Genomic DNA, 61105 nt, shown 5'->3' with positions numbered 1-61105 from the left:
AGCAACTTCTGAAGAAGAATCAAAAAGCATAGAATCTTATAATAATATTTTGCTGGTAGTTTCAACAGATGGAGCCAACAAAGTTTGCGAGGGAAATATTTTTAGTGCAATATAATATTTAATGAGAATATTTTGCTATGACTGCTTAAATATTCAGGTGAGCGATACAGGCCCTCTTGGGCCTCTTGTTTCAATTTACAGGGAGAAACATCTATGAAATAATCAACATTGACTGGTCTGTATTTTCCAGTGTTTCCAGGTCTTCACTATTTTTCAAGTTTATGGTGTTATTGCATATTGATGGTGATAGTTCTGTATTCCTAGATGTTTTCTATATAACAATATGTAAATATTTTCCAGGTCTACAAAGGTTTCTACCACCAGATACATAGGGAACCTAGAGAAGACCGAGACATTGTTCTGAGTGACATAGTCGACTGGCTGGATAAGAGGGCTTAGGAAGGCATCTTTGATTTTAAACATGGGACCAAGATGAACGGACTGGAAAAATGTGCACAAGAAAATTCCCTTTATCTAAATAAATTGGTTATATAGCTTAAACAGCATATAAGGACCGCTGTTATTCCAACATGTGTCCAAGACACAAGTTTATATAACCAGAAGGGAATAAAAAGCCAAAAAATTATACGATTTAAAAAAAAATGTTTTATTGAAAATTGTGATGTATTGGAAGATAGACCTGAGTTAGGTCATTTTTGTTTGCATTTAGTTTAACTGTGGTATTATACGGTATTGTTTGTTTAGCTCTTTGCTTTCTCACTCCGAGTTATGTCCCTTTGACCAAACCACACTCAAGACTCTGTGTCGTTTTAGAAGCTACTTGTGTTACAGTTTTGTTATACATTGTATCTTTTTTTCGCTTTATTTGAATCAACCAACGCAGGGACAATTTGAATCTTTTTATTTAAATCTTCAGATCAAAATTTGTAGTTACAGTGTGTTTTATTAATTTGATATCTATTTAACAAAGAAAGACGAATGACAAAGTAACAATGTCCTGTCTGGGCCTTAACCTTGTACTTTGTAGCACCAAAAGATTATTTATTCCAACCACTAAAACACCCCCACCTCTGGTATACAGTACTATAAAGTCACAAAACCATTATATTGTCAATCTAATTATCACTTCAGACAGCACTGTTTTAAGACACATCCTTAATTTGATGATTTAATCTAATTAAATGATTCAATAATTTGTTAAAATTTTCTGAATTAACTCTTCCTTTCAAATTTTGTGTAAAGATCAAATTATATGTTGACACAGTTGGTTAGGTTGTATAAAGACCTTTAAGGGGAAAACCCCCAGTTTTGCTGGCATACTGTATCAGGTAGCATACTAAAAGTGTTACCACACAGAACATAAAATATATAATGTGAAATAGAGGTTTCAAAAACGTATTTGATAATTTTCTTAAAAAAAAAAATCAATCATGTACTCTTGAAATCACATTTGCATATTGTAACTTCAACGTGTGGTAGTGTTAAGACATTACTGCTGTTAATTTTGGGTTTTTTAACTACACTAAGTGATTAATTATCATGTATTTGGAAATCCAAACAGTGGTGTTGCATGCAAGGAGTTAACAGCACTGTTTTCATGTGTTTTAGTCTTAAACAACCAACATTTTATTGGTACATTTTGTACCGAGTACTGGTACACTTTGTAAATATTTTTATTCAGATTGTGATGTTAATTGTATTTTAATACCTCTGTATGGATGTATTTTGATGTATTATAGTCTCTTTCTGGTGGCAAGTTAATTTTACAGCATAAATACCTTTTTAGTTTAAATAGTTGCCTACCAAAAAAAGGGTGGAATGTATCGCATTTTGATGTGTTTAAAATGGCAGTATATGTGTCTTGTGATATTTTTTGTGATATGCTTTAATAGCAGTCATTTGGCATTTCAATACTCAAAACTGCTATATTAATAAAAGATATAGATTTTGGGATCAGCAGCATGAAAGTTTTGGCCTTTTTTGTAAGACAAAATTATGACGATGAAGAATTTAGTATAATTAAGCTCTTTTATGAAAACATTTTTTTATACAAAAAAAGTTCTTTGGTTTTTAAAAACAATGTTTGCTGAGAATATCAGTATATTGGTTTTAAAAAAAAAACTTTGCTCAGAATATCAATATATGTATTTAAATATAATCTGTATATTTGTTTTATAGCTATTTATTGAACTTGATATTGGAATTTTGATGTAGCAGTCTGGACTATTATATTGTCATATTTTTAATGAATATACCAGGCAACTATACAATTACCCGGTTTGTCGACACATATCCATTTAAAAAAAAAAAAGAAGTTTTATTTGAATGTCATCTTCATGGATTAGTTTTAATTTGGTTTTATTAATTTTGACGTTTTTCAACAGATAAGGTCATTTAAAGTCGTCATCTTTATGGACAAAAACAAAACTCCATAATTTAATTCCACATTAAGTCATGTCATGTTGTGTGCAATCGTATTGTTATTTTAGTGAAAATTATTTTCAAGCTCCCCATTATTAGATGAAAAAAGTAGATCTTCTATTAAATACACTACATATGATTTTGAGAACAACCCCCTCTGAACATCGGATATCAAAAGAACCTGAAACATTTTTAACTCATTATTTTTGGCTGTTAACGCCTGAACATTAACTTTCAAGTACAAACAGTAATAAGAATTATCATTGATAAGACTTTTTTTTTACTCTGTAAGACCTTTGCACATTAAATCATTAGTGGACTTTGTGCTTTTGAACCCCATTGACTTTATATTAACAATGCCCCATTTTCATGGTAGAGACAAACTGGACTAGTGTGACCTGATTATAAAAAGAACCTGATGAACAAAATGCACTTAAGAAGAACTCCTAGTTTTTAACAGGTTTTCTCTCTGTTCTGATATTTGATATAGAATTTTTTATCTCTTTTATGTACATTATCCTATGCATGTTGAACATTTCATTTACATATTCATTGTCATTGTGTTCAGTATATCTTTCTTTTGCCATAAATGTACTTTTATACTTTTTTTTAAAAATATGTTAATTTCTTATACCTGAATTATTATTTTTTTGGAAATGTTTTAAATGTATACGTGGATGATAACTTTTAAAAGAACCAAAATAATTCCACCGCTGAAATTATAAAGAACAAATGTCTGTCATATAGTATACAAAAATTGTAATTGATAACAATTTTTTTTATTTTGCCATTTTTTTGGCATTATAGATTTAATCAATGCCAATTTGACATCTGGAAAACTATGGGTGTCAATTTGCTTAGCTGTTCCATGATTAGTCCAATAAAACTTTACTGTACATCTAATCAACACTAAATGTGGGAAATTAGAGAAAACAGATACAATTCAGTTTAAAAGACTTTCAAAAAAAGGAAGATGTCATGTATGTTTTTTAAAATAACAATGAATTCTGGAAGGAAAGTTTTAAAAAAATGTTATTTTTTAACAAAACAAAAGATTTTGAGAAATTGAAATCAAAAAATAGTTTTTTGTTGTTTTTTTCTGGCCAGAGAGATCGAAGATTTTTGTTTAAATAATCTTCATTTGCTCAATCGGTATCGTGATTATTTTATTTTGTGCCATATCATGTTACATCTCAGGAAATGAAATTATGTTATTATTATTGAAGTTTTCATGATAATTATTAATTGGTACATTTTTATTTTTCTGATTCTTGTTCTACTGATTTGCTAAGACATTTACAGTTAGAATTCTACAAGGAAAACAGGAAGGTGATATTTTCCTTCATGTATTTACGGTTTATGTGTGTTTATTTTCATTTTTAATTTGAATTCATTCTGATATATTTACTTATGTGTCGCATTTCACGAAATGAATCCGCCGTATGAAATTAGTGTTTTAAACTTTTCAGTTCTGTAGTTACCTATACTAACCACAGGGTTTAGAAATTACAACATTTTAAATTCGATGTGAAACTTGACCTTTTACTTAACATAATTTCAACTACAGCTTTTAATTAATCCCTTTAATTAATTTACCTAATTACTTTTCAGGCACGATTTTACAATGTATATTGTAAATATGCCAATTACACAATGATTTTGAAGTCATGCCAGGATGATTGCACTTCATGGAATAAGTGTTTAACCCCAGAGAAATTCCTACCAACAGAACAATTTTTGAAACGTTCTTGAATATTGTCATTCAATTGATATATGCATTTTATTATGCTTTATGTAAAATGACCTCTGAAATTCAGGATGGTAAATAGACATTTCCTAGGTTGTGGTTGAAATATAATGCTTGCATACACTTGAAGGTAAATTTTTGTTTACTGAAATCTGTTGTTTCAGAAATCAGAAATTTGAAAATAGTATTTTAATTCCTTTCCAAAATATTGATTCTGCACAAAAAATGGCTTTATTAGACCAAAATCATTATGCTTTTAATTTTCATGTATTTATTACAGCTATGATAACAAAGCAAGATTTTTGTGATAAAAAAATGTTTAATTTAATTTATTTATTTATTTTGAAAAGGTCATAATAAATTTACCGGTTCATTATTTTATTTGCGAATCAGATATGGCATAATTTTATAAATCCCAATGATCAAAATAGTTTATTATGGTGAGGATTTCAGTACATGTTTTTTAAGACATTGACCTGCATGTATATGATTTATCACTAGAGAATAATAATACATTTTGGTTAACATACTTCTCAGAGAAATGTTGAAATCTTGTGTAAGATTTTCTATTTTCTAAATTCAAAAAAAGAAATAACCATAGAAATTCAGTAATATCATCACTAAACCATAAAATCATGGGACGTCATAAAGCATATTATACACTAATACTTGATTATGTTATATATCTGCGTCATTTTAGCATTTCATCTACATATAATTATACATAATATATAATTTGAATTGAGAAATACATAATGTGTTCAGTATTCAGGTACAATTAACTGTTTAACAGAAAAAAAAAAAGTACTTCTGGATTTTTTTACTTCTGGATTTTTTTACTTAATGTTTAACAGCAATATGAATGTACAAATATGATTAATCAGATAGTATTTTGATAATCTATTTATTGTTGTGTTATCTTGCATTAAATGTACTGTATTTTAATCTTTTATCAACTTCCAAAATTTACGCTTGCCATAATGTTATAAAATGTAACCTATGAATACCAGTAAAGTTGTTTGGCAAATTTTATTTTGTTTGGTTTGGATTTGTTTTTGTATTAAACATGGATTTACCTGATTATATGATGATGTTTGTTTAAATAAATGACCTCGACTTATTCATGGTTGCGGAAACTTCTCAGGATCCGTAAGGCCTACAATAATGATTATTCTTAGTTTGCTGGAATGCATCGCTGTCAAAAGTCATTGAGGTGCATGAATGGCATGATTCACCCATATTTTAAGTCCTATAACAACTTATAAACCATATGAAGGCCTACACAAAAATGTGAACTTGAGGACTGGGTGTTTCTAAAAATGACGTGACTCCTAACAAACGCGTCGTCCCGCTTCCGTTGATTTTTGCTGTGATTTTTTTTCAGATTGCTAACATTACTGTTTTGAAAATAATAAAACAATTGTAGCCTTTGACTTCGGTCGATACCCCTGGATTTACCTGGATTTATCGACCCAAGAAAAGATATATTGACCTTGGACTGCGTCCTCTGTTAATATATCTTTTTTCGGGTCGATAAATCCAGGTATCGACCTCAGCCAAAGGCTATAATTGAATAATGTCACAGAGGTGAAATAGGTTAAATTATTGAAACATCTTCCAATAAAAACCGGTAGATGTCAATATAAAGATTAATTTCTGATGTAATTGACTTAATTTTCTTACCATGTCAAGGAAGATTTACAGTATGTATAAATAAATAAAGAGGGCTTAATAACCATCGACTGTAGGATACCTGTTTGTAGAGATACTGGTGGACAAAAGTATTTCTATTCGCTATTTATTTCCCTTTATTTCGGACAATCGCCAATAGGAGGCGCCTTTTCAAAATGGCGACGTGTTAAGTGTTGTTGTCAAATTCAGAATATTGTTTTTGCAAATACGGCCGTTGCAATTGTCAAAATGGCAGAGAAGCCGCCCAAAGAACAGGACATTCTTCAACTTTTCAAATCAAAGGTGATCATGTCATGTATCATAATGTAAAACGTATGATCCCATCATTTAATCGTACCAGAGACGTATAATACATAATGTATTATACCAGTTATACGTCTCTGATCGTACGAGTGATGTAGCTAGGTACTAACACAGGTTCTCGTTTAGATCACAGTTGCTGGACACACTGTTACTATCTAATGGACTATTTTATAGTATATGTACAGACTATCAGGGTGTCAAATACCTGTGGTTTCGATCAATAATAAAAAAAGGTTGTCGCACGAAACGTCTGCTGGATAACCGAAATACTCGGTAGTGAAGCGGACGTAAAACCTATCCATCAATTGTCGTACTATACCATAGCCAGGTCCAGTATACTCTGCCGATTGAGCTACGATATAGCTATAAAGACCTAGCTATATACACCTATACATTATAGCTGTATTGAGGTATATTTTCTCAGATTTCAATTTTCATTAAATTAAAGCAAAGTCGCATAAAACAATAAGGTTTATGGTAATGTTGACTACAAAAAGCATACAGTTAGATGTTTATTTTCATTTTTCATAAATGTTAAATTTCCGATTTTTTTAAAATCATTATTTTTAAAAAATAATACTTACATTTAATGTCTTTTGTTATCAACCTAATGATACAATCTTCTTTTAAAAGCGACTTTGTTTCGTTTTCCTTAAAAAAGAAAATCACTTGAAAATAGCTCAAAATACCTATTTCAGATAGGTCTCAATAGAGCTATTATAGGTCTTTACAGCTATATAGCTCAATCGGCAGAGTGTACTGGACCTGATAGCATATCATTTTAATTACTATCTATTGACCGTTAGGTTAATTTATCTTTGATATAATATATAATGACATAAATAGTAGATAGTATGGAATATCATATTGTTTTATTTGAAAAAAGCCATAATCATCAGTATATTGATGGAGCCTTTGTACTCTAAAGAAGAGAAGTTAAGTTAGGCTGTTTGCACTAGGCCTAATTGTTATGTAACAGGAAAGTGAATATTGTGCCTCCAACCCACAATTCCTAGGTTTCTACCCAGGCACTCTACCACAGAGCTAAAGGAAATTCCCCTTAGCTCAAAGCTAGAAGGTGACCACAGGGAAAGTGAATATTGTACATGTACATTCTTTCCACCAAGGATCAAACTCACGATCTGTTTCGATCCATGCTTCCACCAAGGATCGAACTGGCACGATCTGGTTCGATCCCTAGGTTCCTATTTGGACGCTCTACCACTGAGCTAAAGGGAAATTCATTTTAGCTTGAAGCTAGAAGGCGACCGTAATCCTATGCACATTATGCCCATTAAAATCTGCCACAGTTACATTGCATACTTTAAGTTGAAACAAGAGTGAAAAATGGTATATAAAGGTCAGGTAAATTTCAACCCAATCAGATATTTAAAAACCCCAATTGAGCATCTGTATTGAGATATCTATGTCCAAAATAACAGACTATCTGTAATCTCCGCCCCATGAAAAAAGAAAGATCATAATAATGAATAAGATAGTTATGTTGGAGTTAAAATAGGGATATATTGAATTTGAACTTAAGTTATTAAAATGTTACAGAACGAGTCCAGCTAAGTCTGTTATAACTAAATATAAGGCATTACCGTTAGGCTGATGCCTTTATAAAAATATTATCCAACACTTACATGTCTCTTGAAACCAAATTGAATGCTACAAATGTATATATATACCTAGGTCATGCAGAGCTTGAGTTCTCCCTTTACTAGCGGTTAATATAGGATTACCCAATTTGGTTACAATATATATAGATTGACATGTGGCAATGTTGATAAACTAATTTTTGAAGGCAAAAACCTTAATGCTTTGTTTCATACTAAACTAAATCATAGCTGTCAACCTTCCCTCATTTTGACCAATATTTACCAATCTCCCTCGAAATTCTCATTCAAGTCCAAACTCACACAAACTCAAAATCAACATGTTGTGGTCAAATGATCCTCTAGTTACTGCAGGATGTGTATAATGATCATAACATGTTTGTCTGAATCCAATGAATGCTTTTTCAAGTTATTTTGATAAAAAGCAGTTTCAGTCACGTTTCACGCACTTTCTCCCTCATTGGAAATGAGGAATGAGTGAGATCTCCCTCATTGGAGGTTTCAGAGCGAGGCTGACAACTATGCTGAATGAACATTTTCAGATGTTAATAATTCAAATTGAGGTTTAAAACTAGTTAAAATAAAATAAAATAACCACCCAATGAAAAGTTACACTGGAGTATGTATTGTGATTGACGCTGTTGTATGATATGTATACCCTAGCTGGTAGTATTTGAAGTCATCACCCTGCATACCACACTCAAGTATCCACTCTCTCAGGGACAGCCACACTTATCCATACAAATGTATTTATCTGCAGACTGTCATTGGCTCTTACATTTCATAGTATTGTAGATGAAGTGACGAAAGTCACTGATCATAAAATATGAAAATTATGTCTCTTTAATTATACATGTGCCATATGGTGTAGTTTCTCTTATTAAACATTAAGTATTCTTTAGTAACCAGATCCAATTTGTTTATATTTACAATAGGTTGAAGAAGCTGTTGGAATGGTGGCATTGATTCCTGAAGCCCAAAGAAGACAGCTGCATGACTTCTGGAATGTGATATCAAACACTATTAATCCATCAAATGAAAGTGATGATCTTGGTAAAAGTAAGAATGAAGCAAGTTTTAGGGCTCAAGATGAATGTGACAATAGTGACCATGGTGAAGCAAGCTATAGCATTCAAGATAAATGTCTGCCACCAGAGAACACAGATCAAGAAATTCAAGCAAATGCACAAAGCACAACAACTACTGAGGAAGGACAGCTGGTTTCTTCAGATATTCAGGACTTCCTGGACATGGTTTCGACAACAAACCATGTTAAGTTTCCGGAGCCTTTAGTGACCAGCTCATTATCGAGTCAGACTCTGTCAGAAACACAATATACCTCACCAGGTCCTACACCTTCACCTGGGCAGTTTAGAGATACTACAGATCAAGAGGAAGCTAATGCGGACCATGATATTGATGACCAGGATGTGACAATCAATGTTTTGTCCGATACTGATCACTTTGGGAATAAAGGGGACATTATTGAAATAGATGCCCATCCCGGTGCTCCTACAAAGGAAGGTTTGGTGAGCATTCTTAAAAAAGAACATATGGAAACCCCAACAGAAATTCTGTGTGAAGTAAGGGAAGATAGTCAAACTATAGAAATCCATCTTCCAGCTGATTTTTCAGAAGGAGAAATTTTAACACCGGAAAAGCTGAGTTTGTTATTGCAGGGTCAGTTTGAAAGCTGTTCACTTCTGAAAGAAGAATCTTCAGAAATCCATCTAGAACAATTTGTAGAGACCATTCCTTTAGATTCACCTGCAATAGAAAATGTTTCAAAAAAGCAAAACAAGAACCAAATACAAGGGTACCACGAACAGACAAATAGCAACAAATCTACAGACAGTGATTATAGTGAAGTGTTACATGAAATAACGGACAACCAACACCCAAAACCAGACTCTCATTTAATATCTAATCATGATGAATCATCTGTGTGTAATGGTGAAAACAAGGGGAATCATTCAATATCATCTCCAAAAAGATCAAGTAAACGCATAAAACAAAAAAAAAGTAATGTACTACTAGAGGGAGATATACTGACTCCAGATAAGATTCTAGATTATTTGTATGGAGAAGAAATTGATAAGGAAATTGAAGGTGAAGAGACAAATCATGATGATGGTGATGAACATGTAGTGAGGACCATTAGAAAAAGGAGAAGGACTCGGCAGATCAAACAAGACCTTGGCTCTGATTCTAAATCAAAATCACAACAGCGCCTTCCCAAGCGACCACGTGTTGTTAAGAATAAAACAGAAAATGGGGAGATGGCATGGGAATGCAAAACATGTGGAATCAAGTTATCAAACTCTGGGTCTCTGTTAGGTAAGACTTAACTGCTAAAAAGGCTTTCTAGGTTAACTGTTGATGGCAGTAATCAGGCTAAGATAAAGCATTATAAATAGGATCATATAGCACAACCAGTTAAATGTGTAATGTTTCGATGACTAGTATGATACATACTCTGTCACTTTCATCAGACAAATGACTGGTAAAGCGTGTGTGCACTGAAGTGTAAATAAGTATTAGTTGGCAATAAACATATTGTACATATTTTACACCTTATAAAAAAAAATCTGTGTGCATGCATGCTGTATGTCATTTGTCTGGGGGTGACAGAGTACATATCCTACTAGTCATTGAAAGGTACAGATACACATTTTACTGTCTGTACTGTATGAATCTATACACACTATCTATGAATAAAAAAACTTGGAGGAAATGCTTTGAAATAAGACTGAGCATGTTATATATTTTTATTTCATACATATAAAATTGATGTACTTTTTGTTTTTGGTTTTTTGTTTTTTGTTTTATGACATGTTAATATTAGTCAATAATTTAGTAGAAATATTGATATTTGAATGAATGAATGAATGAATGAATGTGTTTTACTTTAATATCAGAGTTAAAGTTTTGAATTTGAGATTTCATAATTCATTGTGATTAATATAACATAATTATATCTTTCTTGTAACAAGCATTTTCATTGGCTTAAAAATTTATGTTATCAGCCCATGACGTAAAATAATGACTGCGCTTTTGATTGGCTGAGACAGTGGCGTAATAATTTCTAAGAGAAAAGAGTCCATCAATAAAAGTGGATTTCCACAGGGATTGTGTATAGTAGATTAAATTATAAGGATTGACTTGAATATATTTTTTATGTTATGGAGCTATAACACAAAACACTGGAGTGTACTCTCATCATAAACCACTTCAAGGTTTATTTAGAGTACACTCCGTTTTTTTGTGTTATATCTCCATAACATTAAAATATTTTCAAGTTAATCCTTAAATAATGAATGCCACCTAAACATGTTACGAATAAAATGTTAAACTTTTTCTCTTAGTTCACCAGAGAAAGCATACTGGAGTAAGGCCGTTTTCCTGCAACGAATGTGACAAGACGTTCACAACTAAGCAAAATATGAAACGTCACCTGTTGAGCCACACAGGGGAGAAACCTTTTGCATGTGATCTGTGTGAGAAAAGTTTCACAGAGAAGAAAAGCTTGATTATTCACAAGAGGACTCACACGGGAGAGAAACCCTATGTGTAAGTTGTGTTTAGATATATATTCATGTTTTATATCGGTCCTTAAGATAGTTGAATACTTGCTATTTTATAGACACTAAAATGTTTGTATGTCAGATACTTGAAATGCACCACCGAAGAATTATTAAAGATATGTATACCAATATCAACTAAGTTGGTTGCGGGTGAGCAGATGGAAGCCATGTAACAACTTAGAGCTAATTGCTCTTTGTTTTTGTTTTTAATGATGAAGTGCACACACTGTTGATCAATTTAATCTTTATTAATGGAATTGCTTGTCATCTTTTGTGGGTTTTTTAAAATTAAAATTTCAACATTAACCTTTAAGGAGCCATGTCCCACTGCAAATATTTTCTCACTTTACCAATTTACTGCCAAATTACTTTGAGTAATGAAATTGTTTTGATTAAATATTGTTATAATGTCTGACAGTCACATTGTAGAAAGTTGATATGTGGTTTGGACTAATATTTATATAGGGTATCACACTGCAGACACACATGATGTCTTATGAATTCTGTTTAAGTTTTTGTCAAATTCTGTAGCCAAAGTTTTACATGGAGTATCACCCTGCAGACAGGTACACTGACTCATGATGTTTATGAGTTGTGTTTTATTCTCTGCCAGGTGTAAGATTTGTAGCCGAGGCTTCACACAGAGTATTACACTGCAGACACACATGATGATACACACAGGCGATAAGAAACACTTGTGTGAGCTGTGTGGAAAGTCCTTCAGACAACGTGCAAATCTCCTCTCGCACAAAAAACGTCACCTGGAACAGAAAGCTTACAACTGTCCAGACTGTAGCTTCTCGTTCTTCACTAAAGGTAAAAAATAACTCTGCACGACTGTTGTCTTGTGTTATTTTCAAAGTGAAATTCACCTGAATGAGTAAATTTGTATTAGAAATACACTTGTTATCAAAGGCATTAATAGTCATATACTTTATTTGAATATCTCACATAAGGAAAGATACAAAATACAATATGCACTAAAAATGAATTATGCATTTACTAAATTTTTCGATAAATTGAAATTAAATGTACACACAAACTTGTACTGTTTTCAGTTTAAAAATGGTTCTTTCTAGGTGATACTTAAGAACATAGTATTATGCTACATGTTTGCTGATCTTATTTTCATTTAGGTTGTAACTTTTGATTCATAAATAATTATCATTTTTCTGTTCTAAACATCAAAATTCTTCCTTAATAGAAAAATGAGTGAGATAGCAAAAAATACATTTTTGATTATCTTCTCATTTGTAGGTGAACTAGATCGCCACATCCTGCGACATACGGGAGAAAAGCCATTCCAATGCGACATATGTCCGAAACGCTTCACTCGACAACAATACCTCAATGAGCACCTTAACATTCACATCGGCAACAAGCCTTACAGTTGTAACAAGTGTGAGGAGAAATTCCACGACCAGTCCACCTACCATCGCCACCTGAAGAAGCACAAGCCGAAAAAGGAAGAGGTAGTTAAAGACGAGGTCGAAACCTTGACGACTGCTAATAACAACACAACAACAACTTATGTGATGGAGACAAACAGTTTACTTGGTCCGGACACACTAGAACAGTTACAGGCTGTCATTAATAACGAAGTTGAGAAGATACAAAATCAATCCGGCTCCAGCCAACAGTATCAGACAGTCATCCTGAAAGGCAGTAGTGCCCAGCCAGTGGAGTCGCTGGGCGAGGTGATAAAGGGCACAGGTGACATCAAGGATAGTGCTAATGATCAGGTGTATCAGATCACCATGGTGGACCAATCACAGGAGGTGGTTGCCACTGTAGACTTCTCGGCGTTTAATCTTCTAGCTAATGCCACTGCTAAACAGTATGCTATATCATCTGAGTAGTGTAGGGGGAGACATGTTGAACTTCTCGGTAGACTTCTGACCAACACCAACGTTTTAAGTAGGCTATATTATCTAACCAGTGGTTGGGTAGAACTGGCAAAATTCAGAGCACTCAGACATCTGACCAGCTCAAGCTCTTAAAGTAGGCTAAGTCATCGAGTCATGTTGAACTTCTCGGCATTCAATTTTCAAACTAATGTGAACACCAATATATATATTCATTGTTTGGGCTAACACATCACTGCTAAAAAGTGTTTTACTAAAACTTTCAAATAACATTAAAAGTCAAGATTACTGCTGCTGTTCATATTTCTAGTAGGTACATTAAAGTTTGTTTTTTTTTTTTTTTTAAAGTTTGATACCTCAGAAAAACAATATGCTGTGTCTTTTAACTTGTTGACGTCGAGTACAAATGACATACGTATACATATACACAAGAATTTCATCAAGTTGTTATTGGTTACACTAATTCTCATAAGATATAATTGTAAACCTTTTGTTATTTGTGTAAATGTTATGAGAAATTAATGTATCAATTGCAACTTAAATAAAAGAGATTATTATACAATTGTCTTTTTAAGTTCATTTGTATCTTGAAATCAACATTGGAATTCATCTGTAAATAGCAGACTAGCTGTTCTCACTTCATCACTAACATTAATGCTCAGTCATATTTAGTGATAATTTTATTAGACTTGAAAGTGAAAAATAAAAAAACTAACTGCGTAAGTTTAGTAAAACCTTGTTATACTGCCACCATTTCTGTACAGCGAAATTTTGGTGTTTATATAAACAGGCTTGGCATTAACTGAAGGAAACATAGAAAGGAATTCTAACGATAATGAAAAAAAAAAATGAGACCTTAAACTGTGTTGGTGGTAAGTGAGATGGTAAATAGAATGTGGGGCATTACATTGGGGTTTTACTGTACTATAAAAATATTATCTAATTCAATTTATAGTGACTGTCCTGTTTCAATTATACAAAATACCAAAAGGGAACAAAAGAAAATGAAAGCATGGAGTATGTTAACAAAGAACATTATAGACTGCAGAAATTTTAAGCTACGTATTGTTTGTAAAATTTACATCACCTCTGCATTTAAGTCGGTATGCCCATTTACCGTTATGAAATTTTGAGTTGGTAGTGGTGAACATTGCAAGTGTTATTTTGCTTAGATTTAGCCAGTTTTCATGTGATAATAACAACAACTTACTGAGTGCTATGTTTTTTGTGGTGTTATACATGTGGCAATCGGATCTCCGGAAGAACGTAGAACTTTTTTCCGAATTGAAATTTTGAGTCATCCTTTCTGTTCTGTACAGTTTATGTGTGAAATTGTCATACATCAATCAAAATAACGGGAAGTTCAGGATAAAAAAACACCTTATGTTAGAGGTTCTTATAAAACATGGACATTACCTGATATTTGGGAGTTTTCCAGTAAAATAATTAACAATTCCAAATGCTCTGTCCTGGAATTTTAACTTTCATATTGCTAGATGGGGTGCCGAGATTGATTAACAAGAGTATTTTTGGATTGGCTAGCCCTATTGGCATAACCCAGTCCTAAGTGGTTATGCATGTAAGAAAAAGCAAACAGCTACCTATATTTTGTTGTTGAAGAGTTCCTCATCCACCAAAAATTCAAAAAATTGTTTAAGGTGATTTCTCAAAAATTTATGAAGAACAGTGTCCAACATCTGTTCCAAAATAAAAGATGCTTTTTGACGTCAATAACGATCTCCAAATGCCAAAACAGCTGGCTGCGTTTTAATGTTGATGTAAATTGAGGTCATATGAAAGTTTTCTGTTTCCAAAGCTAGGCTGCTCGCTGATGAATACAATATCGTTTTTGTTGCCAGGAAACCATGTACTCACTTTAACCCTTTCAACACTGTAGACCATAACCGACTCATCCAGATCAATGCATGGTAGAGTCTACTAAAGTTCATAGGGGTGAAAGGGTTAAGGTTAAGCAGTATATATCTTCATATTTCCTGCTAAAGTTGGAGAATTATTATCAAATGCAAAGAAAAAAGAAGAAAATTGAGCTGTATCTTATCAATAATGCACTATATTCTTTGTTTCAGACTAAAATAAGTAAAATTAAAACTATGACATTAAATTGAAAAATAATTTTGTGTTCAGTTATATGAACTTGTCTTTATTAGCATTTTGCCTAATCAAAAAAATGATAATTATATTTTTTTTGTTATTATTATAAACGTATTTGAGGTGTAAGTGTAGCTTGGAGAAACCTTTATTTTTGGGGTTAAAGAATCATCACAAAATCTACATTTCATTTACATGTTGAAATTAGCTCAAATAAAATTTGAATTGAAAAAGTATATGCAAGTTGTGTGAATGAGAATATCTAATATTTATGATGGTACACTTGTATTATTAAACAAATCCTATTACATAAGCGTTGAGGATTTCAGTTACTATTTAATTGTATTTCATTACATTTGTTAACTTAATTGTCGATTTTATGCAAACACTAAATATGTCATGAACAGAAGCACCAATGTGAAGGACTTTGTGTGGTGGATGGTCATAAGCATCGACCTTTAACCTTCTCAGAGCTGCCTCCACAGTGAGATTAAGGAGACAAGCTAGGGGAGAACGAGTCTGTAGGATAATTATATGTCACTGAATGCTTTTTGTAAGAGGCGACTTATGTGTAATCTTTGGTTTTCTTAACTCGAAGTTGTGGACGTCAATATTTTAGTCACAGACCACAGCGACCTGAGAATTTGTTACAGCTATATTTGGATCTAAAGTAAGGTTTCAGAATAATTTACACGTTTTAGTGGTTTAGATCGACTTTTGGTAAAAATGACAACCCCAATGATTATATATATATCATCATCGGCCCTACTTTGCCCCATATATAACAACGTGTCGTTGTCAGAAGCTACGTTGTCGCAGCTAAAGACAACCGTCTCCATATGGCCATGGCTGTAGCGAGGGCGTTTTACCCCATACAAACACAGGTGACTATTCAATCGCAGGAAATGAATGATGAACTATCCATTTCTAAAATGTTTAACACAGCGTCCTGTATCGACGGTGGAACATTTAGTTGACGTCCCTGATCGACCTGTTTCCAATAGGTTTTACAAAGATGAAAAAAAGGGGATAGTGACCTTACGGAGAAAACAGATTTAACTAATTACACTGCATAGGCTGCCTTTGAACAACATTGGCCTTTTACCAACAAATGATCTAAAATAAGTGTTGCAGTCTACCTCTTCATTCGTATTACAAAGAAATGCAGTTAAATGAAGATAATTTTAAAACAACAGACAAGAAAAACGATCAAAAGTGATCAGAGCGGAAATCAAACGGATATTGTACTTACCCACATCTCTAACCCGTTAAAGTGCTACAAACTGCAAAAGGGATCCGAGCGTAAAACGGATACTGTACTTACCCACATCTCTAACCCGTTAAAGTGCTACAAACTGCAAAAGGGATCCGAGCGTAAAACGGATATTGTACTTACCCATATATCTAACCCGTTAAAGTGCTACAAACTGCAAAAGTGATCCGAGCGTAAAACGGATATTGTACTTACCCATATATCTAACCCGTTAAAGTACTACAAACTGCTAAAGGTAACACAGGTACCTGAACTAGGGACATGTAGCGAAACTGTGGGGAAGAGGACGGATGGACTCGTCCTGTTAAGATGTCTTGTGTTAAACAAAATGAACAAGTAGTAAATAATTTCAGGACCAGTTTGTGTGTTGGACATTTAATGTTAAATCAAAACAGACCACAAATAACATTGTAAGTCTTTATTCAGAGTATACGATGATATATGATCAGAAATACAACAAAAACATATTGATATGCTTTCTATATACTTTACATGTGTGCATGTGCGGATTGATACATAAGTGTGTTTATTCTAATTGTCCGACAATAACGAAATATCTTCTCATTCTCGTATCTGATATATAAGTGGTGATTGTGACTCACAAACGTGCTAACTGTTTAAGAATTACCCTATATACTTCGGCAAAATACAATTTATAATAAGATCAGATCACATTTTACCCATTTCAAAACACTTTTTCAGTAGCCGGAATCCGTAACTACTAAACAAAACATTATTGTGTTGACTTGGGTTCATCTGTGAAATAACAAAGTTTTTGAATCGGTCTTCGGTGACGTCCATTTTAAGAGCGTATTCCTCTGGAACTTTGTCTTTCCTAACAACAAGAACAGAATTACGATTTTGGAGGGAGAAGATTTTCCCAGTGTCTGTGAAATTTAATACTATTGTGAATGTGTCATTCCCGCAGACTTCTGGCATGAATGCAGATGGCAACATGTCAAGTAAGTGTTCTACGTCAAATGTTCTCATGTGGTCGGGGGTTACAATCGCTTGCTTGGAAAGGTCGACTTGTCCCGTCGTTTCGAGGGCGGACGTCCTTAGATAGTTCATCGCGTTGGTGTTGATTTGTTGGTCGGCGATAGCGTTCAGACTGTCAACTTTCACCATTTTCGCCATCTCGTCAGTCGCGTTCAGAGCAAGTGCGTAGGAGGCTAGTTCTAGCGCCCACTGTGGATTTCCTTGGTCTATTGCTGTCCGACCAGCTGTGACAAGATTGTTACCACCGCCTGCCAAATCGGCCATGTGTTGTGCTTTTTCACTTACTGTGAGAGGGAATAGGTCCATAGGGTCACCACTAAACCAACCTAAATACATCTGGAAGACACCTTTAGCAGACCATCCTACCATGCCGTATTCCTCCTGCAAAGAAGAAACGTTGACTAAGGATGGCGGCAGTTTGACTTTGCGAACGACCTCTTCCGGTGTGAGCCCTTTGTTGATGTAACGGAGGGACTGGTCATGGACGTATTGGATGCCGTCCCGGTGAGGGACCAGGAGGTCAGTGATGGTTTGGTTTCCTATGATGGGGGACATGTGACTCGGTACGAGGTAGTTCAAGCCTAGATCGATGACGTAGTCTAGGGACCTACACCACGCCCTTGGGTCCCGGACCTTGACTCCTCGAATCGTGTAGATGTTTGGGAAAGCCTCATAGTATAGATCACCGCTCATAAACATGTTCCAGTCTGGGATGTATACACCCATGTGATCAGTGGTTTCCCCTTCAATTCTGACAAGTCGAACCTTCAATCCTGCGGAAGAAAACCATAATATGGAAACGTCAGCTTTATTTTACTATTATATGGTTGGATACAATCGAAATAAAATCTTCAGAAAGTAGAAACAGCAGTTGTCAGCTATGATGAATATGCCAACAAAGGAATCTTTGTCACCTGTGGTTTTGCTTATTGTCTCGACCGGACTTTTTATATTCTAATAACAAACTTCTTTCTGAATAGCAACCGTGAAAGCATGTCTTATTTGTTGCTGCTCACTGGATGAAAATTATACAGAGTATGGAGATAAGGAAGTCTTTTCAATATATGATAACACCTTTGTATAAAATAAACTCCTTGATATCTCAGAAATTATTCTAGGCAAACATTTCAATACGAGTTCTCCTTGTGAAATGAGAAACATTATATACTTCGTTATATGAACAGGAACTCACAATAGCTGTGTTCATACTTCGTTGTTAAATTTGTTCGCCAACTTGAAATTATGTATCTTTTACTTTCAATTAATGCTATCTGGACCAGTATTATTGAACCATACGGAATATCACCCACTGTACCTGCAATAATGGCGTCCATTTCCGTGTCATTGAGAAACTTGTTTGGGTATACGAATCCAAATGTGGCCCCAGTCTTGCCGAATTCGACCGAGTTCTGGCTGCCTTTGACGAATACTCCAAACTGGCGCATAGACCTGGCGTACCGTGCCGTGGTGGCATAGGCGAAATAGTCCTCTAGATTTCTGGCAAGGTCCTTGTAGGCCCAAATATCAGGGAGCACGGTGGAGTTCTCAACAAAGGCCTAATGTACAACCATATATGATAAAGCTCCTAACAGTTGTTGTTATATCAAGTCAATAATATATATTAAAAATAGGTTTATTAAAGAATGTCAATTTCCTCACTGAATAGTGCATTTCAAAAAACGAAACTGTCACACAACCTTAAAAAATGTTCGAAAACATCCCTGTGAAAATTGGATGAAAAGATAATTGACTAAAAAACCTAGTTCGATAGTTAAATGTTTTGCAAATTTACAATTTACCATTTTTTTCTTCTTTTTATACTTATATTTGGCTGCTAAATTAATCATAATATATTTATTTTACAGAAATAAGCCTATCGCGGATTATATCCAGAATACTAACCGAATGAAAAATTAACGCCTTCAATATGTTATCGCAATGAATTATATTTTCTGATATGGATTTAGTTTTAGACATGCTACCTACTGTTGCGCCTCCCGTGTGATCCATGTGATGATGCGTGTAGATGATGGCCTTGACCGGGGCTGAACTGATGTTCCGGAAGTCCTCGAACATCAGACTGGCCGCCTCGTGACTGTCCCCAGTATCCACGATTATCAGGCCATCAGGTGCTATAATCATGATGGAGTTCCCAAGGGAGTTCCCGCCCATAGCAACGTACACTTTATCAGTCACCTGTAATTAGGTGATTTCATTTTTCATCAGTTCCTTTTTGTCATTTGACATAAGATTGTGTCCTGCATTGATGATTTATATGCTTATTAAGGGTATTCTATCTGCAACAGCTAAGATAACACGATAACTTAGTCATCAGCGATATATGGAGAATAACACAAGACATACACAGTATATTGCATTTATAAAATTTGGTAATAAATACAGCATGCAAACAAAGAATTACGGTGAATCGATGACCTTTATTTCGAGATCTTGCGAAGAAAAAAATTACCCTTGAGAGTGATCTGTTGAGACATCACTGATAAACAGGGGCAATGCATCTAAAATGTTTCTTCCTTTACTATTTGGTAAGCACAACAATTAAAATCGAGTTGTAATTAACACTTATGCAGATTTGCACTAATTCAGTGAAGGTCTATGAAACAATGTAAAGGACGAAAAGACATAGTAAACATTGTTTTAATAGCTTTTGACGACAGTAACTCCATCATTTCTATCAATGTTTATTATGTATTCATATATTTCTACCTTGCACTTATTATACCCTACTGTATTTCGTGTATTCAGAATAAAAGCCAACAGAAAATTACAGGGACATCAACAGAAACATCTAGTAAACAAACGGAAACGGCATATATATCAACACTCGTGAACAACATGGACATCTTATGAACAACCCAGAGCCATCTCGTCGAAAGACCATACCGATGGGAAACCTGCACCAGAACGGATTGTTTGAATTCCTACTCTCCGGTAGGAACAGATCTGTAAGTGTTTCCCTCCCTACTTAACCACATATTGAAACTTTAATCGTATTCCCAAGTAAGGAAGTTTTAACATGTTATTCTCTTAATGATATGACGCGTCAGGTTTTGCAATATTTACATTTGCATTCAAAAGAAAATATTCTGATCCTTGTCAGCTATCGTTATGAAACATCTGGCCTTTAAAATGTCAAAGTTTGCGAATTTTGAATTTTTAAGAATGCGTTTAGTATACCTTACTATTGTTTTGCTTTTATAAGTTATCATGATAAAACAATACTTTTTTAATTTTCTTTTTTTCAAGAAACAAATAATGTGGTTGATGTTATGCTTTGATGAGTTATATATTTCGGACCAAGATTGGGTCTGGTCGGGATTCAAGCGCTATTCCCTACCAAATTTATTCACAAAGTTCAATTTATATAATAGTATATGTATTGGAATGCATTTTTTAAAAAAGTAATTGAATTAATTTGCGATCCTTGGCACGCTATAGCATGAACAACATAACATTATTTTTATATTTTGTTCAATGTGTTTTCTTTAAAAAAAACCTTAGCAACCGTACCTTTTCGACTCGTCTGGTTGTGTCAACAACCGCCCGCCGACTCCTTCCACGATAGCTACTCCCTGCACCAGCACACGTGATAACAAGCATCAAAAGCAGCTGTTGCGTGTGCATCTTCATCTAGAAATAAAAAACATAATTTTAAATGAACACTTAACATACACAAATAAAATAATTCGATAAGTGTAAACAGAAAGCACGTTATTAAAACATATTTGATTGAAAATACTGAAATAATAATTACATTTTTTTATAAACTTAACTTCCTATGAGAAATAGAAAAAATCTTTATGATCAGAAACATTGGAATTTAAATAAATGAATAAATAAATAAATATAAGCAAAAAACGTACCTTTATGTCGTTGTCGTGCGAACCTTCCCCCTTATATATCAGTATCTTATATGTTTAATATAAGGACCTCAACTGCTTTTATTTATATACACTTCAACTGCCTGGGAGGTTAGTTTAATTAATGGTCACTCGTCCTGGACAGGTCAAACAGTGGTCAGTTGATGTTTGTATCTCCCTTATTGTTACGAGTTCCCATCAATCACAGGCGATGTACATCGCACTTGTTGAGAGGTAAATATGACGTTGTCGGTCTTGGCTTCTGTAAGCTGACGTTGACGAAGGTCTCAAGGCCATGTATATATTATATAAAAAGGAAATCATGGTTTTCATTACAAAAATATAAATATTGCTGAATATTAAAGGTCTTCAGGATATACTTGTATACATGTTCACTGATATCTTGCATACATTATGAACGATACTGCGTTGCTGCTGAGAGAGATAACTCTTTCTGACTTACACAATATTAAGAAACCTGCCATTACGACGATACAATGCAATACTTAAGTTTATGATATTTTTGTCAATTAAACGATATCTGGTCACGTTAACGTTGGATATAATATGAAGTAAACAGTGAATTATTTAATTACGTCACTCAATGTGTGATTGTTTTGATTGAACTCAAAGTAAAATAGGTAAATAACTTAAGTTTTGACACATCAGGGAAAAAATATAATTTCAAAATCAATAATCATAGACGACAAATGAAACTGAGGAGACACCAAAACAAAGGTATCTTTTGAAACTCTCCGAATATTCTGGAAGTAGGAACGATCAATTTTGACAAATGTATTTCCCTAAGTACTTAATAATAGAAGCTAAAATAGAACGATGGTAGTTTTATGTCAATTTATTTTATTATTATCTTATAATAAGTAAACTTTGATTTGTCACTTTATCCAAGGGTGTAGCATAATTAAGGTTATCCTTCCCACTGTCAAAAACTTTGAATTTGAAACGTTTAACCGGCACGGCAATAACTTTAATAAATCGTATCTGAAAACAAAAAGGCCCAGTGGGACTGTATCGCTCACCTGAATATGTTTAAAATAATTGGTATGAAGTAGGTGCTGTAAGTACATATGAAATTTCAGAAAGATCCATCCAGTACTTGAGATATAGCGAGAACAAACTGGCATACCCACCAATTATACAAAATTGAGACCCCTTGACCCAAGGATGCTCCAGACTAAATAAGGATAAAGTCCCATAATCCCGATGGTCGAAGAAGAATTTTAAAGGTTTTACCTCTACTTCTCCTATTGGGCCCCGCCCTTCTGCCCCTTGGGAGACCACACCCACTGCATGCTTATACAAAATTGAGTCCCCTTGACCCATTGATGATCCAGATTAAATTAGGATAAAATCCATTAATCTCTATGGTAGAAGAAGGATTTAAAAGGTTTTACCTCTATTTCCCCTTTTGGGCCCCGCCTCTCTGCCTCCAGAGGGGGCAGACACACCGTTTATACAAAATTGAGTCCCTGTTGCACAAGGATGCTCCAGACTAAATAAGGATAATATCCCTTAATCCCTATGGTAGAAGAAGGATTATAAAGGTTTTACCTATATTTCCCCTATTGAGCCCGCCTCTCAGGTCCCAGGGGGGCCACACCCACCGTCTATACAAAATTGGTTCTCCTTTACCCAAGGATGCTCCACACCAAATATGAACCAAATCCTTTCATTCCTACAGACAAAGATTTTTAAAGAATAATTTGCTATGTTTCCCCTATTGGGCCCCGCCCCTCAGGCCCCTGGGGGGGGGGGGGGCACCCACGATTTATACAAAATTGGTTCCCCTTCACCCAAGGTTGCTTCAGACCAAATATGGAACAAATCCTTTCATTCCTACAGAAGAAGAGAAGGATTTTAAAGAATTTGCTATGTTTCTTCTATTGGGCCCCACCCCTCAGGCCCCTGGGGGGCCATACCTACAATTTATAGAAAATTTGTTCCCCTTCACCCAAGGATGCTCCACACTAAATATGAACCAACTCCTTTTATTCCTACGGAAGAAAATGGAATTTAAAGAATAATTTGTTTCCCCTATTTGACCCCGCCCCTCAGGCCCCTGGGGGCCACACACATGGTTTATACAAAATTGGTCCCCCTTCTCCCAAGGATGCTTCAGACCAAATATGGAACATATTCTTTCATTCCTACAGAAGAAGAAGGATTTTAAAGAATTTGCTATATTTCCCCTATTGGGCCCCGCCCCTCAGCTCCCAGGTGGGCCAGACCCACCATTTTTACAAAATTTGTTTCTCTTCCCCCAATGATGCTTTTGACCAAATTTGGTCAAAATCTGCTCAGTCGTTCATGACTAGTAGCGTTTTAAAGGAAAAGTTGACGGACGAACGGACGGACGACGGACGCTGCGGTATGATATCAATGAGTTCATTATGGTCTACAGTGGGGAAAGGGTTAAAACACTTATTTTTATGTTCATTAGTTTCTCATGATAGTTACGGTTTTTTTTAGCTCACCATGGTCCTTCGGACCTGGTGAGCTTAAAAAAACGTAACTTGCGAAACTATCATGAGAAACTAATGAACATAAAAATAAGTGTTTTAACCCTTTCACCACTGTAGACCATAATGAACTCATTGATATCAATGCATGGTAGAGTCTAATGAAGTAACATAGGGGTGAAAGGGTTAAGAGTTATAATGCAACTAGGGGTTCGGACCCTGGACCTCCAATCACAATGTCGTATCCAAAACGAAAGGTGGAGTTATTGTTTGTATGATAAATGGCAGTGGTCTCCCAATGTTTTACTTACATGGGGACAGTAATCATCAATAAGACATATACATACATACACTTTGTCATGTAAACGAATGAGTGAAGACTGCAATGTCACCCACAATGGTTTATCGCACCTGTTTCTCACTTTCAAAACAAAAAACATTGACTTAATCGACTAGACAGCATCCAAGTTCATGTTGTTGTAAAAAAAACAAAATACGCGCAAACAGAACGTCTTTACCTATTAACTCTTTGTTTACGTCCTGTGACGACCTTGATATGACAAATACTAATTTTCATATATCAATTTTACTTTCCTGTTGACCCTACTTGATCGTACTACCAAGGTTGATAAAGTAGCTAATATATTTTTAAAGATAAATGAAGAATTGATGTAACCATCTAATAATGATTTTGTTTACTCGTTCGGTATCTACAGTTGAATATTTGCAAAATGTTAGATCAATCTTTTTATATATAGGACATGCTCATAAGGTCTAGTCTAGTCATTTTTACATAATGCATGAAACAAATGTATTTTTCACGAGTTACAATGATTGCTATCCATAGAGAGTTTGGAAGGAGTTTTACCCTTCTTTAGCACTACAGTTATATAAGTCTACCAAGCTTAAGTTGAGTTTCTCACGTTTCATTTGTCGTACCTGTTAGCTTAGAATGCCACTTATACCAGATCAATGCATAAATAAACGTGTTTTATGTCCTTTCGCCTTCTTAAGTGGATAATGTTTTTTTCTTTTAAAGATTGTACAATAGGAGTTGGTGAATTAAGTTTTTGCGTTTGATTTGTATACATCGTTATCATTGCTTTCCCACACACAACATTTATCAACCTTCAATGTTTTGATTTTTGAGTAGAGGAGCTCTATCAGCTCCTGTATTGGAAACTAACTTTACTTAAACTTTAATGTTGTGCAATGGGTCTTGGTTTAAACTAATTTAAGTGCAAATTAAATGATACGCTGAATTTTAAAACTTACATATTAAAGTGACACATAAAAGACTTAAAACTTATTATTGTATTATATGTATTTTGAAAAGAAATTGCATGTACGACCAATATTGATGAAAAGCTCATCCCGTTCAATTTTGACTTTGGTCATGTACCATATTTCTGATTTAATCATACAATGCTACTGCTTCGAGATTTACTAATATAATTTTCTATTTGCATCACGGCAATTCAAGGCAATGTCTTTAAATTGAGATATCTTTTAAGAATTATTGGTTACCCAATAATTTCTCAATAAATAATTCAGAATTTTTGGCATTGATACACTTGTAGTATTCACATTTAATATGTACTTGAAAGTTGGTCACATAGATTGTTTTCATGAGTTTCTTGAGCCGGAAGGGGACGAAAATGAGTTTCAATGATTTTGATTTTTTGTGTATGTTTTTAATCTATTTAGATATAAATATTTATCATTTCGGGAGGCAAGGATAAAGTCTGATGCGATTAAGTTGATGTTTGGGATTTTTCTCTCTCGATAAAATGGTTGTACTACTCTTACGATAACATTAATGTTTACAAAATGCTTGCTTGACATAGTCTGCTGCTAAGAGACAAATTAATCATTTATAATATTTATTTAACAAGTTAGCCATTATTGCATTTTTCAAACTTTTTTTTTTTTTAACTTTTCAATATGCCAAAACACATGTTTGTCACAGCTTTTTATCACATACTTCACAGGGTGATCCCATTGTTGCTAGGGAAAAGACAACTCTATCTTACACGGGGTAGGGAAAGACAGCTGACACACGCTATGACGTCATAATAATGGATTGTCAACGTGACGTCATTTTATTGTTTCCGTGATGTCATACAATTGTTGTGAATGGGGAATCATCCGTCTCAACCCTAGGGCTATGGGGTTTGCCGGAAGAATAAGATCGATGCTTATTCCGACTGGAATTTGTTTATTTGTATGCATGTGAGAAAAATAATCAAACATGGGTCTGTTCCATAGACGGGATATCGCAACCCTCGTGTAAGAGTTTGGCTGGCAAGCACTCCGCAAGCCTCGTGCTGACCGGCCAAACTCTTACACTCGGGTTGAGATATCCTTGTCCACTGAACAGACCCATGTAAGATTCTATCATTCCCTACTCAGTTTATTTCCTTCTGGAGACGATAACGTAACTGTACACATTTTTCTGCGGTATGAACGTACACACATTATCGGGTATTTCCGGAATAAAATTACGAGAATCTACGGAAATACCCGAACAAATGTGTAATTGTATTATTGGATAGGTACATGTACATGTAATAGGTACTATCAAGGACAGGTTTGTATTAATTATGTCTCACAACCTATTCTGTAACTATAAAACTAGAACAGTATACTACTGTCTCGTAATTGAACGTAGAACTGAAACTCTTTACTATCAAAACTCTCCAAGCAAATTTGTTAGTCGCCGCCATAGACAAACTCACTCACTCAAAGAAATATTAAAACGTCATTTGCGGGATTAATTTATTAGTGTGGGTACGGAGAATATGTTACTCTTACATTTGTATTAATGGAAAGACGATACTGTTGCTAAGGGGTAGCTTTGGTTAGATAAATCAAATTGCATTTGTTATACCTGCTCTTTTTCAATTTCTTCAACACAGGGTACGCAGGGACTTAATACACAGTGGCATTTAATTTCGCGCTGCAAAGCTCGAGCGCGAAAGTTTTTAAATTAAAAACATCGCGAACATTTAGTGCTATACAGTAAAATACGCGGATACAATGTTTATCCATTCCATATTTGACACTTTGCGTTGCCTTTGTTACTGTTTCATGCTATTTTCTCGTAATACTTAAACAGTCTTTCCTTAACTACTTTAGAAGGAGCTGGGATACCGTACTAACTTCTTACGTAACACGATAACCGCTAACCCCTGCTAGATATATTTAAGGATTCAAATAGTTAATTAAACATATATTTAGAAGAAAGATAAGCACTCCGCCGTTGAATCGTGTGAGTGTGGTTTAATGCAACACTTGACAATGTGCATATCCGTTATCAAATTCCTGGAGACTGTGTCAGTGTTTACTCGAGCTGTACTAGCTATCTGTCTATGGGGGAGGTCACTCGTCTGTTGTGTGTCATAGAAGTCACTGCTCCGACACTTACATACCCTCCTCAATAACATGCCTAGCCCGTCTCATACTGCAAACCTCCCACGCGTAAATTGAACACTGCACGTGAAACTGCAGTTGTGTCGTGTTTCATCTCAACCGTGACTAACGTGTCTACATAGCGAATACAAAATGTCTTATATTCTCCACTCACCAGTACAAACGGGCAAAATTCTCTTTCCGTCGATCATGTGATCACGAAAAAAAAAACTCTTGAGAAAGAAAAAGTAAATCTTTCCTTGCTGGCTTTCTGCGTCTTACTGATACAGAGAACTAGACAAAGAGACGCAGATATAGTGTACGTTCGTTGGACGCTGTGTGTCTCCCTACTCTAGCTCTGAGATCTGGTCCCTGAACGTTGCTTCTACGCTACCAAGTTGGTGACAGAAGACTATTGTGATGTGAAAGACATTGCTATATCTTATTGACAATAATCGGTTTAGCGACATTTTCGGTAACCTTTATACTTGTAACATCGGGGATGCGAGATTCAGTGCTGTTTCTTTGTGTATTGTGTTTAACGGTATCCCAGATCTTGGGAGTGTTTCGGTGTCCTCCCTGCAATAAAAGCCCCCGATGTCCCCACCTCCCGGAGGGATGTGAGAGGGTGACCCTACCTTGCCGATGTTGTGAGGAGTGTGCCAGGCGGATTGGGCAGACTTGCTCTGCCTATAGTCCAAGGTAAGATATTCTTTTACATTTTCCTTTTAAGGCCTGGACACTGTAATTAGACAATTATGTCCCAACAATTTAACGAGATACTTTTAATAATTTTGTTTTTATATAATATGTGTATATTTGATAATGATAGTTACATTAAATCCTAACACGTTACACAATATACTTTTACTAATTTTGTTATTTATACAATATGAGTATATTTGATAATAATGGTTACATTTGCCGACTTTAAAGGGGAACTTCTTGTGGCAGTTTTAAATGTTACTCAAATTGTACAGAATAGTTTTGTATAGAAAATCATTACTGGAGTAGAATGCAGTAAAAGGAACGCTCGTGAAACGGGAACTATCATATGTTAAAGTTTGATATATGTGTGCGCTTCACCTTTTAGTTTATCATCATTTGAAACTAATATCGCAATACACAATCAACTACTTATCTTAGTGTGCTCATTTAAAGGTAAGACATAAACGTAAACTGAATATATTTGCATGTTTAAAAATGTTCATTCGACCGTAATACACATTCTGATTTTACAAATGAATAAATTACATGATTTATTTGAAACCTCTGCCATAAGCTATAAACTAACCATACGTTAACCTTATGGGCCCTGTAATTGTGACATACCGACGTCAGCTTATTATGTTTAAACAAATCGGCATTTAAGCAAAATTAAATTTGTTTTAGAAAAAACGTGAGAAACCTATATGTTCTCCGTTTAAACTGAAGAATTGATATCTGTATATATATATATACGCTTCTTCAATATACCGTATACAAATCTATGGCAAACAACTTTCGTAACATCACTCAAATTGTTATGGCTGGTTAGATCAGTGTTAATTTAGTTAACATCACTTGTTTTGTCAGTAAAGTTATCATGACTTGTCATATCAGTTAAGCTATCATTCCTTTTTATGTATACGGAGTTATCATGACTGTTTATATCATTGACGTTATACTGTGATATCAGGCAAGTTGATATAAATGATTCAGTCAGTAAAGATATTGTAACATACTATCAGTTAATTGATCACACCTTCCGTTATATCAGTAAAGTTATCGTATCCATCAAGTATTTCAGACGATTACATACAGGATATCCTAGTTATGCTGCCGTGACACAATGCAGCCATAGTTATTTGGAACGATAGTGACTAGGTAATGAACAGGAAATTAGCTGGATTATCTGCAAAAAATTAGGCTTATATTCTAGCATTTAGAAAGAAAGTGGCTGGATAATCTACTTGTAATAAAGGTGGTTCGGTTGTCTACTGGATAACTGTAGATAACGCAGGTTCCTTGATTGTCCGAGGAAAACGAAATCGGTTTGATTATCTACAGGGAACAAGAATGGCATATCTGTCTGTAGAGAATGGAAATGACTTAGTTATCTGCAGTGAATGCGGTGACTTTGAATGAAAGTGTTTGGGTAATTTATCAAGAACGAAAGTCGTTCGATTATCTGTGGAGAATGAAGGTAGGTGGATTATCTGTGGAGAATGAAGGTGACTGGATTTTCTCCAACCCTACACAGGTGTGTCTCACGTTTTAGACGGGAAAGATCAGCTTTAGCCTTGTCGCCCCCTAGGGGAGATAGCCTCGTGCCGATTAGCACGTGCTCAATTGTGACGTCATTAAAATGCCCTTCACAGTTGTGTCTCACGTTTTAGCCGGGAAAGATCAGCTTTTCATCCCCTAGGGGAGATAGCCTCGTGCCGATTAGCACGTGTTCAATTGTGACGTCATTAAAATGCGTCACCGGTAATTGTGACGTCATCAAAAATGAGTGACGATATTCATACCCCACATGTGTTTTTGTTTACACTCCTGTCGGTGGTGTTGTGATTGAAATAATAGGATGGGAGAAAAACAATCATTCCCTACCTTGAGGATGTGACAGAGAAATCTCAAACCCTCGGGGTGATTTTTTTGGTTGTCTAACCTTCGGCAGAGCCTCGGGTAAGACAACCAAAAAACATCACCCCGAGGGTAATAGATTTCTGTATCACACCATCAAGGTAGGTGGATTATCTGTGGAGAATGAAGGTAGGTGGATTATCTGATGAGAATGAAGGTGACTGTATCATCTAATGAGAATGAAGGTCACTGGATTATCTGATGAGAATCAAGGTAGGTGGATTATCTGTGGAGAATGAAGGTAGGTGGATTAGCTGATGAGAATGAAGGTGACTGGCTTATCTGATGAGAATGAAGGTAGGTGTATTATCTGATGAGAATGAAGGTGATTGGATCATCTGATGAGAATGAAGGTGACTGGATTAGCTGATGAGAATGAAGGTGACTGGCTTATCTGATGAGAATGAAGGTAGGTGTATTATCTGATGAGAATGAAGGTGAATGGATCATCTGATGAGAATGAAGGTGACTGGATCATCTGATGAGAATGAAGGGGACTGGATTATCTAATGAGAATGAAGGTGACTGGATCATCTGATGAGAATGAAGGCGACTGGCTTATCTGATGAGAATGAAGGTAGGTGTATTATCTGATGAGAATGAAGGCGACTGGATTATCTGATGAGAATAAAGGTGATTGGATCATCTGATGATAATGAAGGTGACTGGATTATCTAATGAGAATGAAGGTGACTGGATTATCTAATGAGAATGAAGGTGACTGTATCATGTAATGAGGATGCAGGTGACTGTATTATCTGATGAGAATGAAGGAGATTGGATCATCTGATGAGAATGAAGGTGACGGGATTATTTGATGAGAATGAAGGTGACTGGATCATCTGATGAGAATGAAGGTGACTGGCTTATCTGATGAGAATGAAGGTAGGTGTATTATCTGATGAGAATGAAGGGGACTGGATTATCTGATGAGAATGAAGGGGACTGGATTATCTAATGAGAATGAAGGTGACTGTATCATGTAATGAGGATGCAGGTGACTGTATTATCTGATGAGAATGAAGGTAGGTTGATTATCTGATGAGAATGAAGGTAGGGGGATTATCTGATGAGAATGAAGGAGATTGGATCATCTGATGAGAATGAAGGTGACTGGATTATCTTATGAGAATGAAGGTGATTGGATCATCTGATGAGAATGAAGGTGACTGGCTTATCTGATGAGAATGAAGGTTGCTGAAGTATCCGTGGAAATCGTAGTTTGCTGGAATATCCATGGAGAATAAAGAAGGCTTGATAACAAAGGCTTATCTGTAGGCTTTACATGTGTTGTCACCGAATAAGTTCTACTTTCCTTCTTATTTATTTCATTTAAACTCAGGTAGACTTTTGAAATTACTATCAATAGTTTCAAGATATCTGGTTGAAATGATTGAAATATCTGTTTAATATAGAAATACAGTAACGCATTATCATTCTTTTAAGAACTTCGGGGATTTATGACAATAGCAATATAACCTTATACACACACATTGTATACAACAGGCTCTCTATGCATAAGTAGAAGCTGACAAACAAAGATATGCTACCTACTACGTAAGCATCTGTGATTTTAAACAGCCGATGTTCAAATTACCGCTGTTGTGAAGACCGATATCGCACGCTTTGTGAAGTATTTAAACTTGATATTAATTATGGGTGTAGTCTACAACTTTCCATATATAAACCTTTTAATTTTTATTCCAGTATAAATGTCATTTATGTGTAAAGGGAGCCGGCACAGTGCTCCGTGGACATAAAAACCCTCTTAACTGTGCAATCGTAGGCATGGGGTGCGTGTTCTAAAGTAAGTGTACCTGTCAATGTTTGGAATGCACGTTCCACGTCCTCTTTCGAGACGTCGATTGTGGGACGCGATACTTTACCATCTGTGGTCAGACAAGTTATTTGGTTGGCATGACCGAGTTTTCTTTTGTCGGTCACTCCGTACAAACCCAATATCTGTGTTTACGTCAGACTGCATGACTAATGCATCCTTAATGGTAGGTGACTTATACTTGATATTTATTCATGTCTGAAGAATTAAAAGTTTAAGGTTCTCTCAAAGTTACGCCTTGCTGGAGTAAGGAATGCGTTCTGGTCGACTTTTTGTTGTTAGGTTATGATTGCTGGCTTTCAATGTAGGGTTGTGTTAGCTGGTTTTAGATTGAAATTAGATTCACTTACTGCAAATACAGTTACATTGTATATGCATTTTTGTACTTGAATTTGAAAATATTTTTCCATTCGTTCAAAAGAAAATAAATTATGTTTTTCTCATTGAATGAAGGGCATGATACACAAAATGCTTTATTTTTCGAGTTAAGGTTCACATGAATCATATTAATTTTGTTACTGTCTCTGAAATATTTGAATATAGGGAATATGCATAAAAATGCTTGAACATTTAAAATCGTTTTAGTTTTCCATTTCCATTTGATTGATCGTTGCTGCTATTGAAAAGAGAATTGAGATCTCCTGTTTGTTAGATATTTGTATAGATCTAATTCCTATATTTTTATTGTACTTGCGCGATTTGGGAAGAAAATGAAACGTTGATAGGCTGTTTACTTACTGTACGAGTCGGCATAACGACATTGGAGTACAATAGGCCTATCATATTACTGAACTGTTTGCCTAAATATTATGTGAGAGGATTTATTAAGTTTGTGGAAACAAAAAAAAGGTATATTGAATGAAAATGAAGCCGGATTCATGCCAACTAATTTAACATTAGAAAAAAATTATTAGGTTCCTTATTTCATCCTTGTTTAAGTTTTAATACGTATAGCTGTTTTTGATAAAGAAAGGAAAGCATGTTTTATGGTACAAATTATCTCTATCAATTAAATTGATGTTGCAAAGAATGATTATGGTAAAAGTCATTTAAGTTTTCGCAACAGTGATATTATTAATTTTCCCATGGAAGAAGTTCTCTCTATTTTTGAATGATTCAGAAGATTTCAAACTGAAAAAACTATCTTTTAATTAGTTTGAAAATGATTTTAATATCTACTTTAAGCTTCCGTTGATTGTATACGGATACTAAAGTTTCTTTATCTAAGTCTTCTCAAATCCTCCTAGATAACCTTTTGCTTATAAGACACATGGTGCTATTTCACCTTCACGATTACATACGTTTCCGTTGTTTCCTTTGTAATGTGCCTGTGTGATTTGAGGAGAATCGGCATTACTTCCTTTTGTTAAATAAGCGTGCGAAATGGAAATTTTGTTTTTATCATTTGTTTGATAACCCAACGGAGCGGTATCACTTTCATTTATTTGATAGCAAAACGGAGCGTTTATCATTTTTATTTGTCTGATAACCCAACGGAGCGGTATCACTTTCATTAGTTCGATAACCCAATGGAGCGGTATCACTTTCGTTTTGTTTGATGACCTAACGGAGCGGTATCATTTTCATTTGTTTGATAACCCAACGGAGCGGTATCACTTTCATTTGTTTGATAACCCAACGGAGCGGTATCACTTTCATTAGTTCGATAACCCAATGGAGCGGTATCACTTTCGTTTTGTTTGATGACCTAACGGAGCGGTATTATTTTTATTTATTTGATAACCCAACGGAGCGGTATCACTTTCATTTGTTTTATAACCCAACGGAGCGGTATCACTTTCATTTGTTTGATAACCCAACGGAGCGGTATCATTTTCATTTGTTTGATTACCCAACGGAGCGGTATCACTTTCATTTGTTTAATAGCCCAACGGAGCGGTATCACTTTCATTTGTTTGATAACCCAACGGAGCGGTAACACTTTCATTTGTTTGAAAGCGTATACGTACGAATCGCCACAACTTTTCTATGTTTTATTAGTTTACAAGTCGGCATTACTTTTATGTTTGATTTGCATGTTTTCATGCAGGGTTATTTACACGTATTTATTTCTGTTAAGACTTTTGCGTGTCCACTGTAACATGTATTTTGAAGATTCTTATCTCGTGTTTTCTCTGTGTTCAATGTATTTCGACACACATGATCCACGCTTTTACTAACGGGAACCTTTGATATATTTTAATATTTAAATAGTAAAAAAAACTGTACAAAAATAACAAATGTAAATACAATATTTGATGAGTTGTAATAAAGACAAATTACTTGTATATCTAAAATATAAAAAATGACGTTACAACTAGATGTGTTAGTTAACTCTCAATAAGCCGTTCATCACCCGGTAAATCTGATGTATTTTAGCGTTAAAATAACTCCAGTTACAAAAACTTTATTTTCATTAACCATTCGTTTTGGAACCTCTATCTAAATTATACATAACGTCAGCCTTTATTTTAATTTTTTAATTAATTTTGTATTTGACGTCAGCCTTTAATGGTTCAGATCAAAGTACTGCTTTACAGTACTGTTTATTCACATAATAAGATACTAGAATCTAGTGGCTCTGATCTTCAAGTAATGACAATACCGATATCTGTGAACAGGAAATCATCCTCGGTATATATTGCATGCTGGTTTTTGTCATGTTTTTTCTCTAAATGTTTTCTACAAAAGTTCACAACCATAAACTTGTATCGCCAAACAAAACGAACTTTTGAGTTAAAGTGAAGTAGAAAAAATATACAACAGTATCAATAAACAACAGAAAATATTAACTACAATTCGACACTTGAGGGCAAAAGAAGATGAAACGAAAAAAAGTTAAAAAAGTAAAAAATAAATAAATATGAAAAGTAGTTCATTTGACATCCTATTATTCTTCCAACTTACATATATAGGTAAAAGCAACATTACAATTTCTTATGATTGAATTAGTTTGTAGTACTCGTGTATATATATATATATATCTGAACTGTTATTTGGACACTGTGATAGTAAAGCTACTTTGTTTTCTTTGAAAGTATATATTTAACTACAGAAGCTTACCTGACTCCTTCAATTTTTATTGAAACTTTATGAACAGGCCCAAACGGATTTCCGGATAAGTCATTGTTGACATTAGATTGGTTACTCTGTATCACATATCCGATATCAAACATTTAAAAATGTCTTATTTGAAAATAGTAACACATAAAAATAATTTTAGAAAACGGGAATCGCACATGTAGCATCCAGTAATACAAAAATGATATAAAATACTTTTCAGTATTATATAAATCTAGTGTTTAGTAACACGAGTACGTCCAGTGAGGCAAGTACAACGCCATATACTATATAGTATACAATCGTTGGCTGATATTGTGAACTGTAGAAGGAGAAATGATAAAAAATCAAAGAGTTATCTCGTAAACGACACAATGGACAATTAGGGACATTCTGATGTAAGGCTATTACATAACTGCATGCAGTCGAACGACCACCTTTGACTAGTGCTAAACGCTCTCTCTGAATGATTGTGGTGGGCTGGTGAGTATGTTCCAAATGTACTGTATCTCATGATTGATCTCCTTGTATTTGTAGATGTGCCGCGGGACTAATGTGCATGAACAGGCGAGGAGAGGCTCTGGAGCGGGTCCCCCGGATCATGAAAACCTACCACGGGATCTGCCAGAATGTGTAAGCTCTTAAGCAGACGTCCAGATCTATGCAACTCAATATTGGCATTGTGTATCATATGATATGTTGTTTTGGCAAGTTATTACCACCACCTGTTACGATGTCAATATCATTTTTGTCGTACGTCTAGACAGAATGACCTCGTGAGCATTTCCTCAAACCCCCTGGGAGCAAAACCAGTCAGGATATATCAACGTTTTTCCCCCAAAAAGCAACTATCGTATTACTCTAGTTTATATATTGTAAAACCATTCAATATAAAACACTAGTCTGGCATAACAAAGATCATATCAACGAAGCTTAGAATGACAGATCATATAACTCCAGTTTAGTTAATGTAAAGATTATATATCTCCAGTTTAGTTAATGTAAAGATTATATATCTCCAGTTTAGTTAATGTAAAGATCATATAACTCCAGTTTAGTTAATGTAAAGATTATATAACTCCAGTTTAGTTAATGTAAAGATCATATAACTCCAGTTAAGTTAATGTAAAGATTATATATCTCCAGTTTAGTTAATGTAAAGATCATATAACTCAAGTTTAGTTAATGTAAAGATCATATAACTCCAGTTTAATTAATGTAAAGATTATATATCTCCAGTTTAGTTAATGTAAAGATTATATATCTCCAGTTTAGTTAATGTAAAGATCATATAACTTCAGTTTAGTTAATGTAAAGATCATATAACTCCAGTTTAGTTAATGTAAAGATTATATAACTCCAGTTTAGTTAATGTAAAGATTATATATCTCCAGTTTAGTTAATGTAAAGATTATATATCTCCAGTTTAGTTAATGTAAAGATTATATATCTCCAGTTTAGTTAATGTAAAGATTATATATCTCCAGTTTAGTTAATGTAAAGATTATATATCTCCAGTTTAGTTAATGTAAAGATTATATATCTCCAGTTTAGTTAATGTAAAGATTATATATCTCCAGTTTAGTTAATGTAAAGATTATATATCTCCAGTTCAAATAACGTGACAAAGGTTATATCACTCAAGTTAAATAAATGTGACAAGTATCATGTTATAAATAACTCAAGTTTAATTAAAGTGATAAATATCACACCTAAATGTTCAAGTTTAAATTTACAAATATCATATGACTTCATTTTATTATGACAAAAATCACACTTCTCCAGTTTGATAAACGTGACAAATATCATGTAACTACAGTTTAATGTGACAAAGATAATGTTCTCCAATTTCAATGGTGTGATAAAGCTTATATTTCTTCAGTTTATTATTGAAAAAAATGCAATGGCAAATATCCCATTGCTGTGTTTTAATGTGAAAAAGGTTACATTACTTCATTTTTATGTAACAAAGAGAATATTACTCCAGTTTAGTATGACAAAGTCACATTATATTAGATTAATGTGACAAAGCCGTTATTCCATATTATATGTTTTGAAATGACATGTGGATAACATATAGTATAATTATATAACAAAATGGTAATGAATCGTATAAACATCCTTTTTACACGGTTGTATATTTGTTAATGTATATCAATGACAGTCGTTACTGTGATATGTATTATACATATATGAAGGCTTGGTGAAGGATGATGCAAAAAATATTGCTGTTTTTGCCTTTTACCTGAAAATTCTTCACCAAAAAATAGTAAAAATATGTCCAAGAAAATTGCCGTCCATCAATAAAACAGCTTTTTAACATGGTGTTGTATTTATTGACGTGGCATTTTTTATGGAATGATGGCGATATTTTGACATTAGTGCTTAACTCAGAATATATCCCTGTGGAATGATGGCGATATTTTCTTTACATTAGTGCTGAACTTAAAATATATCCCTATGGAATGATGGCGATATTTTGACATTAGTGCTGAACTCAGAACATATCCCTCTAACATAGGGGGAAGGGCTCTCTGATAATGTAACGGCTGCTATCTAAATTATGTGACGGGCCTCACCACTCATGATGTAACAGCGTAGACCGCGTAACAAAAAAGGGCCTTCTAATTAACCATTCTGTCGCACTTTATTCACATCATGTGAGAATCAGACATACAGCTAAGGCACAAAGCGAACAGTTTGTGTCTATTTCCTGTGCATCAAGATCTTATCATACCATGCTGGAAAAAAAGAAAATGTGCTGGCACTTTCCTATGTTGACTTTTATAAGTAACCCTAATGTTTTATGGTAGTTAGAAAGTAATCTGTAAAATAATCTTACAGTAGATATAATTATGAGCGCATACAAAGAACTGTGTAATCTTTGTTGTTCTGTTTTAGAAACGTTGTCCAAGATATAGTGCCAACATGTTGCTATTGCTTGTTAACAGAACCATTTTTCAAAGCCTATTCAAGTTGAAAATGTTAACTTTCAAACAAATCTATTATCAGAAAATAACCTGCTTCATTACGAGTTCCGACAATTCGTTTTATCTTAAAGAACACATTTTCTTTTATTATCATTTATGAAGTCGTGGTGTTTTAAAAGGGTATCTCGGAACATATACTTCATAAACTATTATAACATTTACCAGACTGCGAATAAGTTCTCGGAATGCAAAGACATAACTTTACTTTATCAATTTGTAATTAGCCAATACTATTTCTAGTTTTTGAAATTCGCATGAATAAGGGGTTTTACGGACCTTCCCTTCCTTTTCAAGACCAATTTGAGTTCCCACTTTTTGGCCCCTTGCATCATTGATACAAAGTAAAGATGAAACCGTTATATTGCGCAGTGTAATTCATTCTAGACAAACTTGTATCTATTACCAAGTACTAAGTGCATCACCTGCATGTGTCTAAAGTTAATCATTCATGCTCTTAAACTATGACTGTACCTACTTTACTCTGAATGCATAATCACTGTTAAACATATTCCAATGAAGACCTGATTTTACAATCAATATTTGAAAACAAAAATGTTTGTTTCGTGGAAATGTTCTCCATTGCGGTAATATTCCTTATTACATGGCATTCTGTTATCCTGATCTTAAAGTCATGACTGATTCTAATTTGTAACTCGAATCTAACTTATATGTGTTGACTGTTTCAGAGTGGTACAACCCGTCGTCATGGAAAACACGGACATCGAGGAGAGAAGGATAGGATCGAAACACTACAAGCATAGAGTGTGAATCCTCGCCGCCATCTTTGTTTCACGTGAATCCTTGCCGCCATAGTAACTTCACGTAGACTCTTCATAAAACAGCATTTGTTTCACCTGCTCGTTAATTGATTGTTAGTTACACAACCCAGTGTTCCACACCAATTACATATTTCCCATACTCTTTAGTGACAACACATTGTACAAAGAATAACACATAACATTTTTAACTGAAACTATCCTCTTCTGGTTACCGTACTGTCGTGAAATTCAGAAGGCTTATTTCAATTAACGCAGTTTTATCCTCCTGTAAATAAATCATTAAAAACAACAAATATATTACTTTAAAATGCATGAAATCAAATCTGTATACAAGGTTTGGGTTAACTGCTTCATGTCTTCGTTAGCCTGTTTGACACACGACCGTACAAGTCGTTCCGGTACTTTATTTCACCCGCCTATTATCTTATTTACGTCCTAATACCTTGGTGTTATGAGGTTAATCTCAATGTAAGTTGGGGAGAAGAAGATATTCCTAAAACTACTGAAACCAGTTAGTTTAAGAAACTTTCGCAGGTTTAAAAGTTGACCTGGACCAGTTCATTCCTCTTGGAACTGTGTATGTACACACGATTTCTATAACTTGCAGAGACAGAAAGTTCGTTATCATGAATTCACTAGAAGACGGTATAGTAGAGCTTGCTTCGTGTTATTTTATATTCACACTTGTACACACTTTTGTACATCAGAACTGTAGTCAACATGAGTTAATGGTCAGTTTGTTGTAATACATGCATTGTATCGGAGCCGTAGTGTATTGCACGCTAAAGTTCACGTTGCTGTAATAAATACTGTTATCATTCCAATAATCAATATTGTGTTGTTCGTTTTATATTATTCGAATGATTGAATTTAAGGTATCGAATTATAGTAATAAAACACATTCTCATGATTTCATCAATAGCCCTTTTTTCTTGCGCGGATGTATATATATCTACACATATGTTCTGTTCGATTGTGGATATATTCGTACGCAAAATGTATTGGCACTGGTACCATTTGTGTCGTCAAAACAGAAGTTTGTATGATATTTCCCAATCATCACATTATCATCATTGAACACAGCGAGGGAATCATCAACATAAAACTATCACCTCAGAATATTATCCATTGTGACATAAGATTGAAATATCGAAGCATTGTGAGTAAAGTTTTGACAATGAAGGACATGACGTCAAGATGGCGAATTTCAAAGCTAACTGATAGTAAGAGAAAACATATTATCGAAAAGAAAATGCTGGTTATGTGATAAAAAATAAACCTCGCCTTATAGCATATTTAAGACTCGTTTCATATGGTATCGCGTAAAACCCCTTTATCATAGCCCAAAACTGTGGTATCGCGATAAACACATTATTATAGCCCAAAACTGTGGTATCGAGTGAAATACCCTTTATCGTAGCCAAAAACTGCCAAAAAACGTAAAACCTTTCATCATAGCCACAAATATGTGGTATCAATTAAAACCCTCAATCATAGCCTCAAGCTGTGGTATCACGTAAAAACCTTTATCATAGCCATAAGCTGTGATGTCACGTAAAACCCTTATCATAGCCACAAGCTGTGTTATCACGTACAATCCTTTATCATAGCCACAAGTTGTGATGTTCCGTAAAATCCTTATCATGGCCTCAAGCTGTGATGTCACGTAAAACTCTAATCATAGCCACAAGCTGTGGTGTCAAGTAAAACCCTTAATCATAGCAACAGGCTGTGATATCACGTAAAACCCTTATCATTGCCACAAGCTGTGGTGTCAAGTAAAACTCTTAATCATAGCCACAAGCTGTGGTATCACGTAAAACACTTTATCATAGCCTCAAGCTGTGATGTAACGTAAACCCTTTATCATAGCCACACACTGTGGTATCACGTAAAACCCTTTATCATAGCCAAAAGCTGTGATGTCACGTAAAACACTTTATCATAGCCACAAGCTGTGATATCACGTAAAACCATTTATCATAGCAACAAGCTGTGGTATCACGTTAAACTCTTTATCATAGCCAGAAGGTGTGGTATCACGTTAAACTCTTTATCATAGCCAGAAGGTGTGGTATCACGATAAACCCTTTATCATAGCCACAAGCTGTGTTATCACGTTAAACCCTTTATCACAGTCACAAGCTGTGATGTCACGTAAAACACTTTATCACAGTCACAAGCTGTGGTATCACGTAAACCCTTTATCATAGCCACAAGCTGTGATGTCACGTAAACCCTTTATCATAGCCACAAGCTGTGATGTCACGTTAAACCCTTTATCATAGCCACAAACTGTGATATCACGTAAACACTTTATCATAGCCAGAAGCTGTGGTATCATGTAAAACCCTGTATCATAGCCTCAAGCTGTGATGTCACGTAAACCCTGTATCATAGCCTCAAGCTGTGATGTCACGTAAACCCTTTATCATAGCCACAAGCTGTGATGTCACGTAAACCCTTTATCATAGCCACAAGCTGTGATGTCACGTAAACCCTTTATCATAGCCACAAGCTGTGATGTCACGTAAACCCTTTATCATAGTCACAAGCTGTGATGTCACGTTAAACCCTTTATCATAGTCACAAGCTGTGATGTCACGTAAAACCCTTTATCATAGCCACAAGCTGTGATGTCACGTAAACCCTTTATCATAGCCTCAAGCTGTGATGTCACGTAAAACCCTGTATCATAGCCTCAAGCTGTGATGTCACGTTAAACCCTTTATCATAGCCACAAGCTGTGATGTCACGTAAAACACTTTATCATAGCCACAAGCTGTGATATCACGTAAAACCATTTATCATAGCAACAAGCTGTGGTATCACGTTAAACTCTTTATCATAGCCAGAAGCTGTGGTATCACGTTAAACTCTTTATCATAGCCAGAAGCTGTGGTATCACGATAAACCCTTTATCATAGCCACAAGCTGTGTTATCACGTTAAACCCTTTATCAAAGTCACAAGCTGTGATGTCACGTAAAAGCCTTTATCATAGCCACAAGTTGTGATGTCACGTAAACCCTTTATCATAGCCACAAGCTGTGATGTCACGTAAAACCCTTTATCATAGCAACAAATTGTGATATCACGTAAACACTTTATCATAGCCAGAAGCTGTGGTATCAAGTTAAACCCTTTATCATAGCCTCAAGCTGTGATGTCACGTAAAACCCTTTATCATAGCCACAAGCTGTGGTGTCACGTAAAACCCTTTATCATAGCCACAAGCTGTGATGTCATGTAACACCCTTTATCATTGCCACAAGCTGTGGTATCATGTAAAACACTTTATCATAGGCACAAGCTGAGGTATCACGTAAAACCCTTTACCATAGCCTCAAACTGTGGTATCACGTAAACCCTTTATCATATCCACAAGCTGTGGTTTCACATAAACCCTTTATATAAGCTGTAGTATCATGTAAACCCTTTATCATAGCATCAAGCTGTGGTATCACGTAAACTCTTTATCATAGCATCAAGCTGTGATGTCTCGTAAAACCCTTTATCATAGCCACAAGCTGTGGTATCATGCAAACCCTTTATCATAGCCACAAGCTGTGATGTCACGTCAACCCTTTATCATAGCCACAAGCTGTGGTATCACGTAAACCCTTTATTTTAGCTGTGGTATCATGTAAACCCTTTGCCATAGCCTCAAGCTGTGATGTCTCGTAAAGCCCTTAATCATAGCCACAAGCTGGGATGTCACGTAAACCCTTTACCATAGCCTCAAGCTGGGATGGCACGTAAAACCCTTTACCATAGCCACAAGCTGTGATGTCTCGTAAAACCCTTTATCATAGCCACCAGCTGGGATGTCATGTCAACCCTTTATCATAGCCACAAGCTGTGGTATCACGTAAAACCCTTTATCATAGCCACTAGCTCTGTTATCACGTAAAACCCTGTATCATAGCCACACGCTGTGATGTCACGTAAACCCTTTATCATAGCCTCAAGCTGTGGTATCACATTAAACCCTTTATCATAGCCACAAGCTGTGATGTCACGTAAAACCCTTTATCATAACTTCAAGCTGTAATGTCACGTTAAACCCTTTATCATAGCCAGAAGCTGTGATGTAATGTAAAAAAAACTTTATCATAGCCCCACGCTGTGTTATTACGTAAACCCTTTATATAAACTGTGGTATCATATTAAACCCTTTATCATAGCCTCAAGCTGTGATGTCACGTAAAACCCTTTATCATAGCCTCAAGCTGTGATGTCACGTAAAACCATTGATCATAGCCACAAGCTGTGGTATCATGTAAAACCCTTTTTCATAGTCACAAGCTGTGGTATTACGTAAACCCTTTACCATAGCCACAAACTGTGATGTCACGTAAAACCCTTTATCATAGCCACAACCTGTGGTATCACGTAAACCCTTTATCATAGCCTCAAGCTTTGATGTCTCGTAAAACCCTTTATCATAGCCACAAGCTGTGATGTCACGTTAAACCTTTTATCATAGCCTCAAGCTGTGATGTCACGTTAAACCCTTTATATAAATTGTGGTATTACGTAAACCTTTTACAGTAGCCACAAGCTGTGATGTCACGTAAAACCCTGTATCATAGCCTCAAGCTGTGGTATCATGTAAAACCCTTTATCATATCCTCAAGCTGTGATGTCACGTAAAACCCTTTATATAAGCTGTGGTATCATGTAAACCCTTTATCATAGCCTCAAGCTGTGAGATCACGTAAACACTTTATCATAGGGATGTCATGTCAACCCTTTATCATAGCCACCAGCTGTGATGTCATGTCAACCCTTTATCATAGCCACAAGGTGTGATGTCACGTCAACCTTTTATCATAGCCACAAGCTTTGGTATCACGTAAAACCCTTTATATAAGCTGTGGTATCACGTCAGCCCTTTATATAAGCTGTGGTATCACGTCAGCCCTTTATATAAGCTGTGGTATCATGTAACCCCTTTATCATAGCCTCAAGCTGTGGTATCACGTAAACTCTTTATCATAGCCTCAAGCTGTGGTATCACATTAAACCCTTTATCATAGCACCAAGCTGTGATGTCACGTAAAACCCTGAATCATAGCCTCAAGCTGTGGTATCATGTAAAACCCTTTTTCATAGCAACAAGCTGTGATGTCATGTAAAACCCTTTATCATAGCCCCAAGCTGTGATGTCACGTAAAACACTTTATCATAGCCTCAAGCTGTGGTATCATGTAAAACCCTTTTTCATAGCAACAAGCTGTGATGTCATGTAAAACCCTTTATCATAGCCACATGGTATTACGTAAACCTTTTACAGTAGCCACAAGCTGTGATGTCATGTAAAACCCTTTATCATAGCCCCACGCTGTGGTATCACGTAAACCATTTATATAAACTGTGGAATTACATTAAACCCTTAATCATAGCCACAAGCTGTGATGTCACCTAAAACCCTTTATCATAGCCCCACGCTGTGTTATTACGTAAACCCTTTATATAAACTGTATGTCACGTAAAACCCTTTATCAGAGCCACAGGCTGTGATATCACGTAAACCCTTTATCATAGCCAGAAGCTCTGATGTACTGTAAAACCCTTTATCATAGCCCCACGCTGTGGTATCACGTAAACCTTTATATAAACTGTGGTATTACCTTAAACCCTTTATCATAGCCACAACCTGTGGTATCACGTAAACCCTTTATTTAAACTGTGGTATTACATTAAACATTTTATCATAGCCACAAGCTGTGATGTCATGTAGAACCCTGTATCATAGCCTCAAGCTGTGGTATCATGTAAAACCCTTTATCATATCCTCAAGCTGTGATGTCACGTAACCCCTTTATCATAGCCAGAAGCTGTGATGTAATGTAAAAAAAACTTTATCATAGCCCCACGCTGTGGTATCACGTAAACCATTTATATAAACTGTGGAATTACATTAAACCCTTAATCATAGCCACAAGCTGTGGTATCACGTAAACCCTTTTTATAAACTGGGGTATTCCATTAAACCCTTTATCATAGCCAGAAGCTCTGATGTACTGTAAAACCCTTTATCATAGCCCCACGCTGTGGTATCACGTAAACCCTTCGTCAAAGCCTCAAGCTGTGATGTCACGTTAATCCCTTTATATAAGCTGTGGTATCATGTAAAACCCTTTATCATATCCTAAAGCTGTGATGTCACGTAAAACACTTTATCATAGCCACAAGTTGTGATGTAGCGTAAACCCTTTATCATAGCCACAACCTGTGGTATCACGTAAACCCTTTATTTTAGCTGTGGTATCATGTAAACCCTTTATATAAACTGTGGAATTACATTAAACCCTTAATCATAGCCACAAGCTGTGGTATGATGTAAACCCTTTATCATAGCCTGAAGCTGTGATATCACGGAAACACTTTATCATAGCCAGAAGCTGTGATGTAATGTAAAAAAAACTTTATCATAGCCCCACGCTGTGGTATCACGAAAACCATTTTTATAAACTGTGGAATTACTTTAAACCCTTTATCAAAGCCACAAGCTGTGGTATCACGTAAACCCTATGTCAAAGCCTCAAGCTGTGATGTCACGTTAAACACTTTATCATAGCCACAAGTTGTGATGTCACGTAAACACTTTATCATAGCCACAAGTTGTGATGTCACGTAAACACTTTATCATAGCCAGAAGCTGTGATGTAATGTAAAACCCTTTATCATAGCCCCACGCTGTGGTATCACGTAAACCCTTTATTTTAGCTGTGGTATCATGTAAACCCTTTATATAAACTGTGGAATTACATTAAACCCTTAATCATAGCCACAAGCTGTGGTATCACGTAAACCCTTCGTCAAAGCCTCAAGCTGTGATGTCACGTTAAACCCTTTATCATAGACACAAGCTGTGATGTCACGTAAACCCTTTATAATAGCCACAAGCTGTGATGTCACCTAAAACCCTTTATCATAGCCCCACGCTGTGTTATTACGTAAACCCTTTATATAAACTGGGGAATTACATTAAACCCTTTATCATAGATACAAGCTGTGATGTCACGTAAAACTCTTTATCATAGCCACAAGCTGTGGCATCATGTAAACCCTTTATTCTAGCCTCAAGCTGTGATATCACGTTAAACACTTTATCATAGCCCCAAGTTGTGATGTCACGTAAAACACTTTATCATAGCCTCAAGCTGTGGTATCATGTAAAACCCTTTATCATATCCTCAAGCTGTGATGTCACGTAAAACTCTTTATCATAGCCACAAGCTGTGGAATCACGTAAACCCTTTATATAAATGTCACGTAAAACACTTTATCATAGCCTCAAGCTGTGGTATCATGTAAAACCCTTTATCATATCCTCAAGCTGTGATGTCACGTAACCCCTTTATCATAGCCAGAAGCTGTGATGTAATGTAAAACCCTTAATCATAGCCCCACGCTGTAGTATCTCGTAAACCCTTTATCATAGCCACAAGTTGTGATGTCACGTAAACCCTTTATCATAGCCAGAAGCTGTGATGTAATGTAAAAAAAACTTTATCATAGCCCCACGCTGTGGTATCACGTAAACCCTTCGTCAAAGCCTCAAGCTGTGATGTAACGTAAAACCCTTTATATAAGCTGTGGAATCATGTAAACCCTTTATCATAGCCTCAAGCTGTGATATCACGTTAAACACTTTATCATAGCCACAAGTTGTGATGTCACGTAAAACACTTTATCATAGCCTCAAGCTGTGATGTCACATTAAACCCTTTATCATAGCCACAAGCTGTGATGTCACATTAAACCCTTTATCATAGCCACAAGCTGTGATGTCACGTAAAATCCTTTATCATAGCCACTAGCTGTGGTATCATGTAAACCCTTTATCATAGCCTCAAGCTGTGATATCACGTTAAACACTTTATCATAGCAACAAGCTGTGATGTCACGTAAAATCCTTTATCATAGCCACAAGCTGTGATGTCACATTAAACCCTTTATCATAGCCACAAGCTGTGATATCACGTAAAACCCTTTCATATTAGTCTCAAATACGGTGTTTACTATAACGTTTAATCTGTGGTGCCACACAAAGACTTCTATCATAGGCGTAGGCTGTGGAGTACAGAACAATCCTTCATCATCGGAGAAAGCCATGTTGTCAATCAAAGCTCAATCAGGTTTTATCATCAAGTTGCATCATCACTTAAGCAGGATATGATACGCTGATACCCACATCCTCTGTAATAGCAATGCTGACGATGTTTTCGTTGATGTATCCGTTCATTTACATATGCACGTATCAATTATTTATTAGCTATAAACATGGACACTTTTAAATTGGGATATACACTCATTGTTATGTACCAGATCTTGGTTTTATTTTCGAAATGAAATATATGTACTCTATGATACCAGAACGCGCCCATCAAGACAGAATGCAGGATAACTTCATGCTTGTGCATTTATTATGTAATGGGACGGTGCAGCTGTATATATATACACACAGCACAGTTGAAACATAAGACAACAGACGTAATGGAGACGACTCGACTTAAATTAGAAGAAGTGAGAGATTGTATCCAGTGCCAGATGAATAATACAGATGTACCCGGATTCTCGTCTGTTTGGAAGGCTCTTGATTTCACAGTCGTATAATTGACACATCTAGCGCGTGCTGTGGAACCCATACCTACAAACACTCCGTCATCAAACTCCAGATCTGCTCCAAAATATTTTTAAGAAAGCACCAGACCTGAAATAATGGGTGTCCATGGGCAGGTTGCATTGGAGGCAGATTAATGCAGATTCCTAAATAACTGCAATTGGGGAATTAGCCCGGATGATTGGGAGTATATACGTCCAATTAGACGGGGGTGAAGCCTGAAGGAAATGTCTGTTATTTTCAAAGATAAATTAAGTGTTGTCGGCTGGGGAATATATAAATATATTCACACAATTTCGGTCAAGGTTTTCTCTCAAACAGCCGGAGTGAAAAGCATACGCATATAGAAATAGAATTAATACGTGTAGTTTCTGCAGCATTCACAACAGGTCATAGAATCGGATAAATAATAAAGTTGTTTTGTTTGAGTCCGATTAATACGAGAGGCTGCATTGTTAGTGAGTGTTGCAAGAAAGTGAAAAAAAAGTATCGTAAGTTTGATGATAAAACGATTATTTGACATTTTACGGTAAAAGTCATAGAAAGAAAGATATATATATATGGAAACGACGGATGAAGAATCCTTGGAAACACAATTGTTGGCATAAAGATAGCTTTAATAAATCATTTCTGGAAAGACACTCTGAGTAAACATCAAAACGACGAATGACCAAGATTCGAACCCATGACCTCCAATAAAAAACGGTCACACCAACCAACTGAACTACCTAAGCAGTGATAGTTATATCAAGAACAAAATAAAGGGTAGCTTACTGCATGTGTGACAAACCTACAGTATAATTATCTAGTATTTGCCTACAGTAATACTGGAATCATGAAAACTAGAGGGGTAGATAAATGACACGATAATGACTGAAAATGCAACATAAAGGATTCTTGAACAAAAGAATAATTTAGATCACGGTCTGGCCACCACAGAAAGAAAAAAACGGAATTCAGATTTGATGCAAATTGACAGCAAGAGGAACCGGTTGGGATGATGAAAACAAAAGGAAAAACAATTATGATTTGAGAAAAAAACGTGGACCTTAGATTAGCAAGAGGATTTCCTTCACCACATGTGGTTCCCGTCATGCACCACATGTTGTGTTCCCGTCATGCACCACATGTAGTGGTTCCCGTCATGCACCACATGTGGTTCCCTTCATGCACCACATGTTGTGGTTCCCGTCATGCACCACATGTTGTGGTTCCCGTCATGCACCACATTTTGTGGTTCCCGTCAATATAATAGAGTACACACATGTTTAGATTTAACTACCTCTTCGATATCACATATTACATACTTTATAGTGCTATCTTATCGTACGATCACAAATATCTATGCTGCATTTTTATCTAAAAGCAACATCGTTTAATTCGGTTCGAACAGTTTGCTTCGAGATAACATATACCTAAGTTGTATTCAATGATACGCTTATTTCGCCTTTTGGGTTTATTGGTTCATCCCCACGATACCAGGAAATAACAACATTTCAGGTTATTGCAGAGAGTATTGAACAATTTAATCAAGTCCCATTACCATACCACCCAAAGGTAGTCTAAGGACGTTGTAGTGTAAAGCATACGTTCTTGACATTGCTCACTTTCAACTCAAGCCCGTGGTTTGTTTTGAAATTCCCACAAATCACACAGTTATCATCTATCTTGATTAGAAAAGGAGAAGCCAGTGCGCTACAGTTTCAAAGTAAACACTTTTATCAAATGCCAATATCTATCAGACTGACGATAACGTCATGCAGAGGTGAAAAGATTGTTACCTCCTAATTGGAAGCTGTTTGAATGTGTTGAATATCTGTGATGGTTCCAAATTCTTCATGTAGATCTATTGCGTTCATTTGCCCTATGATGGTACAGATATATCGAAAAAAGGGACTCTCTTTCACATTCCGATAACGTAGGAATGCAGCGGAAGAAAATATGTACAAACCGTTGATGCAAACATGGACCCTTTAAACCAGTGCTATTAAAGTGAGCAAGATTGTAGGTGTGACTAGCTATAGCTGAAAACGAGAAGCGCAAGTTAACGTACTGGCAAACTATTGATCAAAACCATTTTTATGGGCGCAAAACACCACAAGAAGAAGATGTTTAATTCAACAATTCATAATAAAAAGGTAGTATTACAAATAACCTATAATTTTGCGAAATCGTGTTCACGTTTTTATTCCACAAAACCAAGTGTTTATGAAAGGTAAGCGTTTCCTGTCCGGCTTGTGGTAGTCATTATGATGTCTCTGTAAGACCAATATATCCAGATTTCACTATCAGATCGATTTGACAAAAACGGCACTAGTCATCGACAGTCTTATTTACAGATATTGATAGGATAAGGATTTTACTTCTGGCATCTATTCTTTAATTTCATTTCAGTTTTGGTATAGATCTACATGTAGATTAAATTTTCTAATATTGTTTCTGAAAAATATTTATAACATTATATGTACCAAAATCTAACAAAAAAATGACGAAAATGAGCAGGAAATTATTTTAAAATTAAAATTCGATAGTCAAAAACGAAATCCTGACGATGTAAAATTTCTTGTTTCCTGAGAACAGCATATTTCTCAGTGAATGTAGATCTAGACATGCAGACCCAAAAAACATGTTTTACATTTCCATGCAGTTTTACTCGAGCTAGTGTGCTTTCCTCGTCAAGTATCCTCTACACTGACGTGCAGTTTTTGTTGGTAAAATAGGAATTTTTATTTGTCAAAATGACTTGGCAGGAACGTCGGAGATAAAACGATATTTCATCTTCGCTATAATCACACTTTTAGCCTGGCGTAACTGTTCAAGCTGCAGATACACTATTATCTATTAAGGGAATAGTTCGGGGTTTATTGTAAAGCAAAAAGCCTCGTCGACGAAGCCCATCTTTCTGCAGGTAATAAACAGATTCTGACATTCTTGATAGAGGATTTGTACTCCACAGAAACTGGTAATGCGGTAGTATTTGTACTCCACAGAAACTGGTGATTCGGTAGTATTTGTACTCCACAGAAACTGGTGATGCGGTAGTATTTGTACTCCACTGAAACTGGTGATGCGGTATACATGCGTTGCTGTAAGGATAAAGTAGGTAAGGTAGGCAGATATTACAAATGGAGACAGTACATAACTAAATGTACTACAATAGCATTTATCAAGTATTTATTGATAAATATTCTGTAACATTGGAATGACACGATGTGTCATAAGTTTGAGGTGGTAAATCGCCGTGAGGTCAGCCAAATGTACACCGTGTTGTCACAGAAAGTGAAGGGCGACTCGCATACAGTGTGGGTTTGCTGTTGCAAGGAAAATGGAGCAGTAAAATCGGCCATGAAACCAAGACAACTCGATACCTGTAGGTGATTGTGTAATGTTTAAATGAAAGCATTAGTTAACATTCTGTTTATCTTTTTGAATGCAAACTAAATGCTAAACAGCGAGTCATACCCTAATATGGACAATACAAATATATAAATTTTCTAAAAATATATTAGTTAGCTATGAAAACTATTTTAATTAGTGATAAATAATATAAAGCACTGCTTATAAATATTGTCCTGTACATAACACTCTTGTCAATTATGTGTAATAGACTGGGCACATTCAAATATCAAGGAAACAGTTTTATGGTTTAAAAATATATCAATTATCTCCCTTAGACTAGGACATTAAATATGATTGTGATGACTCAATAAACAAAAGCAGGTTTCAGTCAAACTTGAAATTGACCTCAGTCTTAGTGTATTGTACATGCTCTTATAAGTTATCTTGTGACAAATATGGAACCTTTATTGTGCAATTTGTTGGAGTATAAAAAAATCACCCAAATATAAAATCTATTGCCAGGGAACTGGGACCAGAGGCCTAACAATCCTACAAGAAAGAAATGTTGAAGTCTTTTTATAGTAAAGTGTCCATTCCTTGACCAGAATCACTTTCATTTAGGAGCAAGTCCAGACCTGTTGGTCACTTGTGAGTGCTGTGGGGATGGTGTTGTAGAAATAAAATGTCTCCTTGTTACAAAATGTGCTAAGTGTTCAAGGCTCTGCTCTTGTAAGCTTCAAGTCTATTTATGGCTCTATATTTTTGGCAAATCTAAGGGCAGCTTTCCATCACAGGGAGAAAGGGTTGTGACTTTTATATGTAGCAAATTGTATACACATGTAATTATTTGGCAAACACACAGAAATGATTTTATTTGACAGCTCCCTACTATTTGCAAGTACTTGACAGCTTTATATTGTTTTATGTGAAGTTTGTAGTGCCTGAAATTTTTTCAATTAAGGCCTTTGAAAAATCAAAATGAAAAACACAGATCTGCCTGTCATGTCAGAGGCAATGGACATTGATCATGCCCCTGCTACAACACATTTCTGCCCTGTATGTAATTAAAAGCATGTAATCAAGGAAGGACACAGCATACAGAAATATGGGGATCAAAGCATTGGATGTGATTATTGTCATCTTTGGTATCACTTTGCATGTGTACAGATGAATAAGCTTGCATCATCACAGATTAGTAAATGGGCATGTCTAAAGTGCAGTGTTATTGGCAGAGTTTGAAAGTTTAAAGTACAGACTTTGCAAGTTAGGCAAAATATAAAAGCCTTGTTTAGGCCTAAAAATAAATATATGAGGTTAGATTTTGTATGCAAGTCGAAAATGTACAGTTGGTTTGACTGCCACATTATATTGCATGTATATATAATATATATATTATTATATTCTTGCTTAATTGATATTCAATTGAACTCTTGATAGAATGTGCTTTATATTACCAATAACTGAATAAGGTTCAGATAGAGTATTGGGAGAGATGGATACAGTAGGTATTAAGATAATTGTAAATTTTCCCTTTTTTTGGGCTGGAATATTAATAAAGACCTGTTCCGTTCCCATTTGCCTGATCAATCATCCGGAGAGCCTGGTCTCTGTGTTGGTCATATTTCTACTATTATCAGAACAACAAAACTATTGACACGATTGACCAGACACCACCCATGCACAGTTGTATGTCTGATAAGTGTTTCACACTATATTTAATTATTGGGTATCCTTAGGAATATTTGCAGTACACTGTAATTTGAACCTAGCAGTGTCAGTGTGCATATAGACCGTGAGAATGTCACTAATTTCATGTTCCAAATTTTGCACTTTTAATTACAAATTATTAAATATAAATACACATATGTATCACTGGATACATGTTCTCTAAACAAAATATTGTGATACAGAGATACACATATCAATATATTATTACAGCCATAAAAATACCTGGTACTTTTGTTAAAGAAGAGTTGAAGCTTTGTGGATCTTAAAAGTAAAAGTTTGGCTCACATATATCAAAACTGGATTATATTTGACAACACAGTGCTAGGGCAGGTGAACTAGCGACTGATATAAACACAACATTAATTTGTAAACATAGAAAGTTTGGATGATCATGATCATAAGAGGTACCTCAAATTTGAGGATACTGAAGGTTTTTATTCATCCGATTGCATATTCAATGTAAATTCTCTGATTTGCAATGGCCTTTGTAAGATTCACTTCAGCTCTTGACATTTGAGAAGCTCTCCTACACCCTGTAGGAATAAACAGTTCTGCCCAACTCTTCTCGAATATAAACCCCCTATCTGCCATGACCGAATCATATCGTTCAAATATGTCAAGAAACCCAGAGTATGTAGAGATATGTTTGTCACTTGCTTGCCGCAAAATTGATGAGTCCAGAATTAATGCTGACAAGAAACTTTCCTGTGTTAAGGTGCTTGTAATTACTCCATGTCTGAGCAGCAAGTTCAAGATTGAATATAGCCATGCCCCCTTCAAATACTAAACTATTTTATTTCCCGATTCATTACCAATGTACATAAGTTCCACTACAAATGTATTTAATTAACAGGGGTCAAGTCTTGGTCACACTAGTCCACTAGTCCTTGACTATTTGATTTCAGCAATGACCAGTGAATCACCTAACTGGACCTTTGGACTTGTGGAAAATATGATTATAAAATAACAATATTACTTTCTAAAATTTAGAAAAATGCTTTAAATAATATATATTGCATGATAATTGTCAAAACAAATCTTATAACTTAACCATATTTTTATGGCAGTAGTTATATGAAGTCTTCTTTTGATGTTTCATGCTGTAGATCGCAATGTTTCCTGATCAGGAAATCTTATAGAACTTTACATTGACAAAGGACTAGTAAATAATCTTTTCAACTAGTCCTGTGGATTACCAAGCAAAAAAGTTAGTGTCCATCCCTGATTAATCTACAGAAAATACACATTTATATTTACTGTATTATTTTATTTGTTATGTATCAGCTAGTGTGAGATGCACTCATGTGGTTTTCCAAGTTATAACCAGTACAAAAATGACTTTCCAACATTGCTTGTCCAATGATACCCCTAGATAATACAAATCTCTGTATTATACATCTCTGGGTTACATTAACGTTAATATTTGCCAAACGGAAAGTGGAAAATGACATCATCGTCGTTTTTGACGTTAATTTTCATGATGGCAAAGAATGCTTTGAATTTTTTCCTGTATCGGCGGGAAAATGTCAAAGTTAAGTATACCAGAAACAGGTTTAAAGATGATGTATCGGAGAAAGGAAAAATAATCAATTTGATTGACTTGTCCGATAAATACCCCGATCCACCAGTTACTGGGGAGAACTGAGGCATTCAAGACCTCGCTCCAGTCATCTTGCAGAGTGAATGTGGATCCTGTAATTAGTTTCAACTTTTTAACCAGTTTTTAACGAACTCATGTGGAAGCCACGCCACACAAGTCTACCTGCAAGTTGATGCTGTTCGACGGCCCTTTGCAGTATAAATGTAAATGTAAACTTACACACCCATCTGCGACCCTCCAACAAATTGCACGATCGCTGATTTATTACGATGTAAGTGCCAAACATTGAAGATTTTCCCAAAAGAATAGATGTACCTGATTTCATACTCGATGTTCGTATAATTTTTCAGTGTGGATATATCGTTTAAATAAAGAAATCGTAATCGTATCAAAGGACTCCTAATTGGCCGCCATGCAAGTTTTTGATAGCGCATAAGCGGTTTTTCCCCCATGACCTTTGACATAACACTTTGAGGCGTAGGCCGCTTAAGAAATTACGTGTTGATACGTCTATAGATAATAGATGATTCGTATCGATTATCGGTTGTTTTTTCTCATATACATAACCTGATGATAAAGTTATTATGGAAGAACTTTCCGCGCCAATAATAAGTATTCAAAGTAAGTATTCAAACATAACGTTATGGCATTTAAGAGTAATTGGGAACCGCAGTGTTTGTATTTTATTGTGTTCTGTAACTTTTTACGCATTATGAAAAAAAAAAAGAAAAACAAGAAACAATAAAATCACTACATATTTATAGTAATTTACCATGTTGATAATCATAATTCTTTAAAAACGGTTATGACGTTCTGTGACTTTTTTTAAAACAATGTCGTTCTACTTTTACCACTATTTTGCTATCTAATCGTCGTCGTCGTCGTCGTCGTCGTCGCCATCGATTTGGGAATTTTGTCTTCCCTCTGTCCGCAACTGCTGTTAAATTAAAACGGACGTACAAAAACATGAAACATTTGCTTGCTTGTAAGTCATATTCATCCATGTATATTTAAGCAATGCATAATGTATACAATGCATTTGTTTCCCAGGATAATATCATCTTTAAAAGACAGCAAAATGAATATTTTACCGAACATGAGGCAATATACAGATTGAGAATACGAAATAAACAACATACTCCTTGAATAAAAATATCCTATCTTTGCAATGGTGGTTGAAGAATTTGTCTAATCTGTTTTTCCTGTATATCTTGGTGCTACGCATATGTATTTTGGCAAGTTTTTACTGATTGTCATTACCACATAGTGTACATACCTGCATAAAGTAAGCATTGAGTCTCCGGGCTAAGCCAGGGTTCATATCTGTAAACAGAGGTTATTATATACGGGTTACAATTGCAGAGATGGAGCTGGTACAGCGTAAACAATCATTAAAAAGGGAGACAAAAAGCAACAAACAATATTATTCATGTTTATGTTATTCAGTCTTGAATAGACATTATTATAACGGCAGGATGCTGCGGTTTTTGTGCACAAGTATGTCAAGTATGCTGGCACGTGATATTGCTGTACGTGCAAGCACGACCGACATGTCTGTTTCAAAGGTTAATTCTCATAAAGCAGGTTTTCTGTTGCGTGCAGCAGTGGTTATTATCTAAATTTTGTTTTATTTGAGAAATCTGGATCCTTATTATTGCTGATGAGTATTTGTTACCTCATTTCTTATCGGTAGCACGTGTTAGGAGACTGACAAAAGCCAGAAACGTACAGAGTTGTCTGGTTTTGTGTCGAATTTGATGTATACGTTTCGTTACCGTAAACATCCTTACTCTGGCAAGATATTGAATCTAGAATATGTTTCATTGTATAAAAGCATTTCAATGAGCATAAGTTAATCAAGATTTGATTTTTAATCATTCTTGTCGGTTTTAAGTCAAGATTCTTTTTCCCTTTTTTATATTCTACAAACTACAAACTTACTTTTTTATTAACTGGATGCATGCATTACCATGTCATGATTTCACATTTTTTTTGGTACACGGTGCGAACATTGTAAGTATAGAACGTGTTCTGTCATTAACAGTCGTACAGCAGGTTCAAAAATACCATGGCTGCGTTAGAGAGGGGTATTAGGTGGGCACACCATAAAGTATGGTCAGGGCTGGTTTGGTCTGATCCCGAATTATGGTTATATTTGGTACTTACCATAACACCAATTACTAAGTAATCCCGACACATTCACAGCATGAGTGGAAAGGTACGCACTCAGTATTTTGGCGACAATGATATAACAGCTCCAGGTAAGTAGGTGACCCAAAACCGTTCCATTTGTTTATATTTACATTCTGTATGCTTAGACCCATTGACAAAAATTACATTCATAAATGCATAACACAGGTGTTCATAGAATCTCAGCACATGGGAACTGATAGTAACCTGATCACACTGCGTAGTAATACACTACAAAAACTACTCACTCGGAACGACCGACCTAGATGCTTAATTCTTACATCTTAAAATATTATTGAACTGTGCTTTGTGAAATATCCACGTATTCACGTGTCCTGTGCTACAAATAAACACTGAATATGGAACTACATTTTGTTGTGTTATTGTTGTTGACGGTTGCTAAGATCTCTCACGATAGTGTCACATTTCCCCGCGAAAAAACACTGTTCTCGCCACTGCGTTGCACCCGTGTATAAGCAGGAACAAACCCTGTTTATTTGTTTTATTCGTTGTTATATCGATCCACTGAAAGGATTCGTCAATGTAAATATAAGGAATGATATTTATTTTTTCAACATTTATGAGGTCATAACAACAATGGGTTTTTGGACATATTTTACATGAATCGCTAACGCGATTCATTCAATATGTCCATAAACCCATTGTTGTTATGACCTCATAAATGTTGAAAAAATAAAAATCATTCCTTAAGTGCAACAGAGAGGGTACCACTTATTAAGGTACAGTTTGAGAGTCGGCAACCATTCTCATCGATAGGCTTTTAAATCCAGGGAATGTTACTTCGCTGAGAAAACGGTCACATAGACTAGTGACAAGATATATCTGACTCAATTTTATATATGTCATTATAATGCATGCTTAAGTACATGTATACAAATAATAATTGCTTGTCAATTTTTTCTATCTTTTTCAAAGCTAGTCATTGAAACCAAATTATGAATTCACAATTAGAATATATCTTTCCTTCAAGGTCTCATGTTGCTAATCACCGAACAAAGTAGGGCCCGTCCACACATCCGACAGATTTAGACCACCCAAGGAGAGGAGGATATGGGTTCCTTTAGTTTTTATTTACGACTGATATTTCAAAGTCATAATAACAGCTTGGTGTGTACCTTCCACACACAGTATTGCTTTACTGTGTTGCAGAGGGAGACGTGAATTGAATGTTATGGTTTGTATCAACAATGAATTTCACCTGGTGTCGTTTCCTGTCCCTTCTACGGCGTGTTCGGACAACGGCTAGACAATGACTTGCCCATCTCAAACAAGATGTTGAGGTATTGATTACTACAGATCGATGCATCCGGTGGTGTACAGATATAAAAAGGGGTCTATTACCCGTCAGACCACACCAGCTGGACCACCATTTGAGACCAGGCCAATGCGACCAGACCAAACCCAACTCGACCAGAACAAAATTTGGGAGCAAATCAAATCAAACTCGACCACAGACCCCGGGATAATGAAAAAGTCTTTGGCTTAAGTTTATGCTTAGCTAATAACTTATGACGCCATTTTTCTTGGCGTAACTTGTGATTGGCAAATTCAAAACTTAAGATAATTTTAGACTTGATATCGTCTCATGATCCTTGGGCCAGACCATGTTTTATGGTATGCCGTTTACAAACGAGGTATGTAAAACACGTAGATCTAATTTTGTTCTGGATTAATTATCAGATATGTTCACTGCGTCTTATGTAATCGGTGATCACCATGATAAGTTCTTGTCTATGACAGGACACGCGCTGATAGGTGCCATGTTAACACGCGGTGACCCTTACACAGCATCTGGTTCTTGATGGTCGTGATGCCTTACTTTTAATGTCGACATCAGTTTGGATTTTTATCCCAGTGTGTTAACATTTTTGCATATTAATTTTAATTTGTTACATAAAGTTAATATCTATATTAACCGGCAATCATTTTCGTACACTTTTCTCACAAAAAGTCGGGAAATACCTTACTATAACGTGATTCACCTGCGATTAAAAATCTAACTTAAGGTTTGTCTCAAATTTAGTCTGATGTCCTAAAGAGCGACCGCATCTTACAACAACCCGATCTGAACGGTCAGTAGTCACATTAAACTCTGAACTTTAATCCCAAACTCAAATTAAATCCAGTCAACATTTGACTTATGTAATTGTTACGTACGATGAAGCAGTCTTGGAAGGATTGTGACGTCGTGACTGAGGTACTGGGTGAGGGTGTTGGAGTGGGCGGCGATTAGTAGGGACTTCAGCACACCCTTGTACTCCTGTGGTAGGCTCTGGTAGGCGTTGGTCGACTCCAGGTTATGCAGGTACGAATTGGATTTCGACCTCTTTGACCTCTACATGGAAAGACAACAAATTACAAGTTTACATTTCAATCAACATTTAAAATTATGTATTGGTTAAAATTGAGTAAAGATAACTTACGTGAAGGAGGGAAAGAAGTAGGAGGGAAGGGAGGGATATCAGAATGCTTACTCGAACTGATGCTGGTGATGCCTCCGTGGTAAAAATTGAGTAAATATAACTTGCGTGAAGGAGGGAGAGAGGTAGGAGGGAAGGGAGGGATATCATAATGCTTACTCGAACTGATGCTGGCAATGTCTCCGTGGTAGTGACGGATACAGCCAATTGAGCCTGTTGTGCGGCAGCGATGCTCTCCTCTGTTATCACCTGGTCAGTGGATATAGATATTATACAAAATCTTACATTTTGTTTCTCATGAACTCGGAATTATTCATTATGCGTTACAAAATTTAGTTTCACGGGGAAAAACCTAACATGGCATAAGCAAAACGTTCTGTTGTGTTTAACCCTTTCGCCCCTATGTAACTTTAGTAGACTCTACCATGCATTGATCGTAAGGAGTCTATTATGGTCTTCAGTGGTGAAAGGGTTAATATCTTTTTCTCACGAAGACATAGTCTTGTTTTATTAACCGTCTGTTGGTTAATATTGGTTACAGGAGTACTCCATCTACATAGCCGAGTAAGAGACCATTTTTCTTAAACAAAAAAACCAACAAAAATGATAAAGTTGATATCATTGAAAAATTATTAAGACCTGCTCGTTTCAAATGACTTCCGAATCGATCTCTTTGATAATGATTACCGTTGATATAGCCTCTGTATCAACTCACCTTTAGGAGATAGTCTTCTAAATCATGAGCATCGTGCACGGGCAAGTCTGTAAGGTAAAGAAAAATAAACAAGCTGCAATGTCAACTTATTAGTCTTGAATAGCAACGATTCTAAGTGAATCTCACCTGAGACGAAAGACTGTACGTTCACACGTCACATTCGCTACAGAATTACACCTACCAGCCTTCCCGTCGTCACAAAACCGAAATTAAATAATTTTTTCGTTTAAACTGTTTAAACTATGACATTTACACTGTGTGATTCATTAAGAGTAATATTGCACACTTATACATGGTGCAAACATGCATTTTTTACCGTGAAAAAAAGTTGAAGGAATAGTAAGTTAGTTAGACATATACGAATCCTAAATGCATGTGACACATACCGTCACAATACATTTCACGTCGTTTCATAGTATGACGTTAAACATATTGATCTGCGAGGTTTGGGGATTACCAACTCTAGTTACAGTCCCGCATTTAATGGGAAAAGGTCTATGCCTTCTATACTTCTGACGGAATCGTATTGAAGGGAGGCAACTCCGATAGAAGTCAAAATGACTTACGTCTGATGAGGTTGAGGACGCTGTAGAAGCCAACTTTATCAATATAACTGGTGAGTTGTCCAGCCTTGGCAGTGGCTGCCAGCTCCACCGTCAATAGCCTCAGCTCCGGGGGTAGCGCCTGGTAAGTTGCGCTATCGTGGAGCACGTTCAAGGTCGAAAGGAGGTCACTTCGTGGATTCGCAAAGGTCAAGGTTACTAGCAATGCCAAGGTGACAGCATATCTCATGGTTGCTGTATAGAATCAATACATATAACATATGATTTACATGAACATAAGTAAATGATATATAAATTATCATGTAAACATATAATAGCCTAAATAGATGCGAAATGCTGATGAAACATACATATTTTAATATATATAGTGATAGAAAGAACACCGTTACTGCAGATACGTTCCGATTCCATACAAAATATCATTTTCTCAAAAGGTAGGTCATTTTGAAACATTTCCAATTGCAGGTGTGACATTTCTAATTACATGTTTTACAAAATAACAGCACGCGTTTCACCCTCTTATTGGAAATAGATGAAAACAGTCGATTTGTAATGAACTTCACTGTTGTGCAATATGTACCTGTCTGTTTGAAAAGGACCGTCAGGTGTTTGTGTGCTGACAGCTCCGTGGAGTCAATGATGCTATGTTAGACCGCATTTACTATATAGTCCTATCTCGTCTATTTCGGGCTCGTCTTCCTGTGATGGGATCGATAACACTTCACACACCTTTAGCCCGACATGTTTTGATGTCATTGTGACTGATAAGAATTAGCCGTTATCTCATACCGCAGTCAAAGTAAACAGCGTTGTTTTGGTGGGATATCCATATGGTTCTAGGGCGCGGGGAGAGTACTGGTTGGAAGTTTTGGATAGCAAGGGGGAGAGGGGATTGGTGGGAAGTAAATGCGTAATGAAATTGAAATTTCTTACGAAAAAGTCACCGTAATCGGATAATCCCTCTAACATATTTCTCTTGATTACCTTGTGTGACACTGTTTGGCGGAACTGTTACAGAAGTATAGGAGGCATTGGCCGATTTAAATAGGCACTTATGCAACACGAACTTTCCAACATTTGGAAGTTAGAAGTTACTGACTTTGTTATAGAACAGTGCATTGAATTTAACAATAGAATTGGGATTCTGTTAGGTTATTCCCCTTACATTGTAGTTCCATTTTCTGGAATGTTTGCCCCCC

At 35.6% G+C, this 61105-nt stretch overlaps 5 protein-coding genes across 7 annotated transcripts in view; 3 read left to right on the top strand and 2 right to left on the bottom strand.

Annotated features, from left to right (window-relative positions):
* The window catches only part of LOC110460973 (monoglyceride lipase-like), an 11851-nt gene extending 9727 nt beyond the window's left edge, over nt 1-2124 (top strand). For both annotated transcript variants that reach the window (XM_021514225.1, XM_021514226.1), the window contains one exon: nt 361-2124. In XM_021514225.1, the coding sequence (XP_021369900.1) occupies nt 361-459 (99 nt within the window). In that variant the 3' untranslated portion in view covers nt 460-2124. The remainder of the gene's footprint in view (nt 1-360) is intronic.
* A 3901-nt stretch (nt 2125-6025) lies between these two features.
* Nucleotides 6026-15061, top strand: LOC110460976 (zinc finger protein ZFP69-like). Its single transcript, XM_021514230.1, has 5 exons — nt 6026-6163; nt 8739-10140; nt 11169-11373; nt 12001-12203; nt 12645-15061. Exons 1-5 carry the CDS (start codon nt 6110-6112, stop codon nt 13244-13246), a joined length of 2466 nt encoding a protein of 821 aa, XP_021369905.1. The 5' UTR covers nt 6026-6109; the 3' UTR covers nt 13247-15061.
* A 1976-nt stretch (nt 15062-17037) lies between these two features.
* On the bottom strand, nt 17038-21614 carry LOC110460984 (putative alkyl/aryl-sulfatase YjcS). Its single transcript, XM_021514241.1, has 5 exons — nt 21518-21614; nt 21165-21284; nt 19620-19829; nt 18949-19189; nt 17038-18406 (listed from the first exon to the last, which is right to left on the bottom strand). Exons 2-5 carry the CDS (start codon nt 21282-21284, stop codon nt 17304-17306), a joined length of 1674 nt encoding a protein of 557 aa, XP_021369916.1. The 5' UTR covers nt 21518-21614; the 3' UTR covers nt 17038-17303.
* A 5766-nt stretch (nt 21615-27380) lies between these two features.
* LOC110460975 (insulin-like growth factor-binding protein 5) lies at nt 27381-39527 on the top strand. The gene is made up of 3 exons (XM_021514229.1): nt 27381-28107; nt 35465-35560; nt 38604-39527. The coding sequence occupies exons 1-3, from the start codon at nt 27908-27910 to the stop codon at nt 38683-38685; spliced, it is 378 nt and encodes a 125-aa protein (XP_021369904.1). The 5' UTR covers nt 27381-27907; the 3' UTR covers nt 38686-39527.
* A 15219-nt stretch (nt 39528-54746) lies between these two features.
* On the bottom strand, nt 54747-60622 carry LOC110460983. 2 transcript variants are annotated; one of them, XM_021514240.1, is made up of 7 exons: nt 60487-60622; nt 59910-60140; nt 59344-59390; nt 58788-58877; nt 58366-58543; nt 55274-55320; nt 54747-54931 (listed from the first exon to the last, which is right to left on the bottom strand). In XM_021514240.1, the coding sequence occupies exons 2-7, from the start codon at nt 60133-60135 to the stop codon at nt 54863-54865; spliced, it is 657 nt and encodes a 218-aa protein (XP_021369915.1). In that variant the 5' UTR covers nt 60136-60140; nt 60487-60622; the 3' UTR covers nt 54747-54862. The 2 variants fall into 2 exon arrangements, with proteins under 2 accessions (XP_021369915.1, XP_021369914.1); XM_021514239.1 differs by having other exon boundaries at nt 54748-54934; nt 60487-60621.
* Nucleotides 60623-61105: the final 483 nt, after the last annotated feature.

Source organism: Mizuhopecten yessoensis, unplaced genomic scaffold, assembly GCF_002113885.1.
Source record: "Mizuhopecten yessoensis strain PY_sf001 unplaced genomic scaffold, ASM211388v2 scaffold10529, whole genome shotgun sequence".
NCBI lineage: Eukaryota > Metazoa > Mollusca > Bivalvia > Pectinida > Pectinidae > Mizuhopecten > Mizuhopecten yessoensis.
Note: the sequence above shows the minus strand (reverse complement) of the source record. Positions and strands in the feature narration are given on the sequence as shown.

Excerpts from the sequence above, each read along its gene's own strand:
- LOC110460976 (XM_021514230.1), top strand. The coding sequence starts at position 6,110 with ATGGCAGAGAAGCCGCCCAAAGAACAGGACATTCTTCAACTTTTCAAA. Across the intron at positions 10,141-11,168 it reads AAACTCTGGGTCTCTGTTAG|TTCACCAGAGAAAGCATACT; the intron begins GTAAGACTTAAC and ends TTTTTCTCTTAG. Across the intron at positions 11,374-12,000 it reads ACGGGAGAGAAACCCTATGT|GTGTAAGATTTGTAGCCGAG; the intron begins GTAAGTTGTGTT and ends ATTCTCTGCCAG.
- LOC110460984 (XM_021514241.1), bottom strand. The coding sequence starts at position 21,284 with ATGAAGATGCACACGCAACAGCTGCTTTTGATGCTTGTTATCACGTGT. Across the intron at positions 19,830-21,164 it reads CAACCAGACGAGTCGAAAAG|GTGACTGATAAAGTGTACGT; the intron begins GTACGGTTGCTA and ends ACCTAATTACAG. Across the intron at positions 19,190-19,619 it reads ATCACACGGGAGGCGCAACA|GCCTTTGTTGAGAACTCCAC; the intron begins GTAGGTAGCATG and ends GTTGTACATTAG.
- LOC110460975 (XM_021514229.1), top strand. The coding sequence starts at position 27,908 with ATGCGAGATTCAGTGCTGTTTCTTTGTGTATTGTGTTTAACGGTATCC. Across the intron at positions 28,108-35,464 it reads TGCTCTGCCTATAGTCCAAG|ATGTGCCGCGGGACTAATGT; the intron begins GTAAGATATTCT and ends TTGTATTTGTAG. Across the intron at positions 35,561-38,603 it reads CACGGGATCTGCCAGAATGT|AGTGGTACAACCCGTCGTCA; the intron begins GTAAGCTCTTAA and ends TGACTGTTTCAG.
- LOC110460983 (XM_021514239.1), bottom strand. The coding sequence starts at position 60,135 with ATGAGATATGCTGTCACCTTGGCATTGCTAGTAACCTTGACCTTTGCG. Across the intron at positions 58,544-58,787 it reads CATTGCCAGCATCAGTTCGA|AGGTCAAAGAGGTCGAAATC; the intron begins GTAAGCATTATG and ends CTTTCCATGTAG. Across the intron at positions 54,935-55,273 it reads TCAATGCTTACTTTATGCAG|CAGTTGCGGACAGAGGGAAG; the intron begins GTATGTACACTA and ends TTAATTTAACAG.